This window comes from Tasmannia lanceolata, unplaced genomic scaffold (assembly GCF_043159265.1).
Source record: "Tasmannia lanceolata isolate RefF3 unplaced genomic scaffold, GAP_Taslan_0.1 ptg000015l, whole genome shotgun sequence".
Classification (NCBI taxonomy): Eukaryota; Viridiplantae; Streptophyta; class Magnoliopsida; order Canellales; family Winteraceae; genus Tasmannia; species Tasmannia lanceolata.
In genome coordinates this window covers 56,394,621-56,466,709 of record NW_027518692.1, presented here as the reverse complement: position 1 = coordinate 56,466,709, position 72,089 = coordinate 56,394,621, and the positions used below count along the sequence as shown (strand labels likewise).

Here is a 72,089-nt window from a genome sequence, read left to right as displayed (position 1 = left end):
CAAATGATTACTACCATTGGTATAACACGGGTGATATAGATGAATGTGAGACGGAATGGGGAAGATTATGTTTGAAGTATAAAATTAATGAGAATGATTGGCTAAGTAAGATGTGGGAGCTAAGGATTCACTGGGTCCCGGCCTATTGGAAAGGTACTTTCACTGCAGGCATGACTTCTAGTCAGCGCAGTGAAAGCATGAATGCTTTCTTCGATGGTTTTGTTAACCAGAAGACTTCTCTGTGTGATTTTGTTGATCAATATGAGAAAGCGCTTGCTGACCGTCATAGGAAAGAAACAGAAGAGGATTTCAAGTCAAAAAATTCAAAGCCGACAATGACTACAGGTAGCCCATTGGAAGATGATCCTGGAAAATACTATACAAGGACAATTTTTGGCCTTTTTTGGCTGAGCTTAATGGTAGTAGATTATATTGGGGTAAGAAACATAGTAAAATTGGCAACGAGACTACCTTCAATGTAAGAAGGAAACGTGGGGATGATGAAATGTCAAAAGGGCATATGATTGTGTACAACGATTCCGATGGTGTTAGTGCAACTTGTGATTGCTCCATGTTTGAGACTTCAGGTGTATTATGCAGGCATATTCTAGCCGTATTTGACCAGAAGCAATTAAATTCCATTCCCGAGCGTTACATTCTAAGAAGATGGACAGTTGATGCTAGATATCAGTTGTTGGGTGGAGAACCTACAAGTCAAGTAGGTAACGAAGGTAACGAAGGTGCAACCCCGTTTAGAAAGTGGTCCGTAATGGCAAAACGACGAATAGTGGATGAGGAACTCGATAATGACGACTTTATTTTAAAGAAGTTAGATGAATTTTACTCTGAATTGGTGGTTGAGATTGAGCAGAGAAAGAAAGAGAGGCAAGTTCACATACCCGTATTGGCTAGCCAAGTGCAGTCTAACTCTCTTCCCACTCAAGTACCTGGGATATGTATTCGAGACCCCGAAGTTGTTAACACCAAGGGCCGGCCAAGGGAAGCATCACGCTTGAAGTCTTCATTAGAGCTCTCCCAATCCAATATGGGGAAACGGAAGTGCGGAGGTTGTGGGGAGTTGGGACATAATCTAAGAACCTGTAAAAAGAAAGCCAAGGTTTGATCTTCAGTTCTCCTCTATATGCACTTACACTCTTTTTTCCATGTACTTTTGTCTCCAATTATAAGTAAATTTTTATTGGTTCTAATAGATGAGTGCACTGGAGGAGGAAGAGGAAGCGGCGGACGACGAAGATATCGCTTCGTGAAATGTATGGATGATATTGTAATAACATGCTTCGCATTTGGTACGTTGACTTTGTAATAACATGCTTCGTATTTGTACAGTGTGCCTGTTTGATTTCAGGCAGATGCTGTGAGCTTCATAAAGGTGGCAATAGTGGATTTGAATGTTCTCTGTTTTGAGCTTCATAAAGGTGGCAATAGTGGATTTAAATGTTCTCTGTTTTGAGCTTCATAAAGGTGGCATTGCTGTGAGCTTCATAATGATTTTCCTTCTCTGTTTCGATTTCAAACATTGGTGTTATTTGGATGTTTTGTTCCATTGGATGTAATGTTCCCACATGAATAAATGTGCATTTTGGATTAAATGTTAGCACATGATTCACATGTATATTTTGGATTAAATTTTCCAGGTGTAACATTGCAATTCACAGGTGTTAGCACATGAATAAATGTGCATTTTGGATTACATGTTAGCACATGATTCAACATTGCAATTCACAGGTGTAATGTAATTTTTTATTTCAAGTAATCTGGGCCAAGAGATGGATGGATTGAACTAGAACTTTATTGAATATAATTATTATGAAATTTCTATCATCTGCTATTCTCTACAAATTAGAAGCAGAAACTTACAATTATTCGTCTCAAAATACTAGGTACGGCCCACTTTTTTTTATGATCCAAACCGTTCATCTGTTTGGGCACAACGTAAACAGGTTGTGCCCCAAAAATCATTTCATAGGATGATCCTAACCCTCCGATCTGAACTGATCTAAATATGGAGATATCCACAAATAATTTATGGAATTTTCTACAAATTTGGAGGGTTAGGGTCATCCTATGGAAATGATTTTTTGGGCACAACCTATTTCGTTGTGCCCAGATAGATGAACGGTTTGGATCATAAAAAAAGTGAGCCGTACCTAGTATTTTTAGACTTCACGTGTTTTCACTAGACCTGGCAAAAGCTACCCGTGCCCGCGGGTCGACCCGACCCACCCACAAATTTGCGGGCACGGGTCTAAGTTTTAGTGACCCGTCAAAAACTAACTCGCAGGTGACCCAACCCGCAAAAACACGGGTCGGGTCGGGTCAACCCGCGGGCACCTGCACCATAGGATTATCAACACTACTGTTTTTACGAGGGAACTCCTCACTTTATAAAAAGTACGGTATGGCCCATAGCCTAAATAGGTTATGCCCCAAAATTATTTCCATTGGTTGATTCTAACCCTCCGATCTATAGAGGGTTAGGATCAACCCTCTAACATTCAGATTGGAGGGTTAGGATCATCCTATGGAAATGTTTTTTTGGAGCACGACCTATTTAGGCTATGGCCCATCTAATGGACGGTTTGGATCATCCTATGGTGTGGGCCATACCATACTTTTAATAAAGTGAGAGTGCGCTTATAAGAAAACAGTAGTCTTGTTAACATGTTTTTAATTTTATAAGAATTTGCTACCAAACTTCTCCTATGGCAACTTCTCGCCATGTGGCAATTGCGGTGCAAAGATGTGCACATGGCAAATGTTGCTAGCAAACAAAAAACCAAAAAAAGTAATCATTACACAAAAAAAAGTAAAATACCTAAAGTTATAAAGTTTTAAATAAAAAATTACCTAGAAAGGGTTATAAAGTTGTAAAATTACAAAAAAAATACCAATAAAATATAAAAAGATATGACAATTATAGAAAAAACAGATGCGGTCAAATAGAAACCCAAAAACCCCATTAATGCGCAGATAACTTCTCTATGCACCTGCTTAGAAACACTTCTCTCTAACCCCATTAGTGCGCAGATAACGTCTCTATGCACCTGCGTAGAAACACTCTCTCTCTCTCTCTCTCTCTCTCTCTCTCTATATATATATATATATATATATATATATATATATACATATTAGAGAATAGAGTTCCTAAGGTGTCACCTCATATAGCTTATATGAGGTGGCGCTTAAAAACATAAGGGGCCTACTTTGTTTGGATGATCCAAAGCATTCATATGATAGGCCCTCACATAGATAGGGTGTGCCCAAAAAATCAACTTCATAGGATCATCCTAACCCTTACATTTGTGGAGGTTGAAATGGATGGGTATAAACCTCCATAAATATGCCCATTTTTAACCTCCATAAATGGAAGGGTTAGGATGATCCTATGGACTTGATTTTTTGTAGGCACCATATCCATCTAAGGACCTTTCAAATGAGTGGTTTTGATCACCCCAAAAATGTGGGCCCCTCATGTTTTGTGAGCGCCACCTCATATAAGCTATATGAGGTGACACCTTAGGAACTCTATTCTCATATATATATATATATGAGAAAACGGTTCCTACACATATGTGTAGAGAGTTCTCTACACACTAGCTTAAAATACAGCGGGGGCCCATATTGTTTGGGTGATCCAAGCCATCCATTTTAAAGGCCCTCACATAGATAGGGTGTCTACAAAAAATCAGATCCATAGGATCATCCCAACCCTACGATTTGTGGAGGTAAAATGGATGTCTTTAAACCTTCACAAATTAGTCCATTTTTTGCCTCCACAGTTCTAATGGTTAGGATGATCCTATGGATCTGATTTTTTATGGACACCCTATCTATATGAGGGCCTTAAAAATGAATGGTTTGGATCACCCAAATAATGTGGCCCCCACTGTATTTTAAGCTAGTGTGTAGATAACTTATCTACACATATGTGTAGGAACCGTTTTCTCTCTCTCTCTCTCTCTCTATATATATATATATATATATATATATATATATATATAGAGAGAGAGAGAGAGAGAGAGAGAACGGTTCCTACACATATGTGTAGAGAGTTCTCTACACACTAGCTTAAAATACAGTGGGGGCCCACATTGTTTGGGTGATCCAAGCCATCCATTTTAAAGACCCCGACATAGATGGGGTGTCTACAAAAAATCAGATTCATAGGATCATCCCAACCCTACGATTTGTGGTGGTAAAATGGATGTCTGTAAACCTTCACAAATTAGTTCATTTTTTGCCTCCAAAGTTCGAATGGTTAGGATGATCCTATGGATCTGATTTTTTGTGGACACCCTATCTATGAGAGGGCCTTAAAAATGAATGGTTTGGATCACCCAAATAATGTGGCCGCCACTGTATTTTAAGCTAGTGTGTAGATAACTTATCTACACATGTGTGTAGGAACCGTTTTCTCATATATATATATATATATATATATATATATATATATATATATATACATATACAGATAAAAGGCCTCAATATTTACATACATGCGTCCTTGTGATTAACTCAAAGCTTATTTTGTTAATTAATAATCACAACTATTTCTTTTCCATTTGATTTTTTTTTTTTTTTTGAAATTTCACATAAATGTCCTTGGGTCCGCATTCAAAGACCAAAAATACATGTTATAGGAAGTTAGGACATCAAATTGACGTATTTCTGGGCCATAGGAGATACAAAATTGGGCCCATCAGATGGATGATCAGGATCGATCAAAAGCATGGCCTGCTGTATTAGTTTTGTGTGATTCATGAGGGGAACCATGTATATTATTGGCCATCACAAGTCCGGCCTACTTCCCTTGGTCCCATCCCCATTGGTGATTCTCAGCCTTTGATCATGTATGATCAAATGATAAAAAATATGTCCGGTAAAACATCTTATGTCATTAATTTTTGCACTCCTAAATCTTGCTAATAGGATCTTATTTTGGCACAAACCCTAGAGCCACCGCGCGGCTTGGCCTTGTTTGGATTGCAAGAAAAACATTTCTGACGGAAAATTTATTCTTAAGAAATTTTTTTCCTTTCTACAATTTAGAGGGAAATGATATTATCATGTTAATTTAGAAGGATATTATCATAAATTGAAGGTCCGTTTGAGCAAAAAAAAAAAAAAAAAGAAACTTAGAGTTGGCTCAAGTTATCTTTTTTTTTTTTTGTGTGTGCGCAAAAAACAGTATTGACATTTTAGAAATAGTTTTCCTCGCCTAACTTTTCTAGAAAATTTCTATACTACAAACAAGGCATCAATGGCAGATCAAATCAATGGTCCCAATCACGTATCATATCTGCAACTTGTGCATTGTGTCATGGTCATTTTGTTCGTCAAAAGATCATCTTGTCAATCTATCTCTAATGAGACTACATGAGTACATAGGGATAGAAAGTCTTGGATAAGTAAACCTGCCTGAATAATTTTATCTTGAATAAACTCTTGAGATTAGCTACCAACTTTATAGTACTAGTAAGACCCGACGTGCGATGCACGACGCGGCAGAAAAAAGGAATATGATACAAAAAAAAATAGTTAAAAATACGTAGAAACAATAAGCAAAAAAGTATAACCACTTACCAAATAATGAAAAAAATGCAAAAGAATTTTTTTTCTAGGCCGACAAAGAACTGAACGGACCACAATATAGGTTGATCCAAACCGTTGATGTGATGGAACACAACATCAATCGGTTGTGCCCGTGAAAACATTTACATAGGCTGATCCTAGCCCTCCAATCGATGCAATGCCAATAAAGAACTGTACGGACCACATTATAGGTTGATCCAAACCGTCCATGTGATGGCACACAACATCAATCGGTTGTGCCCGTAAAATCATTGTCATATGTCTGCACCTCTTCTTGGTAGTTTATTCCGTAATTATCATATACAGGTACCCCATGCCTGTACTTTTCGTATTAAATGAGAAATCAATTGACGAATTTACCCTCAAATAATTTCTCATAGATATAATGTTGTTAGATAGCAGCAAAGAGGTTAATGGTAAAAGAGTAATGTTGCCGTGTAAATGTGATAATTGAGGGCACCAGAGGTATTTGAAACTTAAAGGCATGGGAATGTGAGGGCATATGAGGCATTTCTCTATTTCAGTTGAGGTGTTAATTCGATAGAATTTTGAGAAAAATTCAAAAAAGCTTGGGCTTTTCCTCCCAGCTTATATATATACTAGTAAAAAACCCGTGCGATGCACGGGCCGACAAAGAACGGTACGGACCACGTCATAGGTTGATCCAAACCGTCCATGTGATGGAACACAACATACATAGGTTGTGCCCCAAAAATCATTTCCATAGGCTGATCCTAGCCCTCCAATCTATAGATGTTTCCATAATTCCTCTTATCTTAAATCGGATGGTTACGATCACCCTATAGTTTTTTAATTAAAAAACCATAAACGAGAATGGGTGCCTTTGTTAAAAGCATAAAGGAGGGGTAGGATTGCAATTATATGATTCAATGGGTGCCTTTGTTAAAAGCATAAAGGAAGGGGAACAGGGGGGGTAAGGATTGAAATTATATGAGTTGAATGGGTGCATTTGTTCAAAAAGTCAAAAAATGTGAGGTGTAATTCTCACGTAATTTTCAAAAAAATCGAAAAAACTCTTCTCTTTTCATCCCAGCTTATTGTCTATATATATATATATATATATATATATATATATATATAGAGAGAGAGAGAGAGAGAGAGAGAGAGAGAGAGTGTGTGCGCTCGACCGCACCAAGCTTAGGTGCGGTCGAGGGCCAAAAACTCATGTGGGCCCACATTGTTAGGATGGCCCAAAGCATTCATTTGCAAGACCCCATCATAGATAGGGTGTGTACAAAAGATCAGCTCCATAGGATCATCCTAACCCATCCAAAAGTGGAGGGCAAAATGGACAGACACCGTTTGCCACAAATCTGTCCAATTTTGCCCTCCACTTTTGGAGGGGTTAGGATGATCGAATGGAACTGATTTTTTGTACACACCCTATCTATGATGGGGTCTTGCAAATGAAAGGTTTTGATCACTACAAAAAGTGTGGGACCCATGTGTTTAGGCCCTCAACCGCACCTAAGCTTAGGTGTGGTCGACCGCACACTCTTATTCCTCATATATATATATATATATATATATATATATATATATATATATATATATATATATATATGGGAAAAGTGACTATGAGTGGCCCCTCATATAAGCTTAAATGAGGTGACGGCTAGAAACATGTGGGCCCACATTTTTGGGGTGATCCGAACCATTCATTTGATAGGCCCTGACATAGATAGGGTGTGCCCAAAATATCAGCTCCAAAGGATCATCCAAACCCTTCCAGCTGTGGAGGTGAAAATGGGCAAATTTGGACAAATTTATACCCACCCATTTTCACCTCCACAGCTGGAAGGGTTGGGATGATCCTATGGAGCTGATTTTTGGGCACACCCTATCTATGTCAGGGCCTATCAAATGAATGGTTCGGATCACCCCAAAAATGTGGGCCCACCATGTTTCTAACCGTCACCTCATTTAAGCTTAGGAACACGGTTTCTAGATAAGTTATGTACACACTAGCTTAAAATACAGTGGAGGACCACATTGTTTGGGTGATCCAAACCATTCATTTGATTGGCCCTCACATAGATAGGGTGTCAACAAAAAATCAGCTCCATAGGATCATCCTAACCCTTCGAACCGTGGAGGTAGACATTTCATATATATATATATATATATATATATATATATATATATATAGAGAGAGAGAGAGAGAGAGAGAGAGAGAGAGAGAGAGAGGTGATATAGCAGACATTAGAATCATAAGATACCCTTATAGATGCCCCAAGATTGTCACAAAAGAAAACAAAGCAGCTGATCTCATAGTGGCGTCACTAATGTCACTGATCAAAGGTATTATAGGGCATCTAATGACCTATACACAAAGGATGTCTAGTTGTATTTATTTTAAAACGATGAGAAGGAACATTACTATTTGTGCTTAGCTTAAACATATGTGGGAGGTCATGAAACTTCGAGTTCAAAATAATAGGAAAGCTTCAACCTGTACTTGTTTAACCTTTTCTAGTTGGAATTTGAAACTTTAGCCAATGGAATTCTCCAGTAATGATGCAATTTATTTTCCCCACTTGAGGATTTTGACTTCATTTGTATATTCTGTGTTATCAATGTAAAACCAACTTCTCTTCTTCTAAAATATCATGCAAACGGAAGGCATGGGAGCTACAATGTCAATATTATACACATATAAAGTAACCCAACAATAAATTAGGTATAAATTAGACTCATAAGGTCTTAAAGCAGGTATAAACTTTGAAAAAAATTCAAATATAAAGACTTTTGCCGTCCTAATTCTTCCAAGTGAAACTTCTACTTACCTTAGAACCAAGTCTAAGTGTTTGGTACCTAAATGATAAAAAAAAAAAAAACATCAAAACCATCTAATGTTTGTTTCCCTTACTCAAAGATAATACTGTTTTATTTCAACCTCTGTTCCCATTCAACTCTTACATCTAGTGTCCTACATGCGCACCTGAAATTTTATTGATGAATAGGAGAAGTATAAGAGGTGGCACATACCACCTCACCTTTAATAAACCAAAATAAACAGAAAATTACTTACAACGCGTAGTAGGGATGCTCAAAGAGTCACATCTTAAGGTGCCCCTAGCCTTTCTAGGAAGGTTCTACTGCCAATATGTGTGATTTTCTTTTCTTTTACTGGCAAAATTAGCCAGATAAGGCAGCACCGTCATCTTCTTTTTTCTTTATATGTGTGTGTGTTTTGGTGAAGGGGGTTTAACTATAACTTTTTCAAATATGGTTTTAGCAGCAGTTTTGACCGCCGGTAAAAGGCTACCTTTATAGGAAAGCTTTTTTTTTAATTTTTTTTTTCCCCTGTAGTGATATGGTATCGGACGGGTTACCTAAAACATGTGACTAGTGGTTAAGTTGGAGAGGGACATGACATGGGTCGTCGTGATTTGGTCAGTGATTCTAAATGAAGCAAAATGAGTTGCTTCAAATGGTTGCTCCCACTTAAAAATGATCATGTGCAATTCAAGCTACACAAAATATTCATTGCGAGCGATTTGATTGGACGAACGGATAAATCTTAACGGTTGGCGCATGCATGGTGGGACCACCACCTCTTGCGACGGGTCATGTATAGGCCTCAACAACCTCAGTACCATGTGACAATTCCCATTGACCCATCAAAACAAAACAATGTGACAATTCCCATCACAAGCTATGATTCTGATCACTTGCGCGAACATTCGGGTTAAGCCATCAAAAGCCTGGTAGTTAGTGCAAGGGGGTGTTGTGATTTGGTGGTTAATAAAACCTTGCTATTTTGGTTAAGTGTTCAAATCATGAAATAAATAACATTATTTTGAAATATATTTGTTGATGGACTTTATCTATTGTTTATTTATTGAAGAGTTTGGTAAGAGGGGATGTGAGGGCATGACTCTTGCTGCAGAATTCTCAAAGTACAAAGCTCTCCCAATCCTATATAAACCAAAGCCTGTTGATACATTTGTGTGTATAAAAATCGACCTATTTGAGAGAGAAAAATATGGGACGAGGGCGTGCTCCATGTTGTGAGAAGGTAGGGCTAAAGAAGGGGCCATGGACACCAGCAGAAGACTTAAGACTCATCTCTTATATTCAGAAGTATGGCCATGGGAATTGGCGCGCTCTTCCTAAACAAGCAGGTCTCTCTCTCTCTCTCTCTCTCTCTCTCTCTCTCTCTCTCTCTCTCTCTCACAAACGCGCGTACACACACAAACACGTGTGCCCAAAATTAGCCCATTCACTTTCTCGTAAATGGCTGAGATTATAAACTGGGTTTTAATTTAGGCTAATCTCAACCATTCGAATGAGCTAATTTTGGGCAGCACAGTCGCGATGGAGGTGAAATCCACTCTTTGTTTTATGTGAAAATTTCTTTGCACCATAAGAAATATAGGTTCATTTGGATAGAACCTATCTAGAACAACATTTACTAAAATAGAAGGCAACTCATTATAAGGTCTGGTCCATGAAAGCCTACCCTGCATTGAGATTGAACAAAATTTATGAAAATCACTAAACTACCCCATCCTACAATTGTACTAGAAGATTATGAGTAGCCCTGTTTGTTTTGAATTTTGAGAATCAATTTTAAGTCCAAAACTGATTATTGGACTCAAAGCTGAACATAATTTTCAGTCCAACAATCAGTTTTGGACTAGAAATCGATTCTCAAAATCCAAAACACATAATTTTGGCTCCAATAATCAGTTTTGGACTCAGAATTGGTTCACGAAATCTAAAACAGAGCCTTAGAGTTGGAACTTATGAAACAACCAATTACTCTAAAAGCTTAAGCTGTTAGAGTTGGTGTTATTCAATCGTGTATAAACGCGTGGATTTTTAATATCAAGGAGTGGTTGGGTTTTAAACCCGGTGTGGCAGTAGGTCTAACACTATGTGAAACAGCCAATTACTCAAAAAGCTTAAGCTGTTAGAGTTAGTGTTATGTAATCGTTCATACTTCAACATAACTGACATAGCTTTTTACTTCTTAATTAGGATTGCCACGATGTGGAAAGAGCTGCCGCTTGAGATGGATTAATTACCTTCGCCCCGACATCAAGCGTGGAAACTTCACCCCAGAGGAAGAGGAAGCCATAATCAAGCTCCATGGACTGCTAGGCAACAAGTAAGATTATACATGAACCAAGCTAAGTTACTTCATTGTGCCTAAATATTTTCTGATACAAATTTCATGCATTCCTCTCTTATTCTATTAGATCATTTTTCGTTTTCCTATTAACTAATCAACCTTGCTACGCAGGTGGTCGAAAATTGCCTCTCGCCTTACAGGGAGAACTGATAATGAAATTAAGAACGTGTGGAATACACACTTAAAGAAGAGATTAGTATTGAAAGGAGCTAATCCTTCTATAGATGAACCAAAACGATCATCAAGCTCTTCTTCCTCTTCCAATTCATGTATGTCAAATTCCAAACAAGCTGAAGGTTTAGTTCGTGATGAACAGGCATACCCAATATTGGAATCTGAAAGCCTTTCTGAAGTGTCTGGTATAATACACATGGAAAAGAAGCCGAAGGCCTTGGATGAAATAATTGAAATTCCTATTGAACCTAACTTAGATTTCTGGGACATGTTAGAAGATGACTCTTCTAACTTTCCTCAGACTCCTGACAGCAAAACTAAGCCTACTACAACTGAATTTCAAGAATTATCAAGCTCCTCTTCATCGTCTTGTTCATTTGTCTCATGTTCACATCAAATTCATGGAACTGAAGGCCAAGTTGATCCACAAGTTGAATTAGAAAGAACCCAAGAAGCCAATGACAAGGTATTCAAAGAGCATAATCAAGAACACTCTGAAAAAATTCAAGACATTCCTTTGGAGGCTGGCATGGACTTTTGGGACATGGTGGATGATGACTTAAGTTTCTTTGCATCCAGTGTAGCGCCAATGGAAGAAAATGAGGCCCACCAAAATGGTACCTCAGGAGAAGAGTCCAAGGCAGAAACTGAGTCCAAAAGGTGGCTAACATACTTAGAAAATGAGCTCGACTTGCGGGCTCCCAGCGACGACCATCCGCAGGGTTTGATGAATAGTGATGATGGGATCCTAGCCGTTGAATTCGATCCAGTAGGGACGTATTTTCAAATGCGTCCTTCACCCACCATTTTTAATTAGTTTATTATAGGTGAAGGAATTTAGGCCATGATTAGCAGCCATTAAAATTTTTTCCAAGGAATTTTAGTTTTTTAAGGCCCGGGAGGAGGGCTCGCCGGTGGGAGGAGAGATTAGAGAGGTAGAGAGAGGGCATGAGAGAGCAGAGAGTGAGAAAAGGCTGAAAAACAAGGAAAATAAAACTCTAATTAAAATACAATTTAATTTTTCCCTGCTTTTTAGCCACTTCATTCTCTTCATTTCCCACCCACCTTAGCCCTCTCTCACCAATTGACAAACTAAAATTCCATGGAAAAACAACTCATGGTTGCCAAACATGGCCTTAAGTTCTTTCTCTAAATGGGACCTCCCAAGTTTTATATATTAACTTTGACCCATGTAAGTATAAAATAAACAGTATTCAAGTCTTGTTCATGTTTTATCTTGCAATGAGCAAATGCCACAAAAGTGGAGGAATTGGGTTAACTTCTTTATTTTGTAAATACAAGTGGTATAGAATTGTGAATTTGCTGAGCAATCTTTGTAATTCAAAATTTGTGAAATATATGAAGCGATGCAACTTTTTCTCTTGTTTCCTGCACGAAACAAGAAATAGTTTACAAAAGTTGATCGACATTCAATTATCGTAGACATTTTGTCTGCCATTTCTTTAACTTGAAAAAGGTTTGTTAGGACTTGGACATCTAACTATGAGCATATGGCCATATTATATTGTAGAGGTTTTTGCAAAAGACCACCTCTAGTTTATCATATTCTTTAAAAAAACTAACCTGTGTTTTTTAATTTTCAAATAATCACATTATTTGCTAATATATGTCAAAAGACCACTCGTCATCAGAAAATAGAAGGAAATTCTGTAGGCGGTTGGTTTTGACATGGAAAAGAACAAACTACCCCTTATTTACGAGATTGTTTCACCTCCGTTACGACTAAATGTGTTGGCCTAGACTCGGCCATCGAGATGACCAAAAAGCATCCACAATCGGTTCCCAAAATCCAAAACAAGGCAGTAATATTGAGTCCAATAATCGGTTATGTACTCAAAATCCAAAACAATGTTTTATCAGATTTTCTCTGGTTAGAGGAGAGTTAGAATAGCAGAAGCTAAAGAAACATCCACATAGCATGAAAATATAATTTGCATGCAATTTCTATTGGGTGAAAGGAAAAACAACAATCTGTTAAAAATGAGCTTGATATTCATGATGTAAAAATGTATTCTGTATGATCTAAAAACTCATCAAACAATTCCTCTAAAGATAAATAATAAACTAATGGAGTAAAGATGGCCAACCTCAAACTATTCTATTACTTTCTTCATTGCCAAAAGTCTTAGACATGGAAAGATTGTAATGATTCTTCGGTCACAATTTCTAAACTTTTTTTCTTTTATGGCAATATAATATCAAAATATTTTTTTTAAATTTAATTAGTTTTAGTTATTATATGATTTGCCTAATGTTGGTTTATGCTTGGATATTACAATAGGAAACTGAGATATTGGCGGAAACTAAGCTAAATATCTCTCATTTTGCATTAACACAGACATATATCTTTGGGTTGTCTGGAAACCAATCAACAAAAAAAATTGCTAAAAAAAATAAAACAAGAATTTAACATTCCGGTTGAAAGATTTCTGTCATGGTCCAAACTAGGTTTTTAGGATAAAACCCATATCATCCAACATCTCAAAAGAAATTACAGAAGAGTTATAACTTTCCTCTCCTTCCAAAAACTACAAAAATCGAGTAAGATCAACCTGCTTGTAGCTTTCCATCTCTCCCAAGAAACTCCATCCAGGCTCCTTTCAAATCAGTAGGAGAGTAAGAGTAATTAGACTGTCCAACTAAATCCCATCATTAATGTCTCAACAACACAATTTTCAGTGATAATCTATGATTGCTATTGCATTCATTTTCGACCGCCTCAAATATTCTTTTTAGGACTAAGCCGATACCTTTTTGAAACTTGCTACTCTTTACAACAATTAGACATTCAATCACAATCACTATCCTCCAATGGAAGCAAGACCACAACACTGATGATGATTGAGATCAACTCAAATGCTTACCACATTGTCACAAATCTTTCACAGGAGGGAGTGAAATTGCTTAAAGAAATAATAAATCATCAAGTAAGGGTGTGAGAAATCATCTGATTTTTGTTACTAATTTCGATTTGAAACTCCATGATGTTCTTTGCAATGAGTGACAAGACTCAATGGCACAATCGGCCCAACCACTAATTGGGTGAGACTTATGGAGAACAGAGATACGGAGAACAAAAAGTATGATTGCAATGTACCTAATTGAGAAGCTCTTCATTCTTGTCCACTCATCGTCAAATCGAAGAATGACAACCTGCATCATTACTGATATTAACTCATTGGAGAGTTCAAGCCAAAAACTTACTGGGGAAGTGAGGGCCTTGCCATTCCTCCTTAACCACAAGAAATGCATCCGGAAGCCAGGGGCCTTGCCATTCCTCCTTGACCACAATAAATTGCAAAGCTCTAATGGACTTGTTCGTGAAGGTTTGTAGCCTAAGGAAAAGGCCATGAATAGAAACATTCTAATAGAGATACGGATGGGCCAAGATGATCCCTGGGAACTATAATGGCGACATCAATCCTTTAATAGGGTTTGATTAATTGCTTTTTTTCCCTTTTTCATGTATATTATGAGGCTGTGATATTTTTTGTTTTTTGGTTTTAAATTGAGTTCCAGTCTTCTCCCTTTCCACTGTTGGATATGTTCTAAGTAAAAGCCTAATAGATAGTGGACTAGGTGTAGGGGGCCCATATGGGCTGGAGCCCATTAGCCTTTTAAAACCCTTTAATATTTAACTTGATTAAATAGGGGCTGGGGGCAGCTGGCATTCTATTCCACACCAGATGGCTTGTTAGCAATGCTTCAAGCACAACCAGGTTATCTTCTCCACCGTTCCAACATTTCTTGAAGCAATTTTTTACTCTCACAAGAACCAGTAAGTTACGTTGATTTCTTTGTGGCTAAAACCCATCCTTTGAATTGAGGTCGATTGGGATGACTCTAACTGTAACGTGAGTTTATTTTTAGTGGTTTTGAGCAACCCTAAAACCAGTTACGGGAATTTCTTGCCCTAGCAACAAAGGAAGAAGGGTGCAAATTTCAAGATTGATATTCGGTTCTTGTGGATGGTCCCTCATCCAATTCTTACTCCTTTGTGTTGAATTCACACACAGAGAGGTGTGAGACTCTCGGCAATAAAAAGGGGTTTGTTGGGTTGAAGGTTTTGGAGGAGGATTTTGTCTTTTGCGTGAGTGCTTGTGGTTGGCTCTTGATCGTGGCCATCGTTGTTGGTCCATCTTTGTTGGCCGAACCCTCTTGTGGCTGATTATTGTGTTGTTTGAACGTGGGTTTCTCTTCTCCCAAATTTGGCCGTGGGTTGTGGCTGTTTATTGTGGCTGACTCTCGGGTTGAGTGATTATTTTGGTAATCGTTTCGGGTTCCTCTTGCCGCCGGGTTAGCAAACGTTTTTTCGCGTCCGGTTTCGCGGTTCGGTTCGGTTCGATTCTCGCAATTCGGCTTTCGCGATTTGATTCTTCAGCTCAGGTGCACTCTTTCCAATTTATGTTTTTGTGATTATAAAATGGAAAAGACTGCTATTCCCTTTGAGATGGTCAAACTTCAATCCTTTGGAGGATCTGAGTTTAGTTCCTGGAAGCGAAAGACTCAGTTCGGTTTGAAATATGTGAATGCTTTCTATACTGTTCTGAGTACCTTTGCTGATACGGGAGAAGATGTTGATGAATCTCAATGGAAAAAGGATGAGGATTTCTGCAAAGACTTCTTATTGAATTGTTTATCAGATCGTCTTGCAGAAACCTACAGCAAATTTGGCACTGCTAAAGAAATCTGGGATCATTTAGATGCTCAATTCAAAAAAGATGAGGAATTGTCCAAGACTCACCTTGTGGACAAATTCATGGATTTCAAGTTCCAAGAGAACCTGAAAATTACTCCTCAAGTATCTGATTTAGAAATTTTGAGATCTAAATTGGCCAATGAGAACATTCTTTTACCTGATGCTTTTCTGGTGGGTGCAATTATATACAAGTTACCATCTGCATGGCACTATTTCAAAACAGAAATGTACAGAAAGAAAGTGCAAGTGAGACTGGATGATCTCAAACGATTCATTCGAATCGAAGATGAGAATAAAGCTAGGAATAACTTGGAAATTGTTAGACATCAACAGTCAGCTGCTAACACTGTGATATATCCCAAGAAATTTCCTAAGTCATCCAAGTCAACCAAAAGTGATACCCCTAAGTTGGAGGCCAAAAAGCCTATCTTTAAGAAGAAGAAGGGCAAGTGCCGCAACTGTGGGAAGTGGGGTCACTTTGCTGCAGATTGTAGGCAACCTAAAAGGGTTAAATCTGACACACCATAGAAGCAAGCTACTATGATGGTAGATAAGGCTGAGCCTAAAAGTTTTGTTGCCATGTTGGACAAAGGGAAGGCCAGTACTTCTTCTGAGTGGTGGTTAGATACATGTGCCACTTGTCATATTTGCAACTCAAAGAAACTTCTCACTGATATTACCCAAGTAAAGGAGACTGTTGCAGTGGCTAGTGGAGCAGATGTAGAGGTCACTCACACTGGTACTGCGAACTTGGCCATTTCTTCAGGTAAAATACTAACTTTAAAAGTTGTTAAAGTAATTCCTACTATTCAAAAGAATTTGATTTCCATTGGTTTGCTTGACAATGCTGACATGTGTACATCTTTCTTGGGTGGTAGAGTAACTTTAACAGTTAACTCTTATTATTTTGGATGTGCTTTATTGATAGATGGTATGTATAGATTGAGTTTAGCAAATGAGACTGTTAGTCAAGTGAGTTCACCTTTGATTGCTCCTAAGTTGTTACATAACAGACTGGGACATGTGAACTATAAGAAAATGGTCCAACTTGCTAAAACTTATAATATACCTTTAGATATGTCAATTGATTTAGACAAGTGTGAGGTTTGTGCTCAAACTAAGATCACTAGAAAACCTTTTCGTCAGGTTTCTAGGAGCACACAACTTTTTGAATTAATACATTCTGACCTCTGTGACTTTAAAAGTTTTACTACTAGAGGTGGTCGGAAGTATTTGATCACATTTATAGACGATATGTCCAGATATTATCATATTTATTTGTTAAAATCAAAGGATGAAGCTTTTGCTAAGTTTAAAGTTTTCAAGAATCGAGTTGAATTGCAACTGAACCTGAAAATTAAGAGAGTCAGGAGTGATAGAGGAGGAGAGTACACTTCGATAGAGTTCAAGGAATTCTGTGCCTCTCAGGGCATAATACTTGAAAATACTGCTCCTTACTCGCCTCAATCTAATGGTGTAGCTGAGGGTAAGAACATGACGTTAACAGAAATGTTAAACTCCATGTTATTGACAGCCGGCATGCCTAATTGCTATTGGGGAGAAGCAGCTTTGACTGCAAATCACATCCTGAATAGATTGCCACACTCAAAATGTTCCTCCACTCCTTATGAGTTATGGCATGGACATCCTTGTAGATATGATACTCTTAAGACTTGGGGTTGTATTGCTTATGTAAGGATACCAGATCCTAGGAGACCTAAAGTGGGACCTAAAACAAACACTTGTGTTTACCTAGGAGGTGCAGAAGATAGTGCTGCTGATTGGTTTTTGGATCTATCAACCAATATGGTTATAGAATCTCGAGATGCAGTTTTCTTTGAGAATAAATTTCTCAGAGATCAGGGTTTGACCATACCAGGCAATATAGAGGTGGTTACAGAATTGCCGGTTGACTCTGAACCAGTTACTTCTGACACTTGTCCCAAATTGATATCTGAGTCAGTTCCTGTAAGAGTTTCTACAAGAGATAGAGTACCCAAAAATTTTGGTGAGGACTTTGTGACCTACCATTTAGAGAATGATCCATCATCCTATAAGGAAGCGATGAGATCTAGGGACTCTTTGTTGTGGGCAGAAGCCATTGATGATGAAATGAGCTCTCTGTTACAAAATCTAACTTGGGAACTAGTCGATTTGCCAAAAGGGGCCAAGACTGTGGGCTGTAGATGGATATTGAAGAAGAAACTTAATCCTGACGGATCTATAGCTCGATATAAAGCACGTTTAGTAGCTAAGGGCTATACTCAAGTGAGTGGGATAGACTACTGTGATGTCTACTCACCGGTCTGTCATTTGGCTACGATAAGAATTCTTCTTGCTTTGACATCTATTGAGCATTTTGTTGTGCATCAAATGGATGTAAAGACAGCTTTTCTCAATGGAGAACTGTCAGAGGAAATCTACATGAATCAACCTGAAGGGTTTGTCATGAAAGGTTTTGAGAATAAAGTTTGTAAATTAAACAAATCTTTATATGATCTTAAACAAGCACCTAAATTGTGGTATCAGAAATTTGACAAAGTAGTAAAGAGCTTTGGGTTTCTGTCAAGTTACTCCGATAAATGCCTTTATTATCGTTTTGTGTCGAATAAGGTCTCAATTATTTGCTTGTATGTAGATGACATGTTGATTCTTGGTTCCGATTTTTCTGTAGTGAGTGACGTGAAACTAACCTTGGGTAAAGAATTCGACATGAAAGATCTGGGTGTTGTTGACACCATTCTTGGTATGAAAGTAAGTTTTGAGAGGCAAGGAATTTACCTTAGCCAAGCCCATTATATTGAAAAACTACTTTCTATATGGGGATGCAGTGAGTGCAAACCGATTGAGACACCATTTGATTATACCAAGAAGCTGATCTTTAATGAAGGAGACAGTGTGAATCAGTTAGATTATTCTAGACTGATTGGTAGTCTCATGTATACTATGAGTTGCACTAGGCCAGACATAGCTTTTACAGTTGGCATGCTGAGTCGTTTTACTAGTAATCCTAGCCATGAGCATTGGGATGCCCTTATGAGGCTAATGAGATACCTTAAGGGTACTCAAAATTATGCTCTTTGTTATAGTGGCCATCCTCCTGTTTTGGAGGGATATTCTGATGCATCATGGGGCTCAGAATTAAGAGACAGTAAGTCTACCAGTGGTTATATGTTGACCCTAGGTGGAGCTGCTGTTGCGTGGAAGTCGAAGAGACAGACTTGCATTGCCTTCTCGTCTATGGAATCAGAACTTTATGCTCTAGCTTCAACTGCAGATGAAGCATAGTGGATAAAGAATCTGATATGGACATTCCACTTACTAGGTTAAGGATTCATTCCTTAAGTGTCTTCTATGATAATCAAGCTACAATTACGATTGTGAAGAACTCACTCTTTAATGGTAAGAGGAGACATCTTAGGCTGAAACATGTCATGCTGAATTATCTCATTAAACACGGGATTATCACTTTGATTGATGTGAGATCGAAGGATAATATGGCCGATGCTCTCACAAAATGATTGAATAAAGCTCGAACATTCAAAATTGTAAAGGAAATGGGATTAAAATTTGTAATGATAGAGGAAAATTAAGTTAAAGCCTTTATAGAAAAGACTTAACTTATATTATCCAGGTTATGGACTTAATCTACATTCTCCATGTTCTTTTGAATTTTTGAATATTCCTTGTATGGCCCTAGATAAGTACTTGATATGTTTTCTTTATGTTTAAAGTTGTTGTATATCATTCCACACTTGATGATATACCCTCCTTTGAGATAGGTTGCACATTCCACATTTGATGATACAATTTAACTCAAACTTTGTTATCCTGTTTGGGAAGGGTTGGACATTCCACACTTGATGTTTCAACTTGACTCAAATATGGATAAGATGACTTAACATTTTATGGAAATATGAAATGGTTGTTTGCAAAAGAAACCAATTTTTGGTCTTGTTCTTTATTGAAACTTGAAAATTATATTGAATGGTTCTTTGCAAAACAAGCTATTTTGGTCTTGTTCTTTATTGAAACTTGACAATGATGCTTATGGTGAGAGTGATACTGATATTTTTTCAGCCATTCATGTGTGTAATTTATGTTTTACACAAATTGTTGGATTCATTCTTATGAAATCCATATTTTGGTAATTCACAGGGATTGGCGAAAAAGGAAGAGCGCATCTTGATTTTTACTTTGATGAAGATGACTTACTTGATGAGTAAATATTCTAAAGTTGTAAAGACTGAGTGCCTTCTTTCAGTATGTGTATAGAGTTCACTTATATGTGAAACTTTATTTTGGATCTTGATGAGAATCATACCCCATGAATGAATTCTTCTTAAGAGCAGTGGGGTTCATGTATATATGAAACTACCTTTTGGTCTAGTTTATTGTATATGAAACTCTTGGTTGTTCATAAAAGTATTCGTGTTTTCAACTGAAAGAATATCTTTATGATAATGTGATGTGGATGATTCAATATTTTGTTTGAACATCACACTATCTATCTATTCGATGGTGCTATATGTAGAACATAGGAGGAGATTGTTGGATATGTTCTAAGTAAAAGCCCAATAGATAGTGGACTAGGTGTAGTGGGCCCATATGGGCTGGAGCCCATTAGCCTTTTAAAACCCTTTAATATTTAACTTGATTAAATAGGGGCTGGGGGCAGCTGGCATTCTATTCCACACCAGATGGCTCGTTAGCAATGCTTCAAGCACAACCAAGTTATCTTCTCCACCGTTCCAACATCCACTTCTCTTATTTGGGAATACGTGAACCGATGGGACACTAATGCCTTGTTTGAATTGGATTTTGAGAACTGATTGTGAGTCCAAAATTGGTTGTTGGACTCAAATCTGCATTTAAAGCCCCGTTTGTTTTTTAGAACCAAATGCGAGTCCAAAACTGGATTGACTTTTAATCTTCTCCCTTTCCCCATCACCAATCATTGATATGGAGTGCATCGGGTCTATGCGAATTCGCCTCCAAGATACAATGGAAGTCCAGCCACAATAATTGTAGTTTGTTCAGGTATTTGCACAAATGGAACAAACTTGAACGCCCTCAGATTTTGCAACCCTAATGAGCAACTCAAAAAAAGAAAGAATACTGAAAAAATATGGTGCAAAAAACTTTGGTTTGACCCAAAAGTGAGGTCTCCACAATCAATTTCATTCTGACAACCCTGATCATGGTCGACAGGCCAGATCTACTAGAAAAAGTTTAAGGTGCCTAAACTCACCTGGTGCAAAGAGCATCAAAAAGTGCCACAATGTGCACTACAGACCAGTGACCTTGCTCCGCGCACAAAATGGTGCAAAAAACTTTGGTTTGACCCAAGGTGAGGTCTCCACAATAAATTTCATTCTGTCAACCCTGATCATGGTTGACAGGCCAGATCTATTACAAAAAGTTCAAGGTGCCTAAACTCACCTGGTCCAAAGAGCTTCAAAAAGTGCCACTACGTGCACTACAGACCAGTGACCTTGCTCCGTGCATGTGTGCGCGAATGTTGCATTGCACCGTCTTATGGCCGACTAATGGCAGATGAAGGAAAGCTGGGTGATCAACCGAGAATACTAAATCCTAGCTGCTGTTTTTTTTTTTTTTTTTGATGGTTAAGCTGGGGTTAGGCAGACCCCTACCAGATTTCATTAAAGAAAAAAGCAATTAAAAAAAAGAAGGGGGCAAGCGCCAGCCAAAGGGGAACAGGCTCCCAAATGGATCAAACCGAAAAACAGAAAAAAGGAATTACAGGAGAGAAACAAAAGAAAGAGCAGAAGGGGACAGGTTACTGCCTTTGAAACGAGATGCCATCTCTATCATCCTTTTATCCAATCCTAGCTGCTGTTGGTTGTGACAACCTTGTAAGGTCTGACATCAAGGCTGAATTAGAACCAACAAATAGGTCTTTTCAACAAGTGCTCAAAAACAAAGGTTGTAGGCAAGTCAACGTGATCACAAGCTCGTTTTCTTCTAGGGAATTTGTCTTTGAAGTCAACTCAAAAACTACATTTTCCCAGCTGGACTTTCAATGGGGAAGATAGCAACCATACAATTTGAGTGTTGTAGCAGAAATTCTGCTATAAACAAGCACAAAGTAAGCACTCCTGTGATTGCAGATTTCACTTCCGAGACAAAAAAAAAACCACCATGGAATTCAATTATCATTCCTATGCAAATTGGTTCAAACGAATTGAACTCCTTTGTGAAAATTTCCATTCCAAAGCCAAGGAAAAAAAATCACGGCTCTAATTGTGTTCTCTGAACCAGTATCAGGAAGAAACAATCATAGACTAAAGGACATATGCAGAACCATTCCATATAGACAACCCTAGGATCTTGTAGATCAATCCTTTAACCAAAAGAAAATCCATCTAAACAGGCTTTAAAAGTAGTTTTGCATCTAGAACTATACCTTAATTTCAATGACTCAAAACTCAGCCAAAACACAGTTCCTAGACGAGTTTTCAGAACTAGTTCCTCCTCAATTCCAGCTGCTTAAACAGAATCCTGATTGAAATTAACTCAGCAGGTGAATCCACTTAGCAACAATCATTCAAAGTTGAGTTTCCATAGCAAAAACCGCTGTCGTGAACAAGAGGCTATGTGATCTAAATGTGGAGATGTCCATATCTGCTACAATTGGTCTCGATCCTTACAAACAAAGAGATGATGAACAACCAAGAGGGAAAATCTTGAAGATCAAGCTCAATTCCTTCCTTTTCTTAATTGAATTTCACAATAGAAATTTCTCCAGAAGTAGAATTCCCTCCAAAATCAAATTTTCAGTTTTCTTTCTCAAACTCATATACAAATGTAAAAACTGAAAGAAAAATAAGAGGAAACTTGGCTTTTATAGCCATTACAACTCTAAATCCCTAAACTACCCTTATTTAATGGAAAAATGACAATTAGGTACTAATTGCCTATACTACCCACATGGCTAGAACCAATGGAACAAAAACAATAGCCTACATCAAAAACTTCTAGGCCGATGTAGCTTTGCTAAGCGGATGCTCCTGCATCACCCACCATCCAAAAGACATGTTCTTTAATAGAAAAAAGTCTTGAGTTAGGGTACTTATTAGAGAAAAGTGTAGATACACAATCGAGTAGCTAACTTAGCTACTCCTTCGGTTAAAATACAGTGGGGGCTCACATTGTTTGGGTGATGCAAACCATTCATTTGATGGGCCCTCACATAGACAGGGTGTGCCCAAAAATCAGCTTCATAGGATCATCCCAACCCTACGATTTGTGGCGGCAAAAATGGACGTGTATAAACCTTCACAAATCTGTCCATTTTTGCCTCCACAGTTTGAAGGGTTGGGAAGATCTAATGGAGCTGATTTTTTGGGCACACCTATCTATGTGAGGGCCCATCAAATGAATGGTTTGCATCACCCAAACAATGTGGGCCCACTGTATTTTAAGCTGACGGAGTAGCTAAGTCAGCTACTCGATTGAGTAGCTACACTTTACTTATTAACCCCTCTCCACTATATTCATGTTTCCATATGGGGCTAAAGTTTTTGATCTCCACAAAGATTTGTACAACAGCACTGTGAAATCCCATTTTCAAAATTATGTTTACAAACCACTTTATTTTGAAAAATTTTCCAGCAATTCACACATAATAGTAAATAAAACAGGAAATACAGAAATATTCAGTACACAAGAGAATACAAAGATTTTTCGTGGTTTCAACAACCGTGCTTATATCCACATGGAGTTACTTTCAAGTTCATTATGAGAAGAAAATACCAAGATTATAATGACAAAGCGAGATCACAAATACTCTCCATAGTAGCCTAACCCTTTTCACGATGAGAAGGCCTCCACTCTCTCATGAGGTGACCGGACCTCCTAACCTCCTAACGGTTCAATTCGAGAGGAACCATGACTCTCCTGAAACAGTCTCCTTTGCTGCTATAAAATTCTATTCTTCCCATTTTCATTAAAATTCATTCCTTAAATACAAGCATAACGGTAGTGATGTATCACTACCTCATTAACCTACTAACATAACACCCATAACCCTAAACCACATACCCACTACTACATACTAACTACATTATAACTGCCCATAAACAAAATAGTAAAATGCACCTTTCACAAACTCCCCATACTGATTGAATCTCTGAAAATGTATGGTCATAATTCCTTCGCTCAATAAAATCCACAGACATAGCAGTAAATAAGATGTAAAACTTAGAGAAAATCAGAAAATGCAACATCAAAGAGAACGTTGAGGAAAAAGAGAATTGAGAGAGAGAGAGAGAGAGAGAGAGAGAGAGAGAGAGAGAGAGAGTGTGTGTGACTGAGATTGATAGAAAGGGATTGAGAGAGAGATTAGGAACATACCTAATCTCGCGAGGCCACCCATAGTCCTGCTGGTTCTCATGGGTAAGATAAAAGGCCTACACAAATTAACCCATTAGCTTTGGGAAATGTTTTCAGCACTACTGTATTTTGATGAGGGCACTCCTCACTTTATTAAAAGCACGGTATGGACCGCACCATAGGATGATCCAAACCGTCCATTAGATGGGCCACATCCTAAATAGGTTGTATACCAAAAATTATTTCCATAGGTTGATCCTAACCCTCCGATCTATAGAGGGTTATGATCAACACTCTAACATTGGGATCAAAGGGTTAGGATCAACCTATGGAAATGATTTTTGAGGCACAACCTATTTAGGCTGTGGCCAATCTGATGGACGGTTTGGATCATCCTATGGTGCTGGCCATACTGTACTTTTAATAAAGTGAGGAGTGTGTTCGCTGATAACATTTCCCTTAGCTTTTCTTGGAAAAATCCTAAGGGTCTGTTCAGTTGCCCGGTGGGAACGGAAACGGAAAGGAAAAGGGCCATATTTTCTGTGGATTTTGGCTAAAACGGTCATTATGTTGCAGAGAGAAGGAAAGCGCAAAGAAAGCGTGTGACTTACGTGGAATCTTTAGGATCCTACGTGTCAAGGCCATTTCCGTGGCTTCAATTCTGTCAAAAAAGGTCGGATTCGGGATATTTTTAGCGACTCTCGCTCTCATGAAGAACGAAAAAACAGAGGCATGAAAACCTAGACTTCTCCCCTCTCATCTCCGACGCTCGTCTCCGACCGTCCTTCTGACACTCGTCTCCTCTGCGACGCTCGTTCTCTCTCTCTCTCTCTCTCTCTCTCTCGTTCTACGTCTCTCTTCTCCTCTCTCTCTCTCTACCATTTTGTTTTGTGTGCCATTTTTTCCTTTTTTTTCCAGAAGATTAAACTTGTTTACATATATTTGACTGTACTTTGGGTTCTTTTTTTAGGGTTTGAATTTTATAGTTTCATTTTTTTCTTTTTAGGGTTTCATTTGTTTTATTTGATTGAAGTTAAGGTTTTCATTTGATTTGAATCAACTCTCGTTCTCTCTCTCTATCTGCCATTTTGATTTCTTCATTTTGTCATCATTTTTGTTTCATTTGTTTCATTACTGTTCTTACAGATTTTGGGGTTGCTTCAGTTTTGGCTCTTTTGCCAAAATCAGACAACCCCTATTTCCTGTTTGGATTAGGGTACTGGGTATTGTGGCAATTTCTTGGTCTATTTAGTTAAACATATTTAGGTAGATGTGATGTGTTGTTTGGATGTGCTTGGATGGATGTGTTTTTTTGATGGGTTTATAGATGGATGGGTTATGGAGTGGTTGTTTATGGGGTGGATGGGTTGTGGAGGGATGGTATATGCATTGTTGGATGGTTTATGGAGGGAGTGTGTATGGGTGGATGGATGGGATAGGGATGGATGGTTTATGGAGTGTTTGTTTATGGATGGATGGGTTGTGGAGGGATGGTTTATGGAGTGGTTGTTTATTGATGGATGGGTTGTGGAGGGATTGTATATGCATGGTTGGATGGTTTATGGAGGGAGTGTGTATGCGTGGTTCCATTATATTCCTTTTAAAATCTATTTCTTAAGTTTTTTTGAGTATTTATTTGTGTTAGTGGATTATTTGATATGGCTTAGGGAGCGTAACTTGCTTTATATGTGGTAAAGAACATATTATGTGCTGTTTTTTTTTCCGTTTCCCTGGCAACTGAATGCACATTCCTGTTGTTTCTTTACTGTTTCTTTTCTGTTTCCTGACAACTGAATGCGCCCTCCTACTGATTTCTTTTCCTTTCCGTTTTCTTCTGCCACGTTATTTCCTTTTCCTTTCCATTTCCTGCGCGCAACTGAACTGACCCTAAATGATTGCTTTTCTTGGAGGAATCCTAAATAACGCTTGATGGATCTAGGGCTAGGATCATCCGATTGATCTTTGCTCAACCGCAATGGTCAAGCTTGTGGTTACAATCAGAGTAATCTAACGGCCAGATGAACATATATGATTTAGGGGATCATATGATCTGGTCCTACAAGTACTCTTATCGAATTCCACCCATTAAATCTCCTCGTCTAAACAACCCTAGCCATCCTTTCAGTGCAAAAACTGATTGGTTAGAAGAACAAAAATCCCACAATCCACCATCAATGAGCAGACTCATCGATTTAATCGATGGTTTGGATCAATTGTCTATAAATGAGGTCACTTTTGAAGCATAGCCTACCTACCATGGAGCCCAACAAATGACTGGTTTGTCATGTAAAAAGTTGTCCCCTTCTGTACTTTTGCCTACCCTTATTTTTGGGCGATGATAAATTCGCACCACCTGTAGGATAATTCGCACCCCTTTAACGTGAAAAAGTCTCTAACATACACTCCTTTAAAGTGGTTCGAATTATCCTACACGGTGCGAATTTATCATCGCCCTTATTTTTATGAGTTTGAAATTCCATTGATACATACCATTAATTTCTATCAGGTGCCTGGCATATTTGCCATGGATTTTGCCCGTCGCCAATGAGTATATTTCTTGTAGTGCATGTGCTTATGTGTAGTGGGCCAATTGTTGAGTATCAGGTAATGTTAATTCTAGAATGCTCTTTTATTGGAGGGGAATGGCTTGTTCATATACTACTTACAAGAAGAAGAAGAAGAACCTAGTAGTATTACTTAGTATCTGAAATCATGTGGATCACTCGCCAAAAATATTCGATATCACACGGTATTTTCAGGATCCCTTTCTGCTCGTACCCGAACTCGTTAGCAGCCATCTCAAACAATGTTACGATGTAAGGATGCCTAAAGAGCTTGGTGTGTATCACAACCCTCTCCATCTTCTTCTCGGATGACCCCACGAGTATCGGAACGTACCCTCGAGGGACTCGATTCTCTGCATTCTCATCATCGCCAATCAATAGTCTATAGCTCGATGCAGTATCTCCCACCTTCATTCTCCCTCTTTATCAACAACCCTTTTACCTTTGATTCTCTCTATTTTCACACATCCATCTTTTATAGCAAAAATCAAACCTTAAAAGTAATGAAAATATGGGTCACTATGGTTGGTGTTCAGGGAGGAGAATCCTTGACTTTGATATGGTATGGTACATTGCAAGTGTTGTTAATTAGCAAAAGAGATTGAAGATTTCTATGGTGGGTGTTTGATTTGGAATTTGATTGAAAGGGATATGGGTGGTGAGAGATTAAAGGAGAGAGCCATAGACTTTTCTTAGCATTGTCTTCTCCTCAATTTCTATCATATAATGACTAGCTTCGAGATTGATTTACTTTTCTAACCTATTTGTTGGACTAGTATGCGTATCGTTTTATTAACAAAAAACGGATTCCAATTTTCCTACAGCTCTCTTGGTCTCTGTAGTTAATCTTAAAGGGCTTTTGCAAAAGAACTCTTCTAATTTGCTTTATTTTCAATAGTCATCATATTTGAGTAAATTTGATAACATGCCATCAATTTGTGACCGGGTAAATTTTTTTTTACCCATGAAAAGACGAAAATTACCTTATAAAAAGAATAAAATACCCAATATGCTCAGTGATATAGTCATGAAAATTACCCTGTAAATAGACTAAAATACCCATTATGCTTAGTGATATAGTGGGGTGGGTCTCACCAACTCAACTAAAACCCATGCACCCATGCATCAGGTGGGCCCACCATTTCACTTTATGTTTTGATGGGTGGGTCTTACTGTTGAGTTGGGTGTCTTGAATTATACCCGGTTGGGGTCCAAAATATTGTGTGCTACCTGGATGCGGCCCTCGGACAGGCCCGTTTAAGTGATTTGGACCCGATTTGAGTAAGTTTTGGCCCACCTTATATAAAGTGGTGAGAGATGGTAATTTCCTGTTGTAATGGTGCATGGATTTACATGCATGCTTTGGTAGTTTAGTGGCCATGCCCCCCCCCCCCCCCCCCCCCCGCCCAGTGTAAATTAGTCTGGCCCTCCCAAGTGTAAAGTAGGCTTTGCCGAACTACGTAAATCTTTGTGTCTTTGTACGCTTGTTGGTATTTAGTTCTTTTGTTTTCTTTGCCATTGAAATCACATATTGCTATTTGGAGGGGATTCATAACACCTACGATCTCCACCCAAAGCCCAAGCAAAGGGTAGGGATCACGATTTTACACGTCATGTTTTGATTGCGTGGTGGATCCATTATTTTTTGCACCCATTCATAGCATGGGCTGAGAATGCTAGTCTGTGTAGAAATGATATTCCCACATCAAATCAAAACATATTCATGGGCCACACGGATATTTTTGTCTTTTTACAAGTTAATTTTCATCTTTTCACATGTAAGGACATTTTGGTCTTTTTATAAGTAAAAAAAAAAAATCTACTGTTGGTATTTTGGTCACACATTGATGGTATGACCAGATTTGAAAAATTGTCAAATTAGAAGACTGTTTTTTTTGCAAATAAAGCAAAGTAGAAGACTTCTTTTTGCAAAAAATCCTAATCTTAATTAAATATGAGAATTATATATCTAACACGCTCCATTAGGCTTCGATGACAGAAAATTAAACCATGATTATTTACACCGATAATCAAATTAGAGAAAACTGTTGGTGAGCTTAAACGCACCATTTTTTTGGTGCGCTTAAGTTGTTATAACGTCTCCCATTGGTGCGCTTAAGCAGGACCCAAACATTTAAACGAATGGGAGGCGTTATAACAACTTAAGCGCACCAAAAAAATGGTGAGCTTAACCGCACCAACAGTTTTCTCATCAAATTATCCCTACCATCCAATTTATGAACTTTTGCAGATCAAATGAGAGCCGTCCATTAGTTTTGTTTTAAATATATGACTAAAGATCATCAATTATATAATCAACATGACTAGTGCAATTTTGTATTGTGGCCAATCGGGCCTACTAGATTTACAATTCGAACAATATCTAACCATCGGGCGCACTATATGATCAAGAATGGTTCGTTGTGGTAGCAACTATAATGATCTCTTCGTATATGGCTTAGAACATAAATCCCTGAAAACAAATTATAAAGAAGGTGTTTTGACGTTTGGCTTTGGGCCCAGCCGGCCCATTAATCTATTGAAGGCATTTCTCATGCCAAAACCCAAGAATGTGCTTTGACCCAGCGGGCCCATCAACCTATTGAAGGCTCTTCTCATGCCAAAACCCAAGTCAATGATCTTCTTTCTTTGTATTTGTGTCATTGGGATTTGGGAATATTATTTGCAAACAGAAGTAGCACCGAAGGTGTTCATGAGGTCCAAGTGACATGATATTTGATTCGCAGATGAGATGGAGGAAGCTTTGGTCAGCAGTATAAACCAAATGTTGTGGTCCTTGAGGTCCGGATGCCTTGTATTTGTTTCTTGTTTCTTCCTTTCAAATAAAAAGAAGAAGTTGACGGGCAAGCTGGGGACCCCTACCAGAAATTTCAATCTTTACTCAAAGGAAAACGACTAAAATAAATGAAGTACATTAACTAAACATTTGAAGCTCATTATATAAAGAGTTCATGTACTTTGATTGTTCAACCAATGTGTCACATCTTGGATGTGCCATCAACCAAACAAAACACCTACCGGATGATCTAACCGTCTAATGTGTACACTTTATTCTGAACCAATATCGTTTATTATTTCCGTTGACCGTCCAAGCATAAGCTATATATTGATTGGTTCTAAAAAATATCTGATCTCCTGAGATTTTCTTTTCTTTTCTTCATTAGATGTGATATGTGGGAGTTCACAAGCCATTAAAGGCTCCAAAAACCTACTTTAAATTAACCTTCACTTAAGCATGGGGCATGCTAGGGGTGTTCCTTATTCGCTTATAACCGAATAACAGAACCGAACCGAACCGAATTGGTTTGGTCGGTTCGGTTCGGTTTTTTTCCTTTTCGGTTCGGTTTCGGTTATTTTTTTTGAAAATTCAGTTATTCGGTTTTAGTTTCGGTTTATCCAAATTATGATAAAAACCATTATTTTTTTCAAAAAAGTGCTATATGGGCACTCCTTAGGATGATCAAAACCGTCAATTTGATTGATCACAACTTAATTAGGTTGTGCTCAAAAAATCATTTAGATAGGATGATCCTAGCCCTCCGATCTAAACCTAGATTTTGCTTTTTCCCTCTTTTTTCTCCCACTATTCGGTTATTCGGATAACCGAATTTTTAATTGGTTCGGTTTCGGTTAATCAAATATGATAACATAAATTATTTCGGTTATCAAATTTCGGTCTATTCGGTTCGGTTATATCCGAACGAACACCCCTAGGGCATGCCAGGGCAATTCGTGCCCACTTAAAATAAAAATCGGTTCGGTTTCACATTTTCTAGGATTTTTCCTAGAAAATGTTTTTTCTACAGTTTATGGCATGATTGGCAACCCTTAAAATAAAAATCAAGGAATATTTGTTTGCCCAAGGTGAAAGAGGAGTACAAGTGGGCTGGTGAGAGGGACTTGAGAAGGTGGTGAATTATGAGAGCCTATGGGAATTATAAAAAAAAAAAGAGAAAAAAATAATTCCTGATTTAACCAAAAAAATTTCTCTGTTTTTCATGGTTGCCAAACAAGCCCTTAGAAATATTGTGGGAGTGAAAATATTGTGCAAAGGGGGCTGGAAATATCAATTTTCTTTCCAAAGCAATTATCTAATTAGATGGAAAAGGCTGTTACAATTCCCAAAAGCTATTAACAGCCACTTAGGCCTCTTTTAGATAGTCAGAATCAGGAATAAGAATTGTGATCGTATTTTGATTCCTTTTTCTGATTCCCCCTTAAACGGAATGAGAAATAAAATAAAAAATTTAATTCCAAAATTTATAATAAAAATTTCATTCAGACCGCGGTGGAATCAGATTACCACCTCTTGAGGCAGGGAACAGATTCTGCCATTCGCGGGCCCCTCTTTGAAGATGAACGACAAGGGTATTCTTGTAATTCTGATGCAAGTTGTGAGCATCCTTGGGGAAAGATTTTTCGTATGATACGTTGGGGTGTAGATCGGTGTAATCCACGTTGACAAAAGAGTATAGTCCTATTAGAAGATCTAAGCCGCTCACTTGTTGATCCCTGTCGTCTAACTCTCATTGCAAAATGGACAGCTCATAAAGCTTAGATCATCCAAAGAGGCGGGCCCATTATACATTTTTAAGTCTGTATTTCAGCGTATATAACTATATACACGCTTACTTATAAAACGATTTCAATAAAAGGAAGATGTCTGTGAATCCCGAATTCCTATCTCTCCCTACACACAATTTCACTCCTGTTTTGGCCAACTATTTATCTAGCAAAATTATCTCCCTATCTTTTCGATTAAAAAATCCTTATCTCAATCTCTCACGTAACTACTAACTAGGGTGGGCTCTATGAATGTAAAGATTTTGGGAAGCTCTTATCCACTCATTAAACTCTCATCAAGAGTTTCCCATTTATTCACACCATGTACATTTGATGGGCCAACTTGATGAACAATTCCAGCCACTAAGGTGGGTCATATGAATGTCAAGATTTTGGGATGATCTTATCTAAACTCCTATAAAGACTTTCCCATTTATTCTAAGTAGAGGTGCAGCTTGGGTCAGGCTCAAACCGAACCTGACAGGTTAAACTAGATTTTTGCTCGGGTTGATTTGGCATTTCCTCGGGTTGGGTTGGCTTAGGGTTGGGAAAGCCAACCTGATTCAATTTTGGGCCGGGTTAGGGTTGATGCCTTGGCAACCCAACCTGACCAGAACCGGACCTCCGTCCTCTATTTTTATCTTGATTTTATTTGGGTTATTGTATTTTTTCTGTTTGGCCCAAGGTGAACCAGAAACAACCCGACTCGATTTTCGGGTTAGAATGGTTGAGTTAGGGTTGAGCGATTTAGAGGCGGGTTGGGTTAGGGTTGACCATCCTCAACCCGAGGCTCGGGTTGGGTTGGGTTAGGGTTAGGGTGAAGGGAATGCTATCTCGGGTTGGGTTAGGACTGGCTTCAACCCGATCTAACCCGACCCCAGTTGCAACCTTAATTCTAAGGCTCTCTCAGTATCTCTTTTCAATCACACCTTCTGTCATAATATGATTACTGCTCTTTCTCCCCCCTCTCCCTCTCCCTCTCCCTCTCCTCCTTTCTACAAGTATTTTTTCCTCTTTTTCTAATTACAAATCTTTTTTTCCATGCAAATCTTATTCTACCCCAACCACCCAAGCCATAGTTAGTTGCAGCATCAGATTGCCACTCAGGTGGGAAGAAAAATCAGCTAGATGGGGATAGTGGAACATGCATTTGCTATCATCTTTAGCTCAATCAACTTAATTAGGGGCCATTTGGATACGCGGATTTTAAAATCCGGGATTTCTTCAAAACTGTAGCTAAGAGACAAGAGAAGAAGCGGATCGGCTGTCATTTTTTACTCGTTTTTGACTTCTCGCCCTTCTTTCTGTTAGCAAGAGAGTAGCAGATCCTCCCATATTTTCAGGTTTTAGAAATCTCAGGGATGCAGGAGAGATTTTTGAAACCGGAATTTCTCACTTAAAATCCAAGAAACGCTGTCAAGACAGCATACATCAGCTTGATCATCAACTCTCTTTTACACTGTTTTCAAACTAATCCAAACAGCCCCTTAATTTCTTTGCATTTCTATTCAAATGGAAATAATTTTTGAACCTGTGAATCAGGGTTGGTCCCACTAGTAATGAAATATAGAGGAATGGAGGGATTTCCGGTTTCATGGTCGGAAAAACCGAAAAAGCTAGTGAGTGCTACCGGGAATGCCGGTAACATGAGTTACTAAGAAAAAAAATGAGTTTTCTTCGTTGTAGAATCTACTTTGGAAAAACATAGATGTATTCTTTCTAATTGTCAAGAGAAAAGGCTAAGTTAATTTTCAGATTATACAAAGAGATCGAACAGGGCTTTCCTTTCTTTGGGAAAAAAAACAAAAACCAACAACAAAAGCTAACTCAACCTAGAACAAATGTTTCAGTGATTCTCGTCTCTTTAACAAACGGATCTGAAACAGCAGAGTAATATATATACAAAGATCTCCACAAAACCCTAAAAGCAAATTAAAAGGGAAAAGACCAGAAAGTTTAGAGAAAATCCTGAGAAAACAAACGAACGATCTCTTCAACGTCCCGATCATCCGCATCACGGCCTTCTAAGATCTCGAGAACTCGTTCGAAAACGATGACCTGGCACGGAATTCTGAGCACGCCTTGTTGCTCGTACCCATATTCCTGGGCCGATTTTTTGAGAAGCTCCAAAAAGATAGGGTGGTTCAAGAACTTAGCACAGACGATAAATCGCTCCATTTCCTCGCCGACAAATACCGGCAAGTGCCCTTCCGGCACTGCCCCATCGGATCTCCGGTATTTCCGTTTCTTCTGCTCGGATCGGCGATTTCTTCCTAGTTGGATGTATTCCATCGAGGAATCGGCGACTCTTGAGAACCGTCGGATCAGTTGCTTCATCTTCAGAGAGAGAGAGAGAGAGAGAGAGAGAGGGGTGAAATAAAAGGGGAGAGGAGGAGCGTGGGGGGTGTGGTGGGGATTTATAATAATAAGAGGAGTAGAAAATGGGAATGCGGAAAGATTAAAGGAGCGGGTGGAAGGTACAGATAGTACTTGGCAGGTACAGTTCGAGATAATAAAGAACAAGGAGATACTGTTCTCTCACGAGATCTTTATTTCGGATAATTTATCAGGAGACGACATGATTTTTGCGTATGTAATAATATTTCTATACACGGATTATTCGGTGTATATACCACTTGTTGTCTGTTTTGAATGGTTAGTGATGACTGATGAGTTATGCCATGGCTTTAAATTTCGGCCGACCGAAACCGAAATTTCTCGAAATCTCGGTTTCCTGAAATTTCGGATTTCACCCTTTACAAAATTTCATTCTGAAATTTCGGGATTTCGGTAAATTTGGTCCGAAATTTCAATTTATTGTCTTTTATTGGGCCACATCGTAAATAGGTTGTACCATGTAAATCATCTCCATAGGATTCTCAAAACCCTCCGATATGTAGAGTTTCTATAATGTGCAATCCCTCTTCAGATCGGAGGGGTAGGATCATCCTGTGGAGATGATTTACCAGGTACAACCTATTTATGTTGTGGCCCAATAAATGACCAGTTTGGATCATCCTATGAAGTTGTGGCCCGACTCTGCTTTTTGAAAATTCCTGACTTCGCACGCACATAACACTAAATTTTTATATGCTTTATAGGTGTGAAGTCTAATATTTTTTTATAAATTTACGGTGGGGACACTTCATATGATGATGCATGCTGTTCATTTGTCGGAGCACTTCTTATGATGAACGATTTAGATTATCCCATGACCGAGCCGAACGTGCTTATTTAAAAATACTCAACTTCAAAATTCAAACACACACACATGACACATCAAAATATTAATTATGAGCGCATGCTTTCCAAATGTCATGCTTTTGAAGTAGTAAGCTTTATATGTTGGAGCAAAAGTTTCACCGTTTCAAGAAAAAAAGGCTTTATATGCTGGAGTCCATTCATATTTTTCTCTCCCAAGATAGTGGCCAGCAAAAGGAATGTGTAGGGCCCACTGATCTAATAATGTGATCGGATGGCAACCTATGGAGAGACTCAGTTGTACAAGGAAAACATTGGGTCCCATCAGATGAGCGGTGTAGATCATTGTAGGGCTGCTACTCGAGCTAGGTTTTACTCGACCCGCATCGACCCGACCCGAAAATAGCCTGGGTTGGGTTCAGGTTTCATGGGTTTTGAGTCGAGCCGGGTTGAGCATTCAAAAGCCCGCATGAATCTCGGGTCGAGCCGGGTTTGAAGGGGCCCAACCTGACCCGAGTTACATAAGTTATAGTATGTACATTTTTTTTCTATTGTTAGTTAAAAGTTAAAAGTGAAAACCCACACACCCACTGTTATTGTATGTGAGTATAATTTCTGCTTCTATGAGTTGAGTTGATTCAAGTGTTTGATTCAGCATTACAGCATTGTTTGATTACAGCATTGTTTGATTCAAGTGTGATGTGAGTGTAATTACATCATTGTTTGATTCAAGTGTAATGTGAGTGTAATTTCTGCTTCTATGAGTTTAGTTGAGTTATCTTGCCAAACAAGAATTTTCCTTAAAAATTGTGTCAATGTGAAAAAACCCGACCTGGCCCGAGATTTATCATGGTTAAGGCCGGGTTTGGGAATCGTGGATTTTCTGAAAAAAAAAACCCGACCCGAGATATTTCTCGGGCAGGATTGGGTTCTCCAAAACCCGACCCGCCCGACCCGAGTTGCAGTCCAAGATAATTTGGAGAGGTTTAGTTAACCACTACAAACCTTTTCCGTGTTAATATTTTGGCGAGGAATGCGATTTCCAGGCTGAGGGGAGTGATATCTCGTGAAAAATACGAGTTCAGTTTTATGAGAAGGAGAGAGAGCGGCATATGGAGCGTGATTATCGGTGCTTTTTTTCCGTGGTCCTTTCAGTACAGTCTTTCCGTGAGGTGGAGTTGTTGTCGTCTTTCCTCATCCATAACGCTCTATCTCTGCAATTCCAACAAACAACTATGTAAATTTTATAATTGGTCGGACCAAAACACCCCTAAATCATCCTTTTCATTTAAAATTCCAGAAAAGGGGAAAACGTCTCCCCTATTTGCTTAGTTAGGACACTTGGTTTGATTGGAAATGGACCGTGACTCAAAAAGTAAGATTCCAAAGTAGGAATGCAACTTGGGTAGAGCTTAACCCGACCCAACGGGTTCACCTTGGGTACAACTTGGGTCGGGTTGAGGCCAACCCAAATCCAACCTGAGATAGCACTCCCTCAATCCTAACCCGACCGATTGAGCCTTTGGTCGAGGATGGTCAATCCAAATCCAACCGGCATCTAAATCACTCAACCCTAATCCAAGTTGCACCCCTATTCCATAGGCACTCTAGAAAGGATTAGAGTGATAAGGTCTCTGAGTGCAATCGACTCCTTCCTTGCACGACAGTTCAAAGGTCTAAACATATCGGACTATCCACCAACAGAATGGCATTCTCGTAATAACTAGAGAACACCAGTTGCACTTTCGTAGTACGCGGGAAAAGAAAAACCCAGATCTAGCCGTTCATTTTACCGGCTGATAAGAAATCGACGCTCTAAATTTATCAGATATCTGTTAGATTTGAAATGATACTTCCAGTCAATTTTTTTGAGAAATGGTGTAGCAGTAGTAAAAGTAAAGAAACAACATCCGCACTCACTTGTTTTCATAATGACACTCCTTGCTTCATTAAAAGCTCTACGTATTGGAATCGTGAGGTCACTGACGGTTGGCTTTTTCTTAGTACTGCTTTATGGCGGAGGACATCCGTACAGACGACCACCGACTTTTTCTGACGTGGAATTCCACGAGCACGGCCTTTTAGACACGGTGGGACCCATTTTGGCTCCCACGTGTCTATGGTTGTTGGGTTGGAGTCAGTTACGCTGCTGGATGTTTCCGTTTCAACCTCCAACTAGGCGATTTACCACCTTTTACACCTCCAAGGTTCCAACCCAATCTTCTTTCTATTACTATTTTAATGGCTTAAGGTAAAATTACATAAAACACCTTGGCCATAAATCCTGAGATTAATTGAACCGCCCTAATCTGATTTTGCTCCTATTTTATTTGAATTTGGCATTTGGTTAGAATAAATGAATGGATCAAGGGGCAAAATTGAACCCAACTGAGAAAAGATGGCAGAATTCATGGTGTAATGTGTTCTCTTTTCTTGAGAAGCGATGTGCTGATCGATTTCGATTCCTAATTCCGGCAAGGGTGCAACTCGAGTCGCATTGAGGCCAACCCGAGCCTAACTAGAGATAGCATTCCCTCAACCCTAACCTGACCTACACCGAACCTTGGATCGAGAATGATCAAACCTAATCCGACTTGTCTCTAATTCTCTCAACTCTAACACAACCCATCTAACTCTTCCAAATTGGGTCGGGTTGACTTGGGTTGGGTTCCAATATATATATATATATATATATATATATATATATATATATATATATATGAGAAAACGGTTCCTACACACATGTGTAGATAAGTTATCTACACACTAGCTTAAAATACAGTGGGGGCCCACATTGTTTGGGTGATCCAAACCATTCATTTTTAAGGCCCTCACATAGATAGGGTGCCCACAAAAAATCAGATCCATAAGATCATTCTAACCATTCGAACTGTGGAGGCAAAAGATGGACTAATTTGTGAAGGTTTAAAGACATTCATTTTACATCCACAAATCGTAGGGTTGGGATGATCCTATAGATCTGATTTTTTGTACACCCTATCTATGTGAGGGCCTTTAAAATGGATGGCTTGGATCACCCAAACAATGTGGGCCCCCACTGTATTTTAAGCTTGTGTGTAGATAACTCTCTACACATATGTGTAGGAACCGTTTTCTCTCTCTCTCTCTCTCTCTCTCTATATATATATATATATATATATATATATATATATATATATATAAGCAAACGGTTCCTACACATATGTGTAGATAAGTTATCTACACACTAGCTTAAAATACAGTGGGGGCCACATTATTTGGGTGATCAAAACCATTCATTTTTTAAGGCCCTCACATAGATAAGGTGTCCACAAAAAATCAGATCCATAGGATTATCCTAACCATTCGAACTGTGGAGGCAAAAAATGGACTAATTTGTGAAGGTTTAAAGACATCCATTTTACCTCCACAAATCGTAGGGTTGGGATGATCCTATGGATCTGATTTTTTGTAGACACCCTATCTATGTGAGGTCCTTTAAAATGGATGGCTTGGATCATCCAAACAATGTGGGCCCCCACTGTATTTTAAGCTAGTGTGTAGAGAACTCTCTACACACGTGTAGGAACCGTTTTCTCTATATCTCTCTCTCTCTCTCTCTCTCTCTCTCTCTCTATATATATATATATATATATATATATATATATATATAAGCAAACCATAGGTGCAATTGTGCAAAAGGAGGCGTGTTTTTATTTTTTTCTTCGAAAAATACTCGGGTTCCCCAAGGGATCTAAACCCTAACCAATCCAGAAATTAAATTGGATTGGCTTTATCCAACCCTAACCCAACCCAAGCCGAGCCAAAATCAGGCTGAACCCATCGGATTCAGTTGAGCCTGAACCAAGTTGCACCCTTAACATGCACAAGTCACTAGAGAACAAGGGATTGAGCCTCTAGCTCAATGGGCAAGGCTCTGTTCTTTGACATAGAGGTCGGGGGTTCTATACGAGCTTACCTACAAAAAAAAAAGGGGTCACTAGAGCCCCGCCACCTTCTCAACTACAAGAACGTCCGGTGGTGTATGCACATAACATTGGGTTGGGGAAGGCTAATGACGTAGGGCATGAGAAGATGAGAAGCACGAGAGGATGACATAGGTGCAAGTGGGAATATGGAAAATGAAGAATGATGCAGGCTTTCAATACCTAAATGATGGGCGAGATTAGGACCCACAACTGTTACCACGTAAAGCGTGCCTTATTTCAGGAACACTAGAGATGCATGTGAGAGAAGCATGGAGAACATTTATAACTACTTATCAAATAGATTGCCTTACTAAAATCTGTCATTTACAGCTACAATTCTACAGACCTTTTTTTTTTGGATAGGTAAGCTGGTATCAAAATTCCGACCTCAGGGTGAAAGAACATATTCTTTACCAACTGAGCTAGAGGCTCAACTCCAATTCTACTGATTTGTTGGCAAAGTAACTTTTGTAGGGGTGTCAATGGACGTCGAAGGTCCAATGGACCATTCGAGTTTGAACTTAAACAGATAGGATCTAGACACATTATTGGGATCCATGGACACATTTTGGATCCTCATCATAGGACCCGAATTGTTTTCAGGTTCTGGCAACTCACAAAAACCCATGGGACTGTCCTAAATCTGTTTTTAAAATATTATTTTATGAAATCATGTATGCGTGATCAAAGACTGTTGATTTTGTAAACCATCATGGGGCAACCCAAATTACACTGCTCCCATTCCAAATGGGTTGTCTCATGCACCGTATGATATAAGACTGCAAAATAAACACATGCTTTTCTAGATGAAGCCCTACACGAAGCTTAATGTGTTATGGAATAGGCTCATTCAATTATGATGTGTTCGGCAAAAATGGCCTGGAATAGTGGCCATCGTACAAATCAATGAATCAGATCATCTCTGCGCGGCATTCGTGGGGCCCAAAAAGTGGCTGGTAGAAGTTTGTCAAACAACAGCAACATTTTTTTTAGGGAAATGTTATCAGCACTACTGTATTTTGATAAGGGCAGTCCTCAATTTATTAAAAGTATGGTATGGCCCGCACCATAGGATGATCCAAACCTTCCATTAGATGGGCCACATCCTAAATAGGTTGTACCCCAAAAATCATTTCCATGGGTTTGGAAATAATTTTGGGGGTACAGCCTATTTAGACTGTGGCCCATCTAATGGACGGTTTGGATCATCTTATGGTGCGGGCCATACCGTACATTTTAAAAAGTTAGGAGTGCCCTCATTCAAAATACAGTAGTGCTGATAACATTTCCCTCTTTTTTATTTCATATACCTTAAGCATCTGTTCGTACTTCATAACGAAATTTAAATTGGGAGTAAGAGTTTACATGGCATCATGGCATTTATTAGTCTTTGTCCTGTGTTTTTCAAATGACGTTCTCATTCAAAATAGGACAGTTTTCCTCACATGACAGTCCAACATCAGCCGCCGCAAACTCTTTTCAAAGGACTTTGCTAATATGAATGCATTGACCCATGGCAAGTCGCCAAGTCGGGTAAGTAAATGAAATAAAAGCTATGAAGAAATGATGATTCTTCGGTTTTCTTTCTAGTGTATATAATATTGAAAAAATATTTTTGGAGTCTTTGTGTTGGATAAAAAAAGTATGATGATGATATATGTAGTAAGTGGCTAATCCGAAATTTTGATATTGCTGTAGATAAATCAGAATACTAATGAAAAGGGTGGCACATGCACTTATTGATTTGAAGAAAAAACCCTTGTTTGAAAAACCCATTTGTTGAATGACTAAGGAAGGATGTTGAGTTGTGTCATTTGGTCACTCTCCTTAATAATCGTATTCGCCTCCTATGGTGTAATCGAGATCTGCGAATCGGAGTTCCAAGATAAAACAGGCTGCAAGCTTCAGTAGATATGCACTCACTTACGGGTCCATTTCGAATCACTTTGGAATTATGCTTAGACGGAAAAAAGGCAGAGTAGGGAAAATGGAGCAAAAACTTAAGGAGAAAATCATATCTCCTAGGTAGAGAAACTTTTCTTACTTTTATACAGCATATCACACCCTTTTGGAGAAGATGAAACTCCTTTCTCCGCCAGAGTCACTTTGTGTGTATGTTCGAAGAGGATGAACTACAACCAATAGAAAAACAGTGCTAATAAAAACAATAACAAATAAATGGGCACTTACAAAGGTGTCCGTTCAAAAATTAGACCCGGACCACAGCTCAACGCATGCGCGCGTGTGTATTTTTGTTCATGTTAAAATTAGCTCACCCAAATTTGGAGGACTAACCACAACAAGTAGAAAACGGTAACAAAGAAATGGGCGTTTAAATGGTGTCCGGCCAAAAATTGCACCCAGTAGTCGGTCATGTGCTCCTATTCTTATCTCTGTTCATATTAAACTTGCCTCACTCAGATGCCCCTTGAAAGACCCAAGCCTTTGTATCCACACCAACTCTTATAAAGAGGCAAAAGTTTCTTCTACTTAAACTTCTCTCACGTATGACTCAACTTACTTCTTGGATTGGAATTCAAATATACTTGCACAAGTCACAACACACATGGCATGGTCTTAGGTTCAAGGCAACACTAAAAAAGAGTTTTAAAACAAGTGTTAGATTCCTATTTTTAGTCTTTCCTCTAAAATTTTAAGTAAAAAATTCTATCAAGGAAGCTGAAGATTGTAAAAGGCAATGGTGTTTTATTTTAGGGAAAAATACACTTAGACCCCCTATGGTTTCTGACACATTCAACCTGACCCCAAAAGTTTAAAAAGTTACAAGTAGATCCCCTGTGGTTTCATTGGGTTTTTTTAACTGGACGGAACTGAACGGCGTAGGGGAAAAGACCAAAATGCCCTCGTCTTCCCCAACTGAAAATTAGGGTTTTCATACTTGAAAATTAAAAATTGGGATTTGATTCAAACCCTTGTTGATTTATCAACATAAACCCTCCATTTATGAGTTTTATTTGTCTTCATTCACATCATTATAATGATTTGCACAAAATCCCTAAGGTTTTAAGGCTTTATATTTTGTTTTTATCAAAAAATTTTTCTTGAAATGTGAGTTTGATGTAGCCATGGGGCGAGGTTTGATTATCGGTGGTGGAGGTGACGGCGGTGGTGGGAAATGGCGTAACTCTAATCCCTCTGCTAATGAGGGTATTTCTGTCATCAAAATATTAATCATGGTTAGCTTTAGTCTTTCCGTCAAGTTAAACTGACGGACAGTTGACGGAGGGGGTGTGCTTGTCACGTTTTGAAACCACAGGGGGTCTACTTGTAACTTTTTAAACTTTTGGGGTCAAGTTGAATGTGTCAGAAACCACAGGGGGTCTACTTGTAACTTTTTAAACTTTTGGGGTCAAGTTGAATGTGTTAGAAACCACAGGGGGGTCTAAGTGTATTTTTCCCTTTATTTTATTTATTAGTACGTAAGCTGTAAGCTGGGATTGAACATCCGACCTCGGGGCTGAAGAACAAAACCTTGACCGTTAAGCTAGAGGCTCAATCCCAACGATGTTTTAGTCATTGCCTTATCTCAAGGTACAATGGTGAAGTTCTTATTTTATTTATTTATTTTTAATTTTTGAAATGATGGAGCTTTATTAATGAGAAAAAACTCACAACCATGGGTTCCACATAAATAGTTTCCAAAATAATTTTTTCTTGTTTTCGAGGAATATTATAAACCTACTAGACCTTGGATTTTTTTTCCATAGAATATTATTTTTGAGGGAATTTTTTTACACAAATTGCCTAGCATGGGTGGGGCCTACCATTTTACACCACATGTTTTGATGGGGTGAGGCCACAATCTCCACCCAAACCATGGATAGGCTAGGGCTCACCATTTTACACCTCATTATTGACATGATGGGGCCCACCATTTCATATCTCATCTTTGATGGGTGGGTCCCCCCATATCCACCCAACCAATGCATAGGCAGAGTGGGGGGGGCACCATTTTAGACCTCATGTTTTCATGGAGTGGCCACCATCTTCACCCAAACTTTGCATAGGGGAGGAGCACACCAGTTTACACCTTATTTTATAGGATAGTGCCCACCATTTCATGCTTCATGTTTTAACGGGTGGGTCCCATCATTTCTGGCCAAACCCATGCATGGGGTGTGGCCCACGATTTTGCACCTCCCACCATTTTACACGGGAAATGATATTTACGCCCCTTTTAAGTTTTATCACCGGGGACACCCATTTGCCAGTGTACTTTGCAATCAAAGCCTCTTGATTTTTCTGACATAAAGTACATGAGCCCCCTTTTTGCCATTGATACACTGACGCACGCTGGGTGTCCCTGGTGATGAAAAGGGGCGTAAATATCACTTCCCTTTTACACCAATGTATAGCAGGGTCCAGGAATGCTCGTTATAAAGATAAGAAGACTCACATTATTGCTATGTTACGTTCCTATACATACGTAAAGCCATGAAGAATTAGAGAGGAAAAAAAATGTAGGAATTTGTTTCCTCCCCCGAGGGGTGGTATATATTATGATTCCGCTCCATTCGAAATGGAATTCTTATTAGATTTTTTTATTTACTTTTTTTCTCATTCCGTTTAAGGGAGAATGGGAACAAGATTCAAAATATGATGTTGTTTCCGATTCTTCATTCCGGCAATCCAAAGGCAACCTTACTTTTTAAGGCCGTAGTAATGTAGTATGGATAGTCTAGGAAGCAAAATCCAACCCAATTGAATTCTAGCCCTCCAATAGTCCAAAATTCCAATTTGTAGTGCTTTTTAAATGGATGACCGTCCATTTAGATGTTTTTTTTTTATTGTGGGATTTGCTAGGGACCATTGCAGAAGGCATTTCACGGATGGGCCGTTGCATGTGAGAGCTGCCAACTCCGCTTATAAGACAAAAATCTTTTGAAAAGTGAGCCTGTGTGGCAGCTCTCACATGCAACAGCTCATCTGCGAAATGCCTTCTGCGATGGTCGCTAGCAAATCCCTTTTTTATTTATGGCTTAGGCAACCATTATAATAATGGTTTTTGTAGCTTTGTTATGTGAGGAGCCAGAAATTAGTGGGTAGTTTTGACCGTTCGGCGTTTTTAATTCCGAAACTCAGTAGTCAAGAGTCAAGACGAGCCTAAAGTCATCCCAAAACATGTCTTGAGCAAGCTTATCCCAAATTCCCAATGGCCTTCTCTTCCATGAAATTCATTTCCAGAGAGATGAAGCTCTTGCCAAAATCTCCATCTTATTCACGACACTTTCTTGGTTTTTTCTGTTTGTACTTTTTCTTCTCCCTGGTGGAGAGATCCCAAACTCAAAATTCAACTCCTACGATCCATCTGAAGGTATGTCTATGAGAGCTCTGTTTTTTCAGAAACTTGTATAAAAGTAAGGTTGCAACTCCGGTCGGACGGATCTGGTTTTTCAGAACTTTACCTCACCCTATTTGAGATTATATATATATATATATATATATATATATATATATATATATATATATATATATATATATATATATATATATATATATATATATATATATATATATATGAGAGAACTGTTCGTGCGCTTAAGCTCACCATTTTTTTGGTGCGCTTAAGTTGTTATAACGCCTCCCATTCATTTAAATGTTTGAGTCCCGCTGGGTCCCGCTTAAGCGCACCAATGGGGGGCGTTATAACAACTTAAGCGCACCATTTTTATGGTGCGCTTAAGCTCACCAACAGTTTTCTCTCTCTCTCTCTCTCTCTCTCTATATATATACATATATATATATATATATATATATATAGAGAGAGAGAGAGAGAGAGAAAACGGTTCCTACACATATGTGTAGAGAGTTCTCTACACACTAGCTTAAAATACAGTGGGGACCCACATTGTTTGGGTGATCCAAGCCATCCATTTTAAAGGCCCTCACATAGATAGGGTGTCTACAAAAAATCAGATCCATAGGATCATCCCAACCCTACGATTTGTGGAGGTAAAATGGATGTCTTTAAACCTTCACAAATTAGTCCATTTTTTGCCTCCACAGTTCGAATGGTTAGGATGATCCTATGGATCTGATTTTTTGTGGACACCCTTATCTATGTGAGGGCCTTAAAAATGAATGGTTTGGATCACCGAAATAATGTGGCCCCCACTGTATTTTAAGCTAGTGTGTAGATAACTTATCTACACATATGTGTAGGAACCGTTTTCTCATATATATATATATATATATATATATATATATATATATATCAAGGAGATTTAATAAACCCTACGCTACCCAAGAAAGTTTCTCAGTCCCGTCGGATCAGTTCAGTTTTTAATGTTTAGCTTGGGATAGTGGCTAGAATGTTGTAGAAAATATCAAATCTCCTCGCTGTTAAATTTTGAAGTGTATTTTTGGGGTTGCTTTATTTTATTTTTATATTTTGAGTGATGTAGTGATGACAAAATTGTAGTTTTGTGTCCACGGGCATGTTAGTTTTTTTGCCTATCTTTGCACATATACATGTCTGCTCCATCTTTTCCCACTACTCATCTATTTCAAATTCAAACCCTTACTTGAAACTCTAAACCCTCCACTTCCCTGAGTAGGGCTATGCATTCGGTTATAACCGAACCGATTTTGCCAAAATTAACCGAACCGAAAAATTTCGGTTAGCTAAAAAAGGAAACCGAAACCGAAATATGCACTAACCTAACCGAACCGAAACCAAAAAAAGAATTCGGTTGTTCGGTTAGAACCGAATAACGACCTTCACACAAAAAACCCAAATGAATGTTAAATGAAGGGGAAAAAAGAAAAAAATAATGGAATATGAAGAAAGAAGAGCAAAATAAACTCATCCACTACTACTTCTTCTTCTTCTTCTTCTTCTTCATGATCTCCAACTCCTAGCGTTGGAGAGGAGGCCAGAGTTGGAGTTGAAGACGGGGCTGGAGTTGGAGACGAGTCATGTGAACGGAGGTGCATGGAGTTGGAGACGAGTCATGTGAATGTTCGTAAGCCTATTGTAGCTCTTTGATCTCAAACGATTTTGGCATCAAGAAACATCAATGAGAGAGAGAGAGAGAGAGCAACCAATGTGATTCATGTGAATGAAGGTGAATGGAGGCACAAGACAAGTCACGTGGGTTATCATCATGACTTTGTTGGAGAAAGTGAAAACCAGCACATGGTTTTGAATAAACCACCCATGGTTTTTAATTTCACTAAAAACAAATGGTGGTTGTCATCATGACTTTGTTGGAGAAAGTGATGGTTTGGAATAAACCAGCCCATTGTTTTTAATTTCACTAAAAACCAATGGTTTTAATTTCACTAAAACCAGCCCAGGGAATCGATATGACGATATCTGCTCTCAATTTTGGTAATGGCACTCCAATTCTTACTTTGTACCGTTGGAATAGCATTTTTGAGGGTGTTATGGTGTCAGTAGATGCTCTCGACGACAAAAAGAAAACAATGGTTATTTAATATGGCGTGTCATTTAGCAAGAGCTTTTATTCGGCTTATCGGTTTTAACCGATTTTTTTTCAAAAACCGAAGCCGAAATCGAAAACCGAAATTAACACATATTGGAAACCGAAACCGAACTGAAACATCAGATAACTGAACCGAAATAACCGACCAAATTCGGTTCGGTCGGTTATTTCGGTTTTAACCGTATAGTGAACAGCCCTATCCCTGAGCATTAAATACACCACTTTCCCATGCGTACTACCACTTACCAAAGCCATTACCTCTCTACTTTCCTTAGACTAAGTATTTTTCTCATTTACTCACTTTTGTAGAGATTCTCCACTATCTACCTTGACCTCCATTGAAGCTCTTGTGTGCAAGCTTGTGATTGAAGAAGAGAGCCAACTTGCCCATATTTTCTCTATTTATTGAAGCTTTCCTCTCTCTTTTTTTCTTGTCTTGTATGTTTTGTTCTTCTCTCATATATATCGAAGCACATCTTGCTGGTGATTGCTCTTCTTCTACCTCGGTTGTTGATCTTGGGCTAGTGTAAACTTTGGTTTAACTATTTCAAGAGAGGATTTTCTGGTGTTGTGAAATTTGTCTTTCTCTATATGGTATCAGAGACACAAGGGTGGTAGTTGGTGCTTGTCAAGATTTTCTTGGTGAAGAAGTTCAATCGGTGCTTTGAAGATGTATATGAGTGGAAGAGTTAGTGGACTCGGCATTGAGTTGCTAAATCAATCAAATTACAAGATATGGAGGACATGTATGGAGTCATATCTAGTAGGAGAAGATTTATAAGAGATTGTTTGTGGCAATGCTGTTGTAGCTCCGGAAGATACATAAGAAAATGCCGATGTATTGAAGGCGTGGAGGATGAAGAATGCCAAGGCTGAATTTCTTTTGAAGAAGTCTATTTCTCATGACTTGTTTGAGCACATCATTGGGTGTAAATTGGCGAGTGAGATTTGGATTACCCTTGATGGATTGCTCACTAAGAAAAATATGGCTCGTTTACAAATGTTGGAAAATGAGTTAGCAAATATTTAACAAGGTAGTCTCTCTATTTCTTAATTCTTTTTTAAGATCAAGAATCTTTGTTCGGAGATTTCTCTATTGGATCCAGAAGAGCCTATTTCGGAGGCACGAATGAAGTGTCATATTATTTGTGGGTTGAAAAGAGAGTACATTCCTTATGTTACGTCGATTCAAGGATGGGATCGACAACATTCTTTGGTGGAATTTGAAAATCTTTTTGCTTCACAAGAGTCTTTAGCTAGACAAATGGCGGGTTGTTCAATATCCGGTAGTGAAGGAGAAGGATTGTTTTCAAGCAACAAGAAGCCTTTCAACAAATATAAAGAGAATAAAAATGTTCAAAGTAAAGGTGGAGATGAATGAGGATCATCCGTTATGGGTAATGAAAACCGAAAGGGTATCAAGTGTAACTGATGTGGTAAACTTGGGCATATACAAAAGAATTGACGTGTGAAATTGAATAAAAATGAATAGTCTCGATTGCAATTCGTGGGTCCTGCATGTATAATTGAAAAGCCGAGCATGATGGATTTGTGAGAGTTGTGTTGGAAATTTTAAAGAATTGAAAAGTCAAAGTTACTTTTTGTATTCTATTTTAAAATTTGGAAGAAAGATTCAAAATTCAAGTTCCCTCTTGTTTTCAAAATCAAGTATAACTTTCTATTGTATTTTAAAATTTGGAGGGAAGATTCAAAATTCAAGTTCCCTCTTATTTTCAAAAGCAAGTGTTTTTTTTTTTTTTTTTGATTGGTAAGCAAGTGTCTTTTGTGTTTAAGGGGACTTGAAAACAAGACCTTGGAGGGTGTGAGGAGAAGGCTTTCAATTTTCTATACAAAATATTTAGTCCAACATCAGTTAGGGAGAGAAAAAGGCTCATCCATATAAGATGGAGTGTTGGAGCAAAGGCTTGGACCTTTCAAGGGGCATAGAATTTGTTGGATGCCTTTGATTTTGTATGAACACAAGTTCATGTGCAAAACATGCACGTGTGCACGCGCCGGGCCCGGCCGTGGCTGTGGCCTGCGGTCCGGGGTCCGTGTCCGACCGTTTCATCTCCAATAGTCACAAATATGATTGTTTGAAGAGAAATGTTTCGATCAATTAATGGTGATTAATTCCCTCTTAATCAATCACTTTTCTCCTCTATAAAAAGAGAGAAGGCAACACACGTTATGTATGGTTGTTGCCACATAAAACTCAATCTGCTTTGTTTCTGTTTCACAAAGAAAAATACAAATTTCTCTACTTCCTTCCTCCTCCTTTCATTCCGTGTCTGAGCATAGTTTTAAGGTGGTTCTAGGTGGACCAGGAGTGCACATGGACTGGAGTTAGTTTGGGTGTTTTATCTTGGAGTGTCGATTCACGGATCCCGGTTGCACCTTAGGGGGCGGATACAATTCTTACGGAGAGTGACCATGTGGCACGAATCATCAAAATCAGATTTTCCAAAGGGGTTTTCATCAAAAGATAAGTGCAATCTATTTTCCAACAGTAATTTCATTTCTGGAATTTTGTTTTCCAAGTTGAATTCATTTCTGGAATTTTTAACACTACTTGAATTTTCAGTCCGAGTTGGACAAACTTGGGGCCTAGTAACCAACTTGGGTTCAAGTAACCTATTTTGGGTCTGAAGTAACCAAGTTGGGCCCGACCTTATTTTGGGTTCAATTAGGCCATAGATCATTTCTTCTTTATGTTAACAGTTTCAATACTATGAGATTTGTAGTAATCTGATCATCTAATTTTTCTAACAAATTGTAAAACTAGGATTAGGGCATTCAAATTAGAATTTTGTAGATCTAGAATATGCCATGATTACATACACAATATATCCAATCGAAACATATTACAATATCAAAATTAATCTAAACTGATCTAACCATGTATTTTTCTAGAATATAAAATGAAGACTAAAACTTATCTTGATCGGCCACGACGGTTGATTCGATCTGCGTTGGAATTTCTACTTCCTCTCCTGAAGACCTGATCTTGATAGGGAAGATCTCCTTATAGTCAGTTAGGTGACAGCACAGTCCAGCCCTTCTTATTTATAGAAAACTAGAAATCTAACAATTTAGTTAACTACTAGTCTTGATGTAGTTAAACTTAGTGCCACACTAAACATCCATGTCTAAATAAGAGAAAATGCACTGATTGCCTATATGCTCCATGGGTAAACCAGTAATTTCACAGTTATCTCATTCATCAATCGACATTGTTGATCTAAGATCAATGATAAAAGCTAAATGGGCATGCTTCTGAGCTTCATTACCAGTGTTTTACTTGGTGGGGATGGATGTGTTTATATGCAGCGATGGCTCTAAACTCCATTTTTCAACACTGGGGTGTTTCTGCTTTTAGAACCTGGAACATAAGCGGAGAAATATGTAGTGGAAGTGCTGTGGACGACACGAGAATTGAAGACCAGAGTAAACCTGCTCTTAAATGTGACTGCAGTTTTGATAACGGCAACCTTTGCCGTATTACCCAACTGTAAGTGTGGCACATCCACGCATGCCATTTGCATTCTGTTACTTCTGGGTGCATCCTTTTCTATTTTTTTGTATTTTGTTTTGTTTTTGTGTCCTTTTCAGGTGGGTAAATGAACTGGATGCAGTAGGGGTAATTCCGGAACAGCTCGGCAAGCTGACTGAACTCATCAATCTGTATGGATACATTCCTTAGGCCCTGTTTGTTTGAGATTATGATAACCGATGGTGAGCCCCCAAACTGAATATTGGACTAAAATTTAATGTAATTTGAGTCCAATAATCAGTTTGGAGGCTCACCATCGGTTGTCATAATCTCAAACGAACAGGGCTTTACTTGTATTTTTTTTGTCACTCAAAGTTTCGTACTCAGGAAAATGAGTGTGTATTGAAGTATAAAAGATTAAATAACACCATCTCTAACGGCTTAAGCTTTTGGAGTAATTGGTTGTTTTCAGATGGTATCATGGTATCAGATCCTCGGTTCAAAACCCAAAACTCCATGCATGGCAAACCCAAAAGAGGGGCTACATGTGCCACCTGTACGGCCAACCCAAAAAAGGGGGGCCACATGAGGGGGAATAGTGTAGAATAAATGATTAAATAACACCATCTCTATTGGCATAGTCTTCTGGAGTAATTGGTTGTTTTCACAATATAAACATGTCCGATATACCACCCTTTCCCTTCGCGGCTTCGTCTACAGGCGGATTTTGTTAACATGTTCCAATCCCCCACAATTTTCAAACGTTTTTGTCAAATTTTTTTAAATTCCAGAACTTGGCCATGAACAAAACAGAGCAACCTATAGTAGCTGAATGCCATTGTAATGTTATTCTATTTATAGAAAGGCTTCTTTGCTTTTACATTTTTGTAGTAAAACTAAAAACTTCCATGAGCATGAGTATATGTGTTGTTTGAATGCTGTAACTAGTTGTTTTATTTTTATTTTTTTTGCAGGAATTTGGGACAAAATTACTTAACGGGTCCCTTGCCTGCATTTATCGGAAATTTAACTAAAATGCGATACATGTCAGTCCTTCTCCTCCTCCTTCTTCTTCTTCTTCTTCTTCTTCATCTTATTGTTGTTGTTATAATTTAACTAAAATGCAATACCTGTAAGTCCTTCTTCTTCTTCTTCTTGCTGTTGAAGATGACGATAGATGCCAGATTAATGTTGTGGACAGACTCTTGTTTTGTTGCTTTCCACACATTTTTACTTGAAACGCTTTCATTGATTCACACCACAATTTAAAAATGAACAATGTCAATCATTGGATCGCCCCATTTGACTCATTTTTAGCTCTGATCAGCTCAATTGATAGGTCTTGTTTCTCACTTTTTGGTTTCCTTGTGGTGGGAAGCAAAAATAGAAACAAATTTTTTCTAGGCTTTAGTAAAACCTAAGGTATAAAAAAAACAAGAGATGGTTTTCTCCTAGTGTGGGAGGCTCTTTATGTGACGACTGCAAAGAGGAAAGGGAGAGAGAAGAGGTTTTCTTCTCAAGGTTCTCTTGGGTACACGGTCTTGGTTGAGTAAAGCAAGGGAAAAAGGGTTGCGGGTTTATCTATTGTAATCATTGTATATTGTTTTCTCATAGTGGAAGATCGTGTTCTGCTGAAGATGTAGGCCTTTGTGCCGAACCACGTAAAATCTCACTGTTCATCGTATTGTACCTTTTCATTTTTTTGTTCGCGATTGGATCGGATTTTACCCAACAGATTTTCTCAACAATTTGGGGCAAAGAAATCACCAGGTTCAAACTCTCAATTTTTTTGGCCTCCAACTCATTTTGATACCGATGCATCCACTAAGGGCAAAGAAGCACAACAAAAACAACAACAAAAAAGAAAAAGAAAAAAAGAAAAGAAAAGTCATGAAATAAATTCCACAGTCGAAATGCTTATGTAGAAATTTAGAGACATGAATTGGAGAAGAGAAGAGAAGACAAGAATAGAATAAGAAGAGCGAACCAACCACAGAAATTGTTTGGGAAAGAGTTCAAATTATTGTTCACAACCTGTCTTCTCTCCTTTATATGACTCCATGCCAAACTGAATAAGCCGCTCATGGTTTATAAGTTGCTCGTGGGCTGTAACCAAAACTATTGGGCATAACAAAAGTGGCTTAAGTACACACTAGGTCATAAAGAACCAATTTGCAAAAATAAAAAACTCCATGGTGAAGATTATTGTCTGTTTATGTTTTGCTTCTTCTCAATTTTTTTGCCCTTAGTGGGTTGTTTGCCCTTGGGGGATGGGGGTCATTACGATATATACGATTGCTGTTGCAATGTAGGGCATTCCAGGTGTTTGATAATATGACCGGTTGTATTTTATGATGGAACCCAACCCAAGGCCTGCTTTTGCATACTTGTCACAATGGAAAGCATTCCAGGTGTTTGACCATATGCCTGGTTGAACAAATACAAGATTCTTGGTCTTTCTTTTTAAGAGAAGTTTACTTATTCAGGGATTGCTTTTCTTTATATAAAAGAGGATGTAAATCATGAGTTACAATCAATCAAGAATATTGGAATCAAAATTTCTCTCTTTTATCAGTCAACACATCAAACTCTTTCTCAAGCACAAGGGAATGCACATATGTTGGCCAAGTATCCTCCTATCTCTACTGATCCCAAATTTAGACAATGGGATATGGAGAGCTCCATAGAGGTGAGTTGGATCTTGAACTTGAATTCGATAGAGCCACTTGTTCATTCTAGCTTCATGTTTCATGTATCTGCAAAGGGGATATGTGATGCATTATTGTAGATATGTTCCCACTCTTAAGAATGATGTACAAAACTATCAAGTATCTCGTGAGGTTGCTCATTCCAACAGTTGGAGAGAGCATGTTATTTGAGTTCTATGAGGGGCTTCTTCTTTGCTTGGAGGATCTCACTATGCTTGAGCCTATATTTACGTTGGAAATTCTCGTAGCTTTTGGTAACGAGTTGGCTTGTCGTTTTGAGGAGCATTAGACTTATGATTTCATCAGAGTACTTCAACTTGAGTATGACTAGTTTCATACTCAGCTATTGTCGATGAATTCTTAAAATTGTTGTCTTTTAGTAGTATAACTAAATCTTAGTAATATTGCTCACTTGTTGTCTTTTAGTAGTATAACTAAATCTTAAAATTGCTCCACATTTTTTTACATCTATGGTCTTTTTTGGAGCTTGATGATCGGGGGCTATTATTTGGAAGGTTAGTGAGCATGGCACCTTATAATTTTTTGAAGCTGGTCAGGACCATCATGTTACTTTTATTTCTGATTCTAGCATGCATGCTTTATCCTCTCGCATTTCTGTACCTTTTATCATGCTTTTAAATTTCTGCTGAAAGCAACACGAAAAGACCGAAATGTTTCTGTTTTCTTCCCCACCAAAACCAAAACCGAAATTACAGAAATGCATAGGCCAAAATGTAGTGCATGTATTATGTATAAATATTTATATGAATTATATGTGAAATTTGGTATGTAGTTATGTACTAAATTATCAGACATGCACGGTATGCATGTCACCAGGCGCATATCACTAGGCGTTCGATGTTTTAAACCATTAATGAGAACTGAAAAGTTTCTTTAAATCCACAAGGGGCCTTCGTCAAGGGGATCCTCTAACCCCTATCTATTTATTACCTCTGACGAGGTGTTGAGTAGGGGTCTTACGAAGTTGTTCCAAGGTAAGAAAGCAGACTATTTATGCTCTAGAGGGTGTGTTCCCATATCTTATTGCCTTTTTTTGCAGATGATGCAATTATTTTTTTCTAATGGCTGAATATGAATCAGCTTCTTGCCAAATGGTAAACAACGATATAAGTAGCTTCTCTTGCGCTGATAATACCCCTTAGGCTAGAAGGACTATAATAAAGACGACAACAAGTTTTCAACTTAAAAGATTACCTGGTAGGAGTGCACTTGTACAAGGGAAGAATGAAGATAATCTACTTTGAGATGTTGATTGAGAAACTCCAACGACGGCTAGAAGGTTGGAAAGGAAAACTGCTTTTGTCAGGGCATGGTTATTTTACTCAATCATGGTCGGCTAAGTCTATTTACATCATTTCAGCCCTTAAGCCCCCTTTAGCGGGGTTCTTGAACATCTTCGAAGCATATTTGCTAATTTTTGGTTTAGGCCATGGCCATAGGGAGAAGGAGGTGCAAGCAATGTGATGTGTGAGGGTATGACTAAATTGCAAATAGCCTATGTGGCAAGTCTTGTAAATAGTATATAATAAAGGGTGTGGTGTGTAGGGGTAAGAATGTAATAAGTGAGGGATGAGAGCATCATATAGTGAGGTTTAAATGTAAAAGGGGAACGGTGGGGTGGGGGGTGGGAGAGTGTGCAGTTGGTGAGCTGCCTTGTTGGAAGCCATGTGGAAGCAAAGATGGCAGCATAACTAATTGCCACATCACCTGAGACAATTGTTATCCTCTCCTTTGCATCTAGTGGGGACGGGTCCACTTGTCAATTCCTTTAGCTGCTAGTGGGGACCACTCAGTTGCTAGCTTCAAAGGCTCCCAAGTGTCCTGCCACCTCAGCTCATACAGCTGGCAGCTAGCTGGCAAGGAATCTTCTAGAGCCTCTCCCTCCATCTATAAATAGAGGAGAAAGGGCGCACAAATGGGAGTTTTTGGAGAATCACATTTTTTCCCTGGTTTTGAAAACCAGTTTGGAAGAGAAAGATGGATTGTAAGAAGTGGAGAAGAAGCTCCTCATTTTCGAAGCATCTTATTTTCTTCTTCATCTCTCAGCATGTAAGTTCAGCCTTTAAGTTCAGCTGAGATATTTCCTTCTTTCTCGATTGTATGTCATTTTTGCCTTTGAAGAGAAATACTTTCACCTTGCTCAATTCTTCAGTACTTTCTACTTGTTTTACATAATACTATCAGTATTCTTGTGGATCTATGAGATCCTTTCAGTTTCTGTCCAAAAACTTTTCCAATTCAGTAGTCATCCTTTAGTTTCTTTTTTGAAAAAAAAAAAAAAAAAAACTTTGCAATTACGACAGAGTTCATCTCGTTCTTCATCTCCGCGTGAATTATCATAGTTTCCTTTTTGGTTAAAACTATTTGTGGCTATTGCTGATGGAAATTTTTTCAATTACAGCTGAATTACAACACATCTTTGTTTAAATCAATCCTGTATTTCGATCATATTGCGAGGATTTCAAACTCTGTTTTTTGTTCACACGTCCATTAACGGTTTTAAAAGAACATTTTTAGAAAACTCTTTGATGCAATCATATGTAAACAACATCATTTTCGAGTTTGAGCTTCCTATTGATGCCTTGAGGGATTTGCATAGCTAAAGTTTTTGACATCACACAATTTTTTTGGAAAATTCAAGATCTATACATGAGTTTGTAGATTTTAATACAATTAGAGGATGTAATCTCTTAATCCAAATATGGAGTTCTCAACATCATTCAAATTTTGGGAAAATTCAAGATCTATAAATAAGTTGTTATATTTTAATATAATTAGAGTAGGTAATCTCTTAAACGTAATTTTGATTGAAAAAAATAACTGTGACTGTACATTCTTAACCTTGAGAACTTTCTTAAATTGAAATGATTTTTTTTTTTTTTTAAATGGTAGCCAATTTTATTGAAAAAGAAGAGGACCGAGATGGTCGATGTACAACGAGAAAGAAACAAGAAATAAAGGTGGACTCTACAAGAACTGGAAATACAAACAAGGAGGGAGAGAATCAAACAAAGCCAATGATTCCTTAGTGACAACCTGTCTAGCTAACCCATCCGCCACCAAGTTGGCGGATCGCCGCACGTGATGAAAGACCAAAGAAGTAGATCTCATCCAATCAAACATCTCATCTAACAACTTGTTAAATCTCCACGGATGTTTCTCCGATTTGGTAAGCCAGCGAATCACGTTTAAAGAATCCCCTTCTATCACCACATCGGTCAGACTATCTCTAACCAATAACTTTAATCCTTGGTGAGCTGCACGCACTTCTGCCTCCGATGCATCTGCTATACCAATGGAATCAGCGAACACCCAAAGAACCTCCCCAAGTTCATTTCTCAAAACTCCACCAACCCCAGCTGGGCCGGGATTACCCAAGCTAGAGCCGTCGAAGTTAAGTTTAAAAAAACTGCTTGGGGGAGGGGTGCATTCTTGCACTATCTTCTCCTTTTTTTCTCACTACTAGAGCATACTCCCCTCCAACCTGCCCATAAGTCATAGGCGGATATAAATTTGAAACTTGGGAGAATTTTGGCCCATGATATCGACAAAGCAATGACTTTGAAATGATACTTCCCACTTTTTCATAGAAATTTATGTGCAGTTTTGAACTTTGTTATGATTTTGCGTGGTCGATTGCAGATCATTACTAATTCCCCTGGAATCAAAGTTATTGGATTTTTCTGTCTTTCATTTAAACTCTTTCCCTCCTTTCTAGTGTTTGTAACTTGATTCTTTTACTCTCTTTCATGTATCTTCCTTTCTCTCTTTCATGTTTCTTTTACTTTTTGTTTTCATCATCAAATCTCTCTCTCTCTCTCTCTCTCTCTCTCTCTCTCCTTATTTCTCTGTTTCAAATCCTATCCATCGCCCCAAGATCCATCACCGTGCCCACAACAAACTCCCAAAACCCCCAAAGAGGTGATCCTACTCATCATCACTGATGCTCAAATCAGATGCATTGATGCTGTATGATTTATCTCCATCAATAGAAGCTTCATGATGTGGGCATGGAAGTTGAAGTCAATGTCGCGACTTTTTTCTTTTCTTTTTTGAAAAAGGAGATACAAATCTGAGCTCTTCAAACTAATAAAAACTACCGACTAACAACAGTTACGGTTAAATAAGCAGTGATTTGGAAATCAGATGTTAATAATGGTAACTTTATAGTAAGATCTTAAGGGAAGCAGGGAAGTGTATATATATCATTTCCCCTTTTTGTGATGACACTCCTCTCTTTGTTTTAGACTAACAGCCTTTAGCAGCAAATTAGAAAAGTCTAAAACAGAGAGAGAGAGAGAGAGAGAGAGAGAGAGAGAGAGAGAGAGAGAGAGAGAGCTATTATCAAAACAAGTGAGTACAGATATCATGATGTAACAGCCTTTAGCAGCAAATTAGAAAAGTCTAAAACAAAGAGAGAGCTATTATCAAAACAAGTGAGTACAGATATCATTTCGTGCATTGAAATTACTAATGCGGAATCTAAATGTGTCATTTCCATTATCACCATCGCCCATTCATTATGATCCGTTCTCCCTGTTCACCGTTTGGAAATGGATCTCATTTTGTAGTGCCATTGCGAGGCAGTTTACTAGCTTGATTGAGTATGCAACTAATAGTGTGGTATTGTTTATATGTATTACCATTCCTATATTATTGTTGTTTTTTGTAATGACTGCACAAAATAACAGTACGTAAAGTATCCACCTGATGCCTCTACTACTATTCTTATTTTTTTATTATATTTTTATAACCTTTTCTCACACTCTAAGCCTCTTAACAACTATTAAATCTTATTAGGAGCTTTGGGGCCAATGCGTTATCTGGAACCATCCCAAAGGAGCTTGGTAACCTTCAAAATCTACTTTCTTTGTAAGTTATCCTTACTACTCTGTTGAACTTTTTTAGGTAAAAGATCATTGATGTAGCATGTACATGTTTTAGTGTACGATATTATAGAAGATCATGTAATCTCTAATACAAGTGTCAAATGTGGGGACACTAATTGGAACCTATCAAGTGCAGGTGGTGGTTCCCGCGGGTGCCAAACAATCCAATCATAATAAATTGTAAAATTGTCATGTTTGTTTACACTAAAATTTAGTGTCCATGATTACATCAAATTCTTATTCGTTACAATGAAAGGGAATTATACGCCTTGTCTCTAGGCTGAGATTTTTTTTTTCTTTTTTTCAGTCGATGAAAGGAATTTAGTGTCCATGTTTTGTTTTCAGTCGAAATGAAATTTACAACTAGGGCATGAATCATGTCGGAACAAATAGTTCTTTTATTACTGATTGAAAACCTCATTCTACAATGTTTTGATAGTTGACATGCCTTACATTGTAGACTTGATAGGGACAACTCAAAAAAGAATGAAATAACAACTTTAGAGAATAGAATGACAAGTGATTAAGCCGGATGTGACACAGACGGATCCGAGCTTCAGAACTATACTAACGCAGACTACTACTATTCAATCGAAAAGCCGAAGATGGTGCTGGTGTAGTTGGAGAAAAGTCCAAGAAGTAAAGACCATTGGCTTCATCCTCAATGTTGGGAAAGTTGCCTTGTTTCCCAAGCAATTGGGATTCGGTTGGTGGAAACCAAAATGGAAACAAGCCTCTCCTTTAAGTTTTAGAAAAACCTAGGTATAAAACACACTTCTCTTTAATGAGAAAGGGTGGTGGGAGGCAAGAGAAGGCTTGGGCTTGAGGTGAGAGAAAGAGGGAGAAAAAGAGAGAAGGAGAAAAAAGAAAAGGGTTTTTATTGGGTATTCTCTTGTGGGTTTTTCTCGGGTTTCTCTTGTATACGGTCTTGAGATGGAGGCCCTTTAGGCCAATCAGACATGGGACTTGGGTCCCCTTCCTCCTGGAGCTAGGCTTGTAAGTTGCCGATGCGTCTATGCCGTCAAACACTTACCTGATAGGACTGTTGAGCACCTTAAGACGTGCTTGGTTGCTAAAGGTTATACTCAAACCTTTGGACTTGATTATACAGAGACATTCTCTCTTGTGGCCTAGATTCCCTCTATTCGGGTTCTCATCTCTCTTGCAGTTAATAGAAGGTGGCACCTACACCAACTAGATGTCATGAATGCATTTCTTCATGGTGAACTTATTGAGGAGGTTTATATGGAGCAACCTTTTGGGTATGTTGCTTAGGGAGTGATGTCCTCCTCAGTGTGTCGGTTAAAGCGATCTATATACGGTCTAAAGCAGGCCTCTAGAGCATGGTTTGGGAGATTTAGTGATGCTGCCATGCTCTTTGGCATGAAGCAATGTGCAGTTGATCACTCTGTCTTCAGTCATCAGTTTGTTGTTGGTTGTGTTTTATTGATAGTGTATGCTAATGACATTATCATTATAGGTAGTGATTCATTGGGAATACAGAAACTGAAGACATTCTTGCAGAAGGAGTTTTCAACGAAAGATCTGGGACATCTTAGGTACTTTCTTGGCATCGTGGTTGCCTATTCCACTAGAGGCATCTCTCTCTCTCAAAGGAAATATGTGTTGGATCTTCTTAAGGAGATCGGTTAACTTTGAGTGAAACCTGCTTCTGTTCCCATGGACCCAAATGTAAAACTTCTTCCAAAAGAAGGAGATTTATTAGATGACCCTGGCAGATACAGGGGGTTGGTTGGTAAGCTCATATATCTTACAGTCACTCGTCCAGACATATCATTTGCAGTTGGCTTCGTCAACCAACATATGAGTTCACCACGTACTTCACACTGGGCAGCAGTGGTTCAGATTCTTCGCTACTTGAAAAGGGAGCCAGGCCTCCTATTCAAGAAACATGGACATATCAGGTTTGAAGGATTTTGTGATGCAGATTGGGCAATATCTCCAGCAGATAGGAGATCCACCACTGGATATTGTACCTTTGTTGGCGGCAATTTAGTATCATGGAGGAGTAAGAAACAAGATATTTGGTTGAGGTCTCTCATATCAGAGATTGGTTTCTCTTCATCTTCTCCAGCTCAGCTTTATTGTGACAATAAGGCTGCAATCCATATAGCTACCAATCCCTATATTCTATGAGAGAACCAAGCACATAGAGGTTGATTGTCATTTCATTCCCCAGAGAATACATCGAGGTGAGATTCATGTTTCCTTCACTCGATCCATGGACCAGCTAGCTAACATCTTCACTAAGTCTTTAAGTAAAGCCAAACTAAATAACATTTGTAACAAGCTTGGAATGTATAATATCTACATTCCAGCTTGAGGGGGAGTGTTAGATGTATGTGTGTTATGTACATGCCTAAGGGCATAGTGGTCATTTGGTTGTTCTCTCTTTTATATAAATACATAAGTGAGGGGGAGCACACTCTAACTCACTCTCTTCTTCCATTTTCTATCTCAACAATCACAATATGATAATCTGCCTTCAAATTTTTTGCCATGTTATAGAAGTAGATTGTTGATATATAACCAGTAAATTTATACATAGAAACTCATTCATAGCTGATAAATTGCCTAGAAATTTTCTTGTAATGGAAGTGGGTCAATATTGCATCCATAGGGAGAAAGATAGAGTATAGCATGATCACCATCTATTTGATAACTCACTGATCAGATGGGCCCCACCCTTATTCAGAGGTCTGGCCATACCAAGACATTCTTGGTTGAGCAAGTGGTGTACCACACCGTCCGATCAACTTCATATGGTATCTTATTGCATATGCAACATCTAAGCTCTGTATGAAAGTAAAGGGTAGTAAGAAAGTAAAGTCATTTGCCCAAACTATGTTGGGTTTTTTGCATTGTTAGCAAGGGAAGAGTTCTCGCTGTAACTTCCATACATAATGGGTATTTTTTTATCAAGTACATGCTAAAAAAAGATATTGTGGATCTTGGAATATAAAATCTTAACATATTTACATTCTTGTGCAGGGCATTCAACGAAAATAACTTCTCTGGTTCTCTTCCTGATGAGCTTGGGAATTTAACCAATCTAAAAGAATTGTAAATTGAGTTTTTCTCTCTCTCTTTCCTACCTCCTTGAGAAAATAATATGAAATCTGTTAGAAAATTTTCATTTGTCACCTGATTTTCTACGGGTAGATCATAAATTCGGAATTAAATACATTTGAATGGAAAATGAAATAAAAGGCCATCTGCTGAGACGTTATATCATAAAGGTTTTGCATGTTGACTCAATAATGTAATAATATGAAATCTGTTATAAAATTTTCATCAGTCACCTGATTTTGTCCGTAGATCATAAATTCTGAATCAAATACATTTGAAGGGAAAATGAAATAAAAGGTTATCTACTGAGACATTATATCATAAAGGTTATGTATTTTTGCATATTGACTCAATAGTTTTTTTATTATCAGAGAAGGATATTGTATAAAACTAAGCGATCTTTATTCTCTCAAATAAGGATAAAACACTGTAGCAAAATGTCAAGAATAGATGTAAGAAACACAATCACACAAAACATGAACACAAAATATTACGTGGTTCGGCGGTGTTATTACATCCATGAGAGAAGAGTCTTACTATTTCGTTTGGGGTTACAAAATCTCATTCTCGTCCAAGAAAACTTAAAGAAAATTACCGATACCCTTTAATACAAAACTAAAAATTAAATTTTCCTTTCGAGGCACATTAGTCCGTCAGGGTGGCCATCTGCACAACAATCTCCACCTTGGATTTAATTCTGCAAACACCTGAAGATTGACTCCATTGTGTATTCTCTCGAACACAACTCCGCATCTCGTGCACATGAGGTGCCCACCCTACTCCACCGGGTGCCTCGCCGGTCACCAACAACGGCTGATATTGGCAAAGCCTAAGCAATGCTTGAACTTAGTTGTTGTAACCGATTTTGTCAACATATCCACTGCATTATCATATATATGTAATATCTTCAAGTTGATACTTTTATCTGCTACCCGCTCTTACCTTATGATGTCTCACATGAATATGTTTCGTCTTGGCATTATATACTTTATTCTTTGTCAAATGTATGGCACTTTGACTATCACAGTGCAACGAGACTTTGTAATGAAATGTAACCAAGTTGCAAAATATATTTACCAAATGGTTGTTTGCTGACCGTCATTATCATTTGATTGACAAGTTGATTATATTTCGAGGAACATATCAGCTTGAGGGGGAGTGTTACATATATGCAAATGGTATATTAAGTGGTTTCATATAGTGGTACCCTTCATGAAGCGTATTTTAGTCTTTTGCATTGCTCTTGTATATATACCACTTGTATTCTCATCTTATATTAACAATAAATAGTCTCCTTCTCGTGAAAATCCTCTTCTTTTCATCTGTTTCCTCTCTTTACATTGCATCTTTATGATTAGAAGGATTATTTACATGATATAATGTATCTGTATAATAATATGTATATGTCTATATGGTACATAGAATTTTATACAGGGATCCAGATGCTGTAGTATAGCATAAGATATAGTTTTACTTTTGACTATAGCACGGTGTAAATTTGTAATAAATATCACACAAAGTGGACATAAGCAATTTTTAATCATCTTCTCAAAAATAAAGTTAGCGAAACTGGATTTAAATGACTTTACATGAGTTATGAGAGTGAGCTAAAGTTTAGTTGCACTGTGGGTCACGGTGCTCTATACTGCAACCTTGAGACCACATTTTTTATCCCAGAACACTGACCATAATAAAGACTAAAACTTTACATCACTGGCATTATATTGGATAGTAATTCATTTACACAATAAAACAAAAAGTATTAAACATTAAAACACCTTAGGTGCTTCCTATCTGTTTCACAAGAATTTTTTTAACTAGCTGGTAATGTATATATGAAGGAGTTTCTACATGCAACAGCTGCCCATTCAACAATATCATGATGGAAAAAGAACAGATAATGACATGACAGTTCTAGTTTTTCATGAATATGTGAAATATCTTTGTTATATTTCCTGTTATATTTTGTCTTTTGTGAGTATCAACAACTACTAGCATCTTTATGGGTGGTGACTCTAAATTGTCCTTTTAAATCTTTCAAGTTTAGAAGAACATGCTAAATGCTCGAGGATAAAATATGAGAAGAAATCGTACAATTTGATTCATGAGTTATGTTCACATTGACAGTTACTGTTTTAGTTCTGGAGTGAGTGGTCAGATTCCTTCAACATTTGCCGACCTACGGAAGTTGCAGACACTGTAAGAGCTCATGACTCTTCCCAGTAACATTTGTTCCTTGTATAAAACATGCTTGTTTACCATGAATAATCTCATTGGTTTTCAGGTGGGCTTCTGACAATAAGTTCACTGGCAATATACCTGATTTTATTGGGAATTGGAATATTACATCTCTGTAAGAGTTTTTCCCTCCGTCCACTTGGATTTTATTCTCTTTGTTTCCTTAGCTTAATTTTTATTCTTTTTTATTCCCTTGCTAGAAGATAAAAGTCAGTAGCCAGTTCCGTATTTCGAGGAATTCTCTACTTCTGGATACTATGTGTAGCATTTCAGTTATAGATTCTACCTTTTGATAAGTTATAGTTGGTTTCTTAGTCTAACATTTGGCCATGACTATGAAAATTACTCCATTTTCCTTGATACAGCATGAAAGAATCATTTAGAGGCTTCTAACTATGCACAAACTAATGTAGGAGGCTTCAAGGAAACTCTTTTGAAAGCCCAATACCTTCGAGTTTTTCTAAATTGATCGCAATGACCGATTTGTAAGTGTTTATGTTCTTTAAATATTTTCACTCTTAGTTTTTCTGTGTTCTAACGATACTTTCCTTCGACTATCCTGTATAGGCAAGTGTCTGACATATCCAATGGGAGCTCATCATTAGATTTCATTAAGGATATGAAGGCTTTATCTGTTTTGTAAGATCACATGATCCTGATCCATGTTGTTGTACTGATTTGAAAATTCCTTCTATTTATCTCCATGTATCTAGAAATCAAAATAACATGCACGAAGTGCTTTCTTATTTTTCTGCAGAATCTTGAGAAACAACATGATTTATGGTTCCATTCCTTCCAACATTGGAGAGTACCGACATTTGCAATTCCTGTAATCTTATTCCTTATATGTAACTCATGTTTATTATTTATGTTCAAATAAGAACTTGTGTTTGCTCATTCTGTATGATATGCCTTTGTTGCCTCTGACCTCCCTTTGGCTACTTTCATACTAATCTTTAAAGACCGACATTTTCGAGCTTTAGAATGTCTCACTTTACTTTTCTCTTCTTTCATCATAAGTCTTTTACTTTTGTAGGGATCTGAGCTTCAACAATTTAACTGGATAAATCTTTAAAGCTCTCTCTTCAATTTGAGTTTTCTCGTTTCCCTGTAAAAACCTTACTGGCCCCCGCTCATTTATCTCTTCAATTTTAATGAAGGTCATAACATGTTCTCTTTACTTAATTTTATTTGATGTATGTGCTTTAATTTGTCTTTGATCATGTCAATGAGCAGGTTTCTTGGAAATAATAACTTAAGTGGTACTCTGCCATCTGGAAAACATTCAAATCTTACAAATATGTATGTTAATCTAGTTTTTATGTATTTAGTTGAGAATCCCCTTTATATTGTCTATGTCATCTATAACTTGATGTCCCTCCATTCTTGCTAAATGACTGGCTGCATCCTGTGCACACAATACCTTCTACCTGGCAAAGATTCTCTAGTATCTGTTTTTAGATTCAGTATGATAATTAATCATATTTTAGTGCAATTCATATTGATTTACAGAGATTTGTCATACAACGAACTATCAGGAAGTTTTCCCTCTTGGGTCACTGAACAAGGCTTGCTTCTGTAAGTGGAACAAGCAGAAGCTTCATTTCCCTCGCTGTCTTTTTCTAGTTTTAATACAATGCTAGGTAGCACTATATGTTTCCAATATACCTTTCCCATGGGTCAGGATAGCACCCCTCTTTGTTTCTTGTGTTATGTTGAAATGGTTTTAAACAGTTATAATCAAGTTTTGAAAATCGGAATCAAATCGTAAATCATAACAGTTCGAATCGTAAATCGTAAGATTTTTTTTCTTCATATTTATATATAAAAATGAGAAAATATAAAAATATAAAAATATAAAAAAGGTCAAAAACAAGAATAAAATGAGTGATTATCTATTTTTATTAAAAGTCATTAAATTAAATATAAAAGTTAATGACTAGTAATCCAAAGCACAAACTATATTCATCAATCATCGTACAATAAATTATTAAACAAAGCACAACCTATATTCATCATACAATAAATCATCGTATAAATTATCACAACAGTAAACAAAGCACATACTCAATTCTATAATCATCATTATACAATTAATCATCATACGAAGAAGTGTCAGAACAAAGCATATTGAAGTAGTTTCCATATTGAAATCACAATCAATTCTCAAATTCCAAAGCAGACATAACCTAAATAATTGAAATAGTTGAGAACAAATTGTGAGTCCAATCAGTTCTCAGAATACATAATAAACAAGACCTAAATCATGGTTTAAATAGGGGAAAAGAAACCCTGCAACAGAAAAAGAAAACCTGCGGCTGGTATTGGTAAGTAGGAAGGATGCGAAGAAGGGAAAAAAAGTGAAAAAAGGAGGAGAAGAATAGAGTTTGTGTTTTCTTGTTTTTAGGTTATAAATTGGGGTAGGGGTTTATTTATGATTTATTTCTAATTATACAGGGCCCACCATAGAAAAATAAGCAAACTAAATGCTGGTAAAAAAAAAGCAAACAAAAAAGAATCGTAAAAACATAAATCAAATAGTAAAAATCATAAAAAATCGCATTGTTACAGAAAACGATTCTTCCGATTTGAATCGTTCAACCCTCAATTCAATTTGAATCGTACGATTCAAATCATGAATCATACGATTTTTACAACTATGGTTATAATCATGAATGGGTCCACTGCCCTTTAGTATTTCAATCCACTGGCTCTGAAATCTGGTTGTTTTTCATAGTAATCTTGTGGATGCAGTGTTTTTCTATTAATTACATATATTCCATATATTTCCATCAATGTTGATGAAATTGACAATGAGCTCCCTGTGTTATGTTTTTTGCAGGAACTTGGTAGCCAACAACTTTGTAATTGATAGTTCAAACAGCAGGTGATTGTTTCAATGACATGAGTTACTATATTTTTTTGCCTTTAAAAAAATGAGCATGCCTAAGAAACATTTTAACTGCAAAAGAAGGTTACCACCTTTCTCTGACTTGGTCGCATCCATGTTGCATTGAATCTTCGATAAAAGAAACATTTTAACTGCAAAAGAAGGATACCACCTTTCTCTGACTTGGTGGCATCCATGTTGCATTGAATCTTCAATAAGAAGCTTTCATTACGGTTAGTAGGTTCTGAAGACATTATTTTTTTTATTCAGTACTTTTCCAGGACTAAACTGTCTCCAGAGAAACTTCCCTTGCAATCGAGGTTCTCCACGTTGTAAGTCATCCCCTACCCTAAGGTTTTGTACACATGCATTTATCACCATCCAACATCACAAGGTAAGAAAGGAGATGAAATAAAAGTTCCCCATTTAGAGAGTTTATTCTATTAATGTGCAACCACTTTGATTAAGCAAGGTACAATATATTACATCTCTTGGAAATTAGAAACTACAAGAAGCCAAGTTTTTAAATTTCAGTTTCGGTTTTTGGTTTTGGTTGTCACGGAAATGGAAACATTTTGGTTTCGGTGGAAATCTTGTAAAATCACGGAAATGCATGGAAACATATGCAAATGATGAATGTTTTTAATCTTTTAAAAAAAAATGTGCAAATGATGAAATTTTAAGATGAAACTTTGGGAAATCCTATAACAAGTACAAATGCAAACTTAGTGTAAAACAGCCAATTACTCCAAAAGCTTAAGCTGTTAGAGTTGGTGTTATTTAATCATTTATACTTCAACACTCCCCCAAACATGTGGCCCCACTTTTGGGTTGGCCTTACACATGGATTTTTAATATCAAGGAGTTGTTGGGTTTTGAACCGAGGACATGCCGGGAGTCAATTTCTCTGATACCATATAAAACAACCAATTACTCCAAAAGCTTAAGCCGTTAGAGTTGGTATTGTTTAATCATTTATACTTCAATAGTTAGAAACCAATCACATAAGCAACAAAACCATCTATACAGTTGAGACATGCCTCATAAGTATTACACTTCATCAATACACTTTTTCATACGTCTCAAATAAAGGCATATGATGAAAGGATATGAAAATAGTAAGTTGTATGTTGTCTCACATTGAGAGGAGCAATGGGTCCCCATCATTGTTATAAATTCCGTTCCGTTCCGTTCGGCCGGAATGGACCGGAATTCCGGTTTCGGTCTGGAATCCGGAACGGAAAGACCGTATATTCTGTTCCGGTTCGGTCGTTCCGGCCGGAATTCTGTCGAAATCCGGAATTTCGGAAGAAACAGACGGAATGCCATGTTTCGTCCAGAATTCCCTATTTTCTGTGTTTTTTCATCTTCTCTTGTTTCCTCTTCTTGGTTCTGTTTTTTTCTTCCTTTTTCTTCTCAAAAGTTACATGTAAAGTCATTTAAGTAAATGTCTTTCCATTTACTTAAGATTTACATGTAAATGAGGGAAAAATAGTTTCAAGACCCAAATTTAAAAGGATAAAAAGTCAACTTTCTAGTTCTAGTACAAAATTCGAAAAAAATGGGTCGGGTCAAAATCTTAACTTACATAACTTCCAAACAATGGGGTACTTTTCTAATTTTAAAAAATCCTAAATTCAATCATGCCCAAACATGATTAAATCCCCAAAATCAGGTAAAAAAATCTTCATAATTTGGTCTCTAAAAAATTTTCATCTTGTTAGGCACTAGTCAACACACTTAAGATTTTTCTGTAAGTGAATGTTGGATCTTTTTCATATTTTTAACTATTTAAAAAAAAAATCCCTCGTCATAGCGGAACGAAAAATTTCGAACGAAACGCCGAACGAAACAGACGAAACACAGAAACCTTCCGTTCCGGTAACCAAAACAAAACGGCGAACGAAACGGAATTTATAACTTAGGTCCCCATAAAAAAATGAGGGAAACCTTGTGAATTGGTTTGGTTCCCATTGCTTGCACCCACGATTGAATTTGGAAAAAAATGATCTTTCACAATAAACATCATATAGTTTTGCAATAGATAATAGAATTTACTTCGGTTAATGTCACTATTTTATTGGTTTACAGATTCTTCATTTTCAATCAACTGTGATGGTTAGAAAAAAAAAAGATGATCTTTCACCTATAAACATCACATCATTTTGCAATATATAGTAGAATTTACTTCGGTTAATGTCACTGTTTTATTGGTTTGCAGATTCTTCAATTTCAATCAATTGTGGTGGTCAAGAGAAGACATCTTCCAGTGGCATAGTGTTTGAGAGGGATAATGCATCTCTTGGTGCAGCATCATATTATGTTACTGATGCAAACAATTGGGCAGTTAGCAATGTTGGATTGTTTTTTCGAAACACCAAAGCTTCAGATACTGTATCATCTCCATCACAATCATTTAATACATTGGACCCAGAGCTGTTCCAGTCCGCAAGGTTATCACTAGGATCACTAAGATACTATGGTCTAGGGCTTGAGAATGGAAACTACACCGTAAACCTGCAATTTGCTGAAACATCTTTCGAAAATTCACAAATTTGGCAGAGCCTTGGAAGGCGTATTTTTGATATTTATATCCAGGTACATCCTCTGAAATAAGATAGTTTCGTAAGTTCTTAAGATTTTATTGTCTTTCTTATCACTATTCTTTGTCAAATTTTTATCAACTTCTATAAAGTGGTGCCTCTTGAAATTTGAATAGAATTAATGTCATTTGACCATGTGCTCGAAGTTCAGTTTGCATGTTTAACCTGTAGTATCGTGCACTAAATTTATTGCTTTTAATAGCAGAATAAAATTTCATATAAAAGTGGCAAAGTTTACGGCCGGCTGCCAACCTGACACCTACCTCCTCCTTTATCCTGGCTTGGGACAGGCTGTGAAAAACACAAGCGGAATTTGGGACAAAGGCTTAGTTGAGTTGAGTTGAGTTGAGAATAGCGGAATAAAATCTTGAATCGGAAAATTTGATTGATCTTCACCAGTCTGTACCAGGGATGAGCCAAGATTAATGGAAATTCTTCACTTCTAATTTATTTCTTAAGCTTTTATTCTGAAAGAGATGATTAAGAAACCCTAAATGGAATCATTTCTATTTGACCACCAGGGACCTTTTATTGAACTTGGTTTTTATTTCCTTTCATGGATACCCATTTCTTACATGTACTGGATACTGAAAGATGTGAAAAAAGCCAACAGATCCTGTGTCCATGTAAAGAGCTGTTATGTCAATGGGTCACAAAATTCCCAAAAAACTTCAAAGATTTTGACACTTTCTGAAATATGGGCATATCGAAATCCCAGACTTATCTAACCATGGTCTATTTGAAAATATGTAGATGATTTCACTATATTAATTCATTCTGACAATGCCTATTAGTTTTGAAGATCTTCTAATTAATGCTTCAGGGAGGTCTCACCCAGAAAGATTTTAATATTAGAACCGAGGCAGGTGGGAATTTTATGGCTGTTCAAAAGGAGTTCAAGGCTCAAGTGACTGAAAACTTCCTTGAAATCCATCTATTTTGGGCTGGAAAGGGGACTTGCTGCATACCTAACGAGGTTACTTATGGACCATCCATTTCTGCTGTTAGCATCACGCCAGGTAACATAATAAAAATAGTCACTGTTCGACGGTGTAGCAGACTTTTAACTCTCTGGGATTGTTTAGATGCAGGGACAATCTTTCAGTGGTAAATGAGTTTCCAAGCATTGGCTAACTCATTTTCCATGAAAAATGTTTTCCCTGGTTTTTCGCAAATTTAAACCCTACTAGACCATGGATTTTTTTCACGGAAAATATTCTCTGATTTCTAGTAAATTTTATCCCTACTAGACCTTGAAATTTTTTTGCTTAAAATTCTTTTCCCTGCAACTAAACAGACCCTACATTTTTTTTCAGTAGTCCCATGTTGAATACTAACTATTGATTCCTTATTCAGATTTCAAGCCAAGTGTGAGTAACCCTCCACCAACTACCACCTCAACCAAAAACAGAGCCACCACGTCAACCAAAAACAGAACAATATTGGTTGTCGGAATTGCTGTTGTTATCGGAGTTGTGAGCTTTATATCTGTTCTTGCATTTTTTATTTCAAGACGGAGAATAAATAGCATGGCAATCAATGAAGATGAAGGTAATACTAATTTTACTAAATAATTGATAGATCTAAAAGCCAAAATTCTGCCATGCAAGTCACTGGTATCTTGTACATAATGAATTGGTTCAGGGTACAGTTTCAGTGTGGCGCAGAATTTTAACCGGACCATGGTACTAAGTTAAATTAGGGCCCCCATTTGAATACCTCATGCATTTGTATTTTGATTTGGATTTGAGTTTTGGATACAAAACACATCAATAATCGTCATGATCATGTTTTAAGAGAGAGAAAGAGAGAGAGGGAGGGAGGGAGGAATGGAGGGATGTCTCACTGCTGCCGGAGCATCGTCGAGGAGCAGTGATGGTGAAGGAAGTTGCCACAAATATTGATTTCCAAATAATGTCTCGGAGATTTCCGAGATCTAGCCTAATAAACAAGAATAACTCACAAAAAGGACATTTAACAACATGAGAATCGCCGAAGAGCGAAGGTCATGCCCTTTTCTTGGCTGTCGGCGGCGACCTAGATTAGCAGAGAAGAGAAGAAGAAGAAGAAGAAAAAGAAGATTGACTAAAAAATGACTATAAGGGATGTCTTCAAAAGCCATCGGATGCTTCCTCTGGTGACCGTTGTTTCTGGCTTTCCGGTGGATTCTCTTATTTGTTCGTGTGGCTTTAATCTTGACCATCTAGTGGGACACTTCCTAAATTTTATTGAACCAGGGTATCATGCATTGGAATCAGGGTTCCTTAATATCTGCTGCCGGAGGACCTTAAGTTTGATCAGGAAAGGAGACAATCTGGTTAGGCCTGTTAGAGATATTAAATAACCGCAAGTGCACGGATCGTGTAAATACGGGTCGAACTCAGGGAAGAGAAATCTAGTTGTCAATCCTATTCTTGTACCGATTAGAATACTAGCTATGATATACTGTTGCCTGGAATGGACTCAGGATTTCCGTGGACTTAGACCTCGGAGCCAACACTATATATAAGCGTGTATTCTATTCAATCTAAGAATCAAATTCAACTACGATCTTGATTTGGAAATCTTAATTTAGGCAAAGTGTACCAAAATTCTAATGATTTTTATTAACTACTTATCTAATCTAATTAGAAAAGTAAAATTCTAAAGGCTTAAGTTAATTGGAAAATTGCGAAAGTAATTTGGAATAGTGTAAAAATCTTAATTCAATATAAAAGATTACTTAGGGTTAGAATCCACCATGGGTTTGGATTAGATTGATTAATTAAAACAACTCTTGAATTGGGTTGAAAATTCGATTAACTAATCAATAAGGGATAAGATCAAAGGGATGTCATTCCTTATAAGTAATTAATTAAATTCACTCTCCAATTTACATTGATTATATAGAACTTTATATTTGTTAATCAACAATCATTCATACGAAAGGGGAAAGCCAGTGGCATGAATGATTAGGATTTTTCAAACACAAAATCCTACACAATTTTTCAATTGAGTAGATTGATTTAATTATAAATATTTCTCCTTCCCCATGGCTTCAACTAAACCCTAAGTAATTAGGATTTAGTTATTCGTGAAGAAGGGAAGAAAAATAAAATAAAAGAGATAGATGGGAGAAAGAGTGCCATGTATAATTACTTGAAAATAAAACTAAAAGAAAAATAAACTCTCCACTAATTTGAATTGAAACAAAAATACAACAACTTGAACTTGAAAATAAATAACAAAAAAAACAAAAAGAACTTATTCTTTTTCTCCTCCAATCTTTGGTTAAATCTTCCTCCTTCAAGCTTTAATGTCACCTTGAGTTTGAATGGTGGATGATTGATCCTTGGTTGAGAGTAGAAAAGAAAAAGAGCATGAAAGAAAACAAGAAAACCTAAAAGAGAGAGAGAGAGAGCTTGAGAATGGTGGAGAATTGTAGAGAGAATGGAGAGAGATGTAGAGAGAATTAGAGAGTGTGAGAGAAGAGAATTGTCTTCTTTTTTTTCAATATGTAGCTTTCTTCCCCTTCTATTTTCATCTCCAAGGAAAGACACAATCTTGGCATCTTTTTGTATTTTTGGAAATCACCACCTGTAGTTGACAATTTTGTAACTCTGAGTATTTGTTGATAATAGAAAACTTCCTCCTTTCTTTCTTCACAATTTCAGCAACTTGGTACTCCCTTTTGATAATTTTGAGCAACTTTTGTTGACTTTTCTTCCTCCTCTTACTCTTACGTGGGAATTGGTGCTCTTTTGCTACAAGACAAAATAGCATGATTATGCATATATTAAAAACCATATAAAATCTCATATAAATAGGGAATGAATTTTAGCAAATGTAAGTGGGTCCCACCATTGTTGCATATAATAGCAACAAAGTAAATTAGAAACTACTATTGTTATACCCAAACCAAAACGTGGCAATGAGTACATGCTATTTTCCTCCCATGTCCAAGTGGGTCCCACTTGCATGTATAGCAATTAGGAAATTGTATTTCTTTCAAAAGGAAACGTGGGTTGCTGTTTTGACTTCAAATGGGTCCCACTTTTGCATGTAATACATGGCATCATGCCTCTTTTGTTTCCAGCAATAATCGATTCCAGCAACTTATAAATTCGTTTCCAGCTTCTGATTCCAGCAGCTTTGCTAATTCCAGCAACCTGAATCCATTCCAGTTCAATTCCAATTCGATTCCAGCAGCTTTGCTAATTCCAGCAACCTGATTCCAGCAGCTTTATTAATTCCAGCAACTGATTCCAGCAACCTGATTCCAGCAGCTTTATTGGCTGAAATTCACTTTTCTCTGAAATAAGAAATAGGAATACTTGTGACTTAAAGAAAATTCTATTTCTTTAGAGAA

The 72,089-nt window shown here is 37.7% G+C and overlaps 4 protein-coding genes across 4 annotated transcripts in view; all 4 read left to right on the top strand.

Annotated features, from left to right (window-relative positions):
- Positions 1 to 482, top strand: part of LOC143892100 (protein FAR1-RELATED SEQUENCE 5-like) — a 1,787-nt gene extending 1,305 nt beyond the window's left edge. Inside the window, exon 2 of the mRNA XM_077396566.1 lies at positions 1 to 482. This exon is cut by the window's left edge and continues 1,062 nt beyond it. Within this exon, the coding sequence (XP_077252681.1) occupies positions 1 to 482 (482 nt within the window).
- Positions 1 to 1,482, top strand: part of LOC143846163 (uncharacterized) — a 1,514-nt gene extending 32 nt beyond the window's left edge. Inside the window, exons 1-3 of the mRNA XM_077354578.1 lie at positions 1 to 1,117; positions 1,212 to 1,271; positions 1,348 to 1,482. The exon at positions 1 to 1,117 is cut by the window's left edge and continues 32 nt beyond it. Of these exons, the coding sequence (XP_077210693.1) occupies positions 506 to 1,117; positions 1,212 to 1,268 (669 nt within the window). The 5' untranslated portion in view covers positions 1 to 505 and the 3' untranslated portion in view covers positions 1,269 to 1,271; positions 1,348 to 1,482. The remainder of the gene's footprint in view (positions 1,118 to 1,211; positions 1,272 to 1,347) is intronic.
- Positions 1,483 to 9,576: 8,094 nt separating this feature from the next.
- On the top strand, positions 9,577 to 12,377 carry LOC143846161 (transcription factor MYB58-like). Its single transcript, XM_077354577.1, has 3 exons — positions 9,577 to 9,761; positions 10,621 to 10,750; positions 10,886 to 12,377. The coding sequence occupies exons 1-3, from the start codon at positions 9,623 to 9,625 to the stop codon at positions 11,763 to 11,765; spliced, it is 1,149 nt and encodes a 382-aa protein (XP_077210692.1). The 5' UTR covers positions 9,577 to 9,622; the 3' UTR covers positions 11,766 to 12,377.
- Positions 12,378 to 43,495: 31,118 nt separating this feature from the next.
- On the top strand, positions 43,496 to 71,677 carry LOC143892567 (putative LRR receptor-like serine/threonine-protein kinase At1g56140). The gene is made up of 16 exons (XM_077397285.1): positions 43,496 to 43,675; positions 49,140 to 49,320; positions 49,422 to 49,493; positions 50,277 to 50,348; positions 56,832 to 56,903; positions 59,933 to 60,004; positions 62,138 to 62,209; positions 62,295 to 62,363; positions 62,662 to 62,733; positions 62,816 to 62,887; positions 63,006 to 63,077; positions 65,091 to 65,135; positions 65,409 to 65,470; positions 67,360 to 67,736; positions 68,565 to 68,760; positions 69,098 to 71,677. The coding sequence occupies exons 2-16, from the start codon at positions 49,142 to 49,144 to the stop codon at positions 69,313 to 69,315; spliced, it is 1,722 nt and encodes a 573-aa protein (XP_077253400.1). The 5' UTR covers positions 43,496 to 43,675; positions 49,140 to 49,141; the 3' UTR covers positions 69,316 to 71,677.
- Positions 71,678 to 72,089: the final 412 nt, after the last annotated feature.

Excerpts from the sequence above, each read along its gene's own strand:
- LOC143846161 (XM_077354577.1), top strand. The coding sequence starts at position 9,623 with ATGGGACGAGGGCGTGCTCCATGTTGTGAGAAGGTAGGGCTAAAGAAG. Across the intron at positions 9,762-10,620 it reads CGCTCTTCCTAAACAAGCAG|GATTGCCACGATGTGGAAAG; the intron begins GTCTCTCTCTCT and ends CTTCTTAATTAG. Across the intron at positions 10,751-10,885 it reads CATGGACTGCTAGGCAACAA|GTGGTCGAAAATTGCCTCTC; the intron begins GTAAGATTATAC and ends CTTGCTACGCAG.
- LOC143892567 (XM_077397285.1), top strand. The coding sequence starts at position 49,142 with ATGGCTCTAAACTCCATTTTTCAACACTGGGGTGTTTCTGCTTTTAGA. Across the intron at positions 50,349-56,831 it reads TTAACTAAAATGCGATACAT|GAGCTTTGGGGCCAATGCGT; the intron begins GTCAGTCCTTCT and ends AAATCTTATTAG. Across the intron at positions 62,364-62,661 it reads AATTGGAATATTACATCTCT|GAGGCTTCAAGGAAACTCTT; the intron begins GTAAGAGTTTTT and ends AAACTAATGTAG.